The 72,089-nt window shown below is 39.7% G+C and overlaps 1 protein-coding gene across 1 annotated transcript; it reads right to left on the bottom strand.

Moving 5' to 3' along the window:
- Window positions 1-22,693: 22,693 nt before the first annotated feature.
- Window positions 22,694-25,410, bottom strand: LOC107770252 (psbP domain-containing protein 7, chloroplastic). The gene is made up of 3 exons (XM_016589541.2): window positions 23,884-25,410; window positions 23,219-23,429; window positions 22,694-23,141 (listed from the first exon to the last, which is right to left on the bottom strand). The coding sequence occupies exons 1-3, from the start codon at window positions 24,200-24,202 to the stop codon at window positions 22,826-22,828; spliced, it is 846 nt and encodes a 281-aa protein (XP_016445027.1). The 5' UTR covers window positions 24,203-25,410; the 3' UTR covers window positions 22,694-22,825.
- Between the last annotated feature and the right edge of the window lie 46,679 nt (window positions 25,411-72,089).

Genomic DNA, 72,089 nt, shown 5'->3' on the forward strand with positions numbered 1-72,089 from the left:
TTGGGCTTGCTCTGATACCAAGTTTGTCATGACCCAAACCAGAGGGTCATGACTAGCACCCGACCATACTTACCGAGCACCAACGTACATTTTATCTAACCTCCTTTATTATCTTTTAGGGCCGACGAGATCAATATAAACGGTAGACATGAATCATGGACAACGAATAATAAAATATGATGGCAAGAACATACATAACATGGGATGACCAGACAATCAAGAAACTATATATAAGATACGAGCTACCACACTACCATGAAAGACTATACAACAAAAACCAGCCGACAAGGTATACCAAACTATACATGAGTCGACACCTATCTATGAGCCTCTAAAGGAACATAAGTGTTGCAACATAGCCGGAACAGAGCCCCGACATACCGATAATATCTATAACAAAAATGCATACTAAGACCACGGCAACTTCGGAGAAGGGATCTCACCAATCACCGCTATTCTGGACAACCTACTGTGGTTGGGGAGCTGTTCCTGCCTGTCTATCAGGACTTGCAACACGACATGCAGCGTCCACAAATAAAAGAACGTCAGTACGAATAAAGTACTGAGTATGTAAGGCAGGGAACCATAAGTACGAACAGTAATGTAAGAAGGGATAGAGAATATACAACTTGTAACATCTGTGTACCTCTGAGGGCTACTGACATGAAATGCATAATACATATGTATATATACATAAACTTTTAAAACATACGCCTCTATGGGCATCATCATTATCATATCGTACCCGGCCGTAATAGGCTCAGTAAAAAAACGTACCCGGCCATCATAAGGCTCGGTAGTATCATACCCGGCCACGTGGAGCTCGGTAAATCCCAACTGATCAGTGGTTGCACAATAGGTGCTGTACCCGGCCAACTATAGCGTGGCTCGGTAGAGTAAAATAGATACATATATATAATGCATGCTCGACTCATGGAATCACATTCTAAACCTTTCGGAGTGACGTAAGGTCGGTATCCTCTGTACACGTTATTAGGACTAACTCTTCATTATGAACCTTATAAGAATCAGGAAGTACCAACAACATTGATAACATAAGAATAAGAGAAGCAACATTAACATCAATCGTTCCATAAGAGGGGAAACAATGTAAGTACTGCTAGCTTCTAATAGTAGAGTATCTTTAGAAGCTCGTTCAGTACATTATGTACAATCGGAGTCGTGCAAAAGAAGGAAAGGGATAGCCTCACATACCTTGTATATACTGCCCCAATCTCAAGCTATGCAATTGTCACGACTCCTTAGTCTACAATAAGAGAAACGATACTATCGTTATCATTTAAGCGTCATAACTATTATGTATCGACCACAACCTATTTTACGATGAAACGGACAACACCTCCCTTATATATATGACTTCACACAATTCAAAACAATCACCAAACAGCCCAAACAACATCAATAATAATCATATTGATCCTCCCAAAATAGTCCACGCACAACCTAATCACTTCATACATACGACGGTCACCGTAGTCATGTCAAACGACCCAGAAACGTTACGAAGAACTACCAGTCCACAACCCTACATCTATATGGTGTTTCTCCGCACCCTTCCTCATCCAAAACTCCACAAAACAGTAGTAAAACACGCAACCCAACAGCAACACAAAACAGTCCACAAAACTGTCCGCTACAAGTGAATAACTCGAACTCAAGGCTTCCGATCACCGTCCCGTGAGTTCTTACATGTATAGAACGAATTTCCATGAATTCACAGCAGAAAAAATGTATGAAAAAGAGCAGTAAACTTACCTTACTTGTTGGATAACTCAGACCTTCCCTTGTATCTTCAAACTCTAAGTTTTACCCCCAATTAGAACTTGAAAGAGAGGGAAAATCGATTAGGGTTTGTGTGGGATTATTGGGGAGGAATTGCAGGGGTTCAATTTGGTTTTGAATGTCTGAAATATGGGTGAAATAACTGAGTTGATAATCCCTTAAAAGTCCCCTCTTGGCCGACTTTGGGGCTTTTAATTTTGTCCTCTCTTTTTGGCAAGTAGGTGATGCACCTACTTGTCACCTACCAATCTGCGCAGGCTCGCAAAAATACGAATATCTCTATACTTCGAGATCATATTGATAAACGGTTTAATGCTTTGAAAACTAGACTCATAGATATTTAATTTTGTGGGTAGATCACTCCTTAATTTATTGTAAAGTGGGAGAAAATCTTAGTAACATTTGACCTAATGTTTAAGTAAAATTATGAACCTAAGTTGCGACATTTTTTGTCGAATTTTGTTTCATAACTCGTTTGACTTCAACAGTTATGATACGGATATGATATGATTCAAATACCTTAAAACACAACCTCTTGAGTTTATTAAGCACCTCTAGGTTTACCCAAAAATACGGCTGACAACATCTTTGATTCGTTTAACTTCTAATACTTGTTAACCACTCTTATACATATTTGTATCATTTAAGACCAATAGGATTAACTTCTTATCATCTTAAAGATAATCTCTTCATGGATTTATGTCGACTACCTTATGGCATGAAATAACGTACGTGAATATGGGTTGTAACAGCCTCCCCCCTTAGGAACATTCGTCCTCGAATGTAAGGGTTTATGGGGAGTCCAAATCATCCTGGATTCCAACGGAAATTTTCGGTCAATTTTCCCCTATAAAATGGTTACTAGCAAAGCTTGAAAGTATTTAAGCCCAACGTATGGCCTCACAATGCTACACAAAGAATTATGGATATGTACATTATCTGCATATCACCATTCATTTATGAGATCCTCAGGAAAACCCAATCACCAACCTCAAACTCCAGATCATGACGTCGGACATCGGAATAAGACTTTTGCCTGCTTTGTGCCGTCCTCAGTCGCTCTTGTATCACTTTCACCTTCTCAATGGCTTGGTGAATCAAATATGGCCCATATAATTCTGTTTCACCGACTTCGAACCATCCAACTGGTGATCTACATTTCCTCTCGTATAGTGCCTCGTATGGGGCCATTTTAATACTGGAATGGTAGCTATTATTGTAGGAGAATTCTATGAGTGGAAGATGGTCACCCAATTCCCCTTAAAATCTAGAACACGTGCTCGTAGCATATCTTCCAGTGTCTGAATGGTACGTTCAGACTGCCCGTCAGTCTTAGGATGAAATACAGTGCTAAGATTCACTTGTGTGCCTAAACCCTTCTGAAAAGACCTCCAAAAGTTAGCCGTAAATTGAGCTCCTCGGTCTGATATAATAGATACTGGCACACCATGAAGCCTAACAATCTCCTTGATATACAACTTTGCATAATCTTCAGCCGTGTAAGTTGTCTTAACTGGCAGAAAATGGGCACATTTTGTAAGTCGATCAATTATCACCCAGATGGAGTCAAACTTATGGTAAGAGCGAGGTAATCCAATAATGAAGTCCATATTAATAACCACACATTTCTAGGTCGGAATCTCTATATTCTGAAGCAATCCACCGGGTTTCTGATGTTCTATCTTTACTTGTTGACAATTGGGACACTGGGCTACAAATTTTGCAATGAACTTCTTCATGTTATCCCACCAATGCTACTCTTTGACATTATGATACATCTTTGTCGAGCCTGGATGGATGGAATATCGGGATTGATGAATCTCATTCATAATCTTCTCTCGCAACCCTGCCACATTAGGCACATATAATCGGCCCTGGTATCTCAGTGCCCCATCTCATCCGATCTCAAAAGCTGTAATTTTACACTGCTGAATGCTCTCTCTCAATCGTACTAAGATAGGATCTTCATATTGTCGTGTTTTTACCTCGGCTACCAAAGATGATTCTGATGTATTCTGTACCGTAACACCTTCGTCATCAGAGTCTAACAATATGATTCACATATTGGATAGCTGATGAAGCTCTTTAGTCAACCCCCACCTACCTGCCTCAATATGTACTAAGCTTCCCATTGACTTACGGCTGAGAGCGTCTGCCACAACATTGGCTTTACCGGGATGATACAATATCTCGATGTCGTAGTCTTTCAGTAATTCAAGCCACCTGTGCTGCCTCAAATTCAACTCCTTCTGATTGAATATGTATTGTAAACTCTTGTGATCTATGTAGATGTCAACATGGACGCCGTATAAGTAGTGCCGCCATATCTTCAAAGCGTATATTACTGCAGCCAATTCCAAATCATGGGTTGGATAATTCTTTTTATGTTTCTTCAATTGTCTTGATGCATAAGCAATCACCTTCCCACGTTGCATCAATACACACCCCAAACCTATACCTGAGGCATCACAATATACCACATAACCTTTTGTCCCTTCAGGAAGAGTGAGCACTGGTGCGGATGTCAATCGATTCTTCAGCTCCTGAAAACTACATTCACAAGCGTCAGACCACTGGAACTTGGTAGCTTTCTATGTTAACTTTGTCAATGGTGCTGATATAGAGGAAAACCCTTCTACAAACCGCCTATAATATCACGCTAGCCCCAGGAAGCTGCGGACTTCTGATGGTGTTGTAGGTCTCGGCCAATTCTTTACTGCATCAATCTTCTGAGTGTCGACACTAATACCCTCGTCAGATATCACATGGACAAGGAATGCTACTCAGTTCAGCCAAAATTCACATTTGGAGAGCTTAGCATATAACTTACGATCGTGAAGCGTCTGTAATACTATCCACAAGTGGCCCGCATGTTCCGCCTCCGAACAAGAATACACTAGAAGGTCATCAATGAATACAATCATGAACACATCAAGATAGGGCCTGAATATAGTATTCATGAGATCCATAAAAGCTGATGGGGAATTTGTTAGCCCGAACGACATCACCAAGAACTCAAAGTGCCATATCTTGTCCGGAAGGCTGTTTTTGGAACATCTTTTTCCTTAACCCTCACCTGATGTTACCCTGAACATAAGTCAATCTTGGAGAAATACTTGGCACCCTGGAGTTGGTCAAAAAGGTCGTCAATCCTTGGAAGTGGATACTTGTTCTTTATAGTAAACTTATTCAACTGTTGATAATCGATACACATCCTTAACGACCCGCCTTTCTTCCGCACGAACAAAACTGGCGCACCCCAAGGTGAAGTGCTAGGCCTAATAAAGCCCTTATCCAGCAAGTCCTTCAACTGCGCCTTCAACTCTCGCAACTCTGTCGGGGCCATTCTGTATGGAGGGATAGATATCGGTTGAGTGTCAGGCAACACATCAATGCTAAACTCAATCACCCTTTCAGGAGGAAGGCCTGGGAGTTCATTTGGGAAAACATCTGGAAATTCATTGACCACGGGGATTGATTGTAGAGTAGGCGACTTCGCCTCCGCATCCCTAACGTGAACGAGATAATAAATGTAACCTTTTGAGATCATTTTCCTTGCCTTAAGATAAGAAATAAACGTACCTTTCAATGTAGCAATGTTCCCCTTCCATTCAATGACGGGTCCATCAGGAAATTGAAACCTAACCATCTTCGTACGACAACCAACATTTTCATAGCATGAGGCCAACTAGTCCATTCTTATTATAACATCGAAATCAACGATTTCTAACTCAAATAAATTTGTCGAGGTTTGACGACTACAAATCATCACAATGTAACCTCTATATTCCCTGCTAGAAATCACAGAATCTCCTATCAGAGTAGATACCGCAAGGGGTTTACTTATCAATTTAGGTTCAATGCCAAAACCTATTAGCCACAAAGGGTGTAACATATGATAATGTAGATCCCGGATCAATCAGCACATATACATCATAAGAAAACACAAACAATATACCTGTAACAACATCTGGAGATGCCTCGAGATCCTGTCAACCTACTAGAGCATAGGTTCAATTTTGAGCACCACTCTAACTCGACACTGCACCTCTACCTCTACCACGACCTGTCAACTGCTAAAAACCTCGTGCTGGAGGTCGAACTGATGAGGAAGAACCAGACACAGATCCAGTCGGCTGAGACATACCACCACCTCCTCTGTTAGGACAATCCTGCATCATATGGCTAGGCTGTCCGCAAGAATAGCACGCATCAGAACCTTGATGGCACAGTCCAAAGTGGGCCTTGCCGCACTGATCACAACGTGGTGTTAGGGGTCTCGTTTGAGTAGTATCCTTGTGATGTTACGAGCCTGATGCTCGTGAACTCTGACCTGGACCAGAATAGGTAAAACGATCATATCGAGGCCTCTGAAACTGTGGAGGAGTACTAGCTAAAGGAGGCACCGAACTCCTCGAAGACTGGGGCCTGATGCTACTTGTGAAGTCATCAGAATACCCTGTAATTCTCGCCCTCTTATGTTGGCCCCTATCCTGCTCCCTATCTGCCCTCTGTTGGCGCTTACAATCCTCTAGGGTCTGGGCATTATCCTGAATACGAGAAATATCCATGCCCTCCACCAAGGAGGCTGTCGTGCACTCATTTATCAGATGTGGTCCCAACTCGTTCACGAACAGATACATACTATCACTCATCTCGGCTACCATATTGGGAGCATACCTTGCTAAAGAATCAAACTACATACTGTACTCTCACACACTCATATTACCTTGTCTAAGGTTCAAGAACTTATCAGCTCTAGATCGTCGTATCCCAACTGGCAAGTAGTGACAAAGAAAGGCCTCAGAAAAATCCTTCCACACAGTGTATTACTAGCATGCATAACCCGCAGTGTACGATGAACCTGATCAATAAAGGTTTGCGGTTCCTCCTTGGGGTCTGATCCGGTAAACACTGGAGGCTCTAGATTAATGAAATCACAAACTTTTGTACTAACCGGTTTATCAACAACACCGGTATTCTGCCTCTAATCTTGAGCAGCTACTAAGCTAGTCAACAACTAAACCGCATTCCGCATATCCTGGTCTGTAGTGCCAGACGGAGGAACAGGTGGTGCTGGGTGCCTTATAATTTCCTCTGGAGGAGACGGAGTAGATGAGGTATAAGACGGCATGTCACTCTAAGCCTCACTTTGGCCTACTCTGGCTTGGGTCACCTGACTAGTACCCTCTCTCGTAGTTGTATCGAGTCGTCTACTAATTGTTTGCTTCCTAGTCGAAGGCATCGCTGAAAGAAAACAAGGTGAATATTAGAGATGAACACTTACGACTCAACTCTACGCACGATCTAGATTCAGGAAGAAGGTAACAATCCTAGATGTCATGTAGCCTCCTGATTATAAATATCGCGTGCTACACATCTATAATCAAGACTCTACTAGACACGGCTCATAGACAATCCCCAGGACAGACTTGCTCTGATACCAAGTTTGTCATGACCCAAACCAGAGGGTCATGACTAGCACCCGACCATACTTACCGAGCACCAACGTACATTTTATCTAACCTCCTTTATTATCTTTTAGGGCCGACGAGATCAATATAAACGGTAGACATGAATCATGGACAACGAATAATAAAATATGATGGCATGAACATACATAACATGGGATGACTAGACAATCAAGAAACTATATATAAGGTACGAGCTACAACACTACCATGAAAGACTATACAACCAAAACCAACCGACAAGGGATACCAAACTATACATGAGTCGACACCTGTCTATGAGCCTCTAAAGGAAGATAAGTGCTGCAACATAGCCAGAACAGGGCCTCGACATACCCATAATATCTATAACAAAAATACATACCAAGACCACGGCAAGTCCAGAGAAGGAATCTCGCCAATCACCGCTGGACTAGACAACCTGCTATGGTGGGGGAGCTGCACCAGCCTGTCTATCAGGACCTGCAGCATGACATGCAACGTCCACAAATAAAAGAATGTCAGTACGAATAAAGTACTGAGTAACATCTGTGTACCATAAGGCAGGAAACCATAAGTACGAACAGTAATGTAAGCAGGGATAGAGATTATACAACTTGTAACATCTGTGTACCTCTGAGGGCTACTGACATGAAATGCATAATACATATGTATATATACATAAACTTTTAAAACATACACCTCTGTGGGAATCATCATCATCATATCGTACCCGGCCGTAATAGGCTCGATAAAATAAATGTACCCGGCCATCATAAGGCTCGGTAGTATCATACCCGGCCACGTGGAGATCGGTAAATCCCAACTGATCAGTGGTTGCACAATAGGTGTCGTACCCTGCCGACTATAGCGTGGCTCGGTAGAGTAAAATAGATACATATATATAATGCATGCTCGACTCATGGAATCACGTTCTAAACCTTTCGGAGTGACATAAGGTCGGTATCCTCTGTACACGTTATTAGGACTAACTCTTCACTATGAACCTTATAAGAATCGGGAAGTACCAACAACATTGATAACATAAGAATAAGAGAAGCAACTTTAACATCAGTCATTCCATAAGAGGGGAAACAATGTAAGTGCTGCTAGCTTCTAAGAGTAGAGTATCTTTGGAAGCTCGTTCAGTACATTATGTACAATCGGAGTCGTGCAAAAGAAGGAAAGGGATAGCCTCACATACCTTGTATATACTGCCCCAATCTCAAGCTATGCAATTGTCACGACTCCTTAGTCTACAATAAGAGAAACGATACTATCGTTATCATTTAAGCGTCATAACTATTATGTATCGACCACAACCTATTTTATGATGAAACGGACAACACCTCCTCTATATATATATGACTTCACACAATTCAAAACAATCACCAAACAGACCAAACAACATCAATAATAATCATATTGAGCCTCCCAAAATAGTCCACGCACAACCTAATCACTTCATACATACGACGACCACCGTAGTCGTGTCAAATGACTCGGAAATGTTACGAAGAACTACCAGCCCACAACCCTACATCTATATGGTGTTTCTCCACACCCTTCCTCCTCCAAAACTCCACAAAACAGTAGTAAAACACGCAGACCAACAGCAACACAAAATAGTCCACAAAACAGTCCGCTACAAGTGAATAACTCGAACTCATGGCTTCCGATCACCATCCCGTGAGTTCTTACATGTATAGAACGAATTTCCATGAGTTCAAAGCAGAAAAAATGTATGAAAGAGAGAAGTAAACTTACCTTACTTGTTGGATAACTCAGCCTTTCCCTTAGTTTTTCAAACTGTAAGTTTTACCCCCAATTAGAACTTGAAAGAGAGGGAAAATCGATTAGGGTTTGTGTGGGATTTTTGGGGAGGAGTTGCAGGGGTTCAATTTGGTTTTGAAGGTCTGAAATATGGGTGAAATAATTGAGTTGATAATACCTTAAAAGTCCCCTCTTGACCGACTTTGGAGCTTTAAATTTTGTCCTCTCATTTTGGCAAGTAGGTGATGCACCTACTTGACACCTACCAATCTGTGCAGGCTCGCAAAAATATGAATATCTCTATACTCCGAGACTGTATTGATAAACAGTTTAATTCTTTAGAAACGAGACTCATAGATATTTAATTTGGTGGGTATATCACCCCGTAATTCCTTGTAAATTGGGAGAAAAGCTTAGTAATATTTGACCTAATGTTTAAGTAAAATTATGAACCTAAGTTGCGACAACTTTTGTCGACTTTTATTTCATAACTCGTTTGACTTCAAGACTTATGATACGGATATTATATGAATCAAATACCTTAAAACAAGACCTCTTGAGTTTATTAAGCACCTCTAGGTTTACCCAAAAATACGGCTGACAATATCCTTGATTCGTTTAACTTCTAATACTTGTTAACCACCCTTATACACCTTTGTATCATTTAAGACCAATTGGATTAACTTCTTATCATCTTAAATATAATCTCTTCATGGATTTACGTCGACTACCTTATGGCAAAAACTAATTTACATGAATATGGGTTGTAACAGCCCGAGTGGCTTGAGAGATTTCTGACTGAGTGAGGCTGAGGGATTGTGTTGTAAGGATATTATGGGATCGTGTTGCGCACCGTAGCAGTGTTATACTGATTCATGATTATAAGGATGAGGGCATGATTTGTTACGCCACGAGGTGGCTTGTCATGAGGCCGAGGGCCGGTTTGATTATGCCACGAGATGTCTTGATATAGCGCTTGGGCTGTAGGAGCCCCTCTAGAGTCTGCATACCTCCAGTGAGCGCGGTACCCAGTGTGAGATGTGATATTGCCCGAGGGGCTGATACGAGTGATTGTGAGATGGTGAGGGGCTGGTTCTGTTGGTATTTTCCCCAAGGGCTAATTTATGTTTCTATCCTTTGTTCCTTGTTTTCATCACTCGTTTGAACTACTGAAAGATTTTTTAAAAAGGTTTTTACTGAACTAAGGTATTTTTACGAGCTTTTACTATTTTATTGCATTGTTCTGGTTTTATACTATTTTATTGTAGCATTATGTTATGTTTTACGTGTTTTCTTATCGCTCAGTTGCCTTTACTTTTATTACTTACTAAGTTGGCGTACTAACATTACTCCCTGCACGCTGTGTGCAGATCTAGGAGTCTCGGGTCACGCTAGCGAGTGCTGATTTGCTTTCCAGCAGGCTTGTTCGGAGTTGGCTAGGTAGTTGCTCGGCGTTCGCAGCCCAGTGCTTCTCCTTCCTATCTTTATTTCACTTTGTACTAGCTTTATATTAGACTATGTTGTCTTTTCATCACTCCTTAATTTATTGTAAAGTGGGAGAAAATCTTAGTAACATTTGACCTAATGTTTAAGTAAAATTATGAACCTAAGTTGCGACATTTTTTGTCGAATTTTGTTTCATAACTCGTTTGACTTCAACAGTTATGATACGGATATGATATGATTCAAATACCTTAAAACACAACCTCTTGAGTTTATTAAGCACCTCTAGGTTTACCCAAAAATACGGCTGACAACATCTTTGATTCGTTTAACTTCTAATACTTGTTAACCACTCTTATACATATTTGTATCATTTAAGACCAATAGGATTAACTTCTTATCATCTTAAAGATAATCTCTTCATGGATTTATGTCGACTACCTTATGGCATGAAATAACGTACGTGAATATGGGTTGTAACAGCCTCCCCCCTTAGGAACATTCGTCCTCGAATGTAAGGGTTTATGGGGAGTCCAAATCATCCTGGATTCCAACGGAAATTTTCGGTCAATTTTCCCCTATAAAATGGTTACTAGCAAAGCTTGAAAGTATTTAAGCCCAACGTATGGCCTCACAATGCTACACAAAGAATTATGGATATGTACATTATCTGCATATCACCATTCATTTATGAGATCCTCAGGAAAACCCAATCACCAACCTCAAACTCCAGATCATGACGTCGGACATCGGAATAAGACTTTTGCCTGCTTTGTGCCGTCCTCAGTCGCTCTTGTATCACTTTCACCTTCTCAATGGCTTGGTGAATCAAATATGGCCCATATAATTCTGTTTCACCGACTTCGAACCATCCAACTGGTGATCTACATTTCCTCTCGTATAGTGCCTCGTATGGGGCCATTTTAATACTGGAATGGTAGCTATTATTGTAGGAGAATTCTATGAGTGGAAGATGGTCACCCAATTCCCCTTAAAATCTAGAACACGTGCTCGTAGCATATCTTCCAGTGTCTGAATGGTACGTTCAGACTGCCCGTCAGTCTTAGGATGAAATACAGTGCTAAGATTCACTTGTGTGCCTAAACCCTTCTGAAAAGACCTCCAAAAGTTAGCCGTAAATTGAGCTCCTCGGTCTGATATAATAGATACTGGCACACCATGAAGCCTAACAATCTCCTTGATATACAACTTTGCATAATCTTCAGCCGTGTAAGTTGTCTTAACTGGCAGAAAATGGGCACATTTTGTAAGTCGATCAATTATCACCCAGATGGAGTCAAACTTATGGTAAGAGCGAGGTAATCCAATAATGAAGTCCATATTAATAACCACACATTTCTAGGTCGGAATCTCTATATTCTGAAGCAATCCACCGGGTTTCTGATGTTCTATCTTTACTTGTTGACAATTGGGACACTGGGCTACAAATTTTGCAATGAACTTCTTCATGTTATCCCACCAATGCTACTCTTTGACATTATGATACATCTTTGTCGAGCCTGGATGGATGGAATATCGGGATTGATGAATCTCATTCATAATCTTCTCTCGCAACCCTGCCACATTAGGCACATATAATCGGCCCTGGTATCTCAGTGCCCCATCTCATCCGATCTCAAAAGCTGTAATTTTACACTGCTGAATGCTCTCTCTCAATCGTACTAAGATAGGATCTTCATATTGTCGTGTTTTTACCTCGGCTACCAAAGATGATTCTGATGTATTCTGTACCGTAACACCTTCGTCATCAGAGTCTAACAATATGATTCACATATTGGATAGCTGATGAAGCTCTTTAGTCAACCCCCACCTACCTGCCTCAATATGTACTAAGCTTCCCATTGACTTACGGCTGAGAGCGTCTGCCACAACATTGGCTTTACCGGGATGATACAATATCTCGATGTCGTAGTCTTTCAGTAATTCAAGCCACCTGTGCTGCCTCAAATTCAACTCCTTCTGATTGAATATGTATTGTAAACTCTTGTGATCTATGTAGATGTCAACATGGACGCCGTATAAGTAGTGCCGCCATATCTTCAAAGCGTATATTACTGCAGCCAATTCCAAATCATGGGTTGGATAATTCTTTTTATGTTTCTTCAATTGTCTTGATGCATAAGCAATCACCTTCCCACGTTGCATCAATACACACCCCAAACCTATACCTGAGGCATCACAATATACCACATAACCTTTTGTCCCTTCAGGAAGAGTGAGCACTGGTGCGGATGTCAATCGATTCTTCAGCTCCTGAAAACTACATTCACAAGCGTCAGACCACTGGAACTTGGTAGCTTTCTATGTTAACTTTGTCAATGGTGCTGATATAGAGGAAAACCCTTCTACAAACCGCCTATAATATCACGCTAGCCCCAGGAAGCTGCGGACTTCTGATGGTGTTGTAGGTCTCGGCCAATTCTTTACTGCATCAATCTTCTGAGTGTCGACACTAATACCCTCGTCAGATATCACATGGACAAGGAATGCTACTCAGTTCAGCCAAAATTCACATTTGGAGAGCTTAGCATATAACTTACGATCGTGAAGCGTCTGTAATACTATCCACAAGTGGCCCGCATGTTCCGCCTCCGAACAAGAATACACTAGAAGGTCATCAATGAATACAATCATGAACACATCAAGATAGGGCCTGAATATAGTATTCATGAGATCCATAAAAGCTGATGGGGAATTTGTTAGCCCGAACGACATCACCAAGAACTCAAAGTGCCATATCTTGTCCGGAAGGCTGTTTTTGGAACATCTTTTTCCTTAACCCTCACCTGATGTTACCCTGAACATAAGTCAATCTTGGAGAAATACTTGGCACCCTGGAGTTGGTCAAAAAGGTCGTCAATCCTTGGAAGTGGATACTTGTTCTTTATAGTAAACTTATTCAACTGTTGATAATCGATACACATCCTTAACGACCCGCCTTTCTTCCGCACGAACAAAACTGGCGCACCCCAAGGTGAAGTGCTAGGCCTAATAAAGCCCTTATCCAGCAAGTCCTTCAACTGCGCCTTCAACTCTCGCAACTCTGTCGGGGCCATTCTGTATGGAGGGATAGATATCGGTTGAGTGTCAGGCAACACATCAATGCTAAACTCAATCACCCTTTCAGGAGGAAGGCCTGGGAGTTCATTTGGGAAAACATCTGGAAATTCATTGACCACGGGGATTGATTGTAGAGTAGGCGACTTCGCCTCCGCATCCCTAACGTGAACGAGATAATAAATGTAACCTTTTGAGATCATTTTCCTTGCCTTAAGATAAGAAATAAACGTACCTTTCAATGTAGCAATGTTCCCCTTCCATTCAATGACGGGTCCATCAGGAAATTGAAACCTAACCATCTTCGTACGACAACCAACATTTTCATAGCATGAGGCCAACTAGTCCATTCTTATTATAACATCGAAATCAACGATTTCTAACTCAAATAAATTTGTCGAGGTTTGACGACTACAAATCATCACAATGTAACCTCTATATTCCCTGCTAGAAATCACAGAATCTCCTATCAGAGTAGATACCGCAAGGGGTTTACTTATCAATTTAGGTTCAATGCCAAAACCTATTAGCCACAAAGGGTGTAACATATGATAATGTAGATCCCGGATCAATCAGCACATATACATCATAAGAAAACACAAACAATATACCTGTAACAACATCTGGAGATGCCTCGAGATCCTGTCAACCTACTAGAGCATAGGTTCAATTTTGAGCACCACTCTAACTCGACACTGCACCTCTACCTCTACCACGACCTGTCAACTGCTAAAAACCTCGTGCTGGAGGTCGAACTGATGAGGAAGAACCAGACACAGATCCAGTCGGCTGAGACATACCACCACCTCCTCTGTTAGGACAATCCTGCATCATATGGCTAGGCTGTCCGCAAGAATAGCACGCATCAGAACCTTGATGGCACAGTCCAAAGTGGGCCTTGCCGCACTGATCACAACGTGGTGTTAGGGGTCTCGTTTGAGTAGTATCCTTGTGATGTTACGAGCCTGATGCTCGTGAACTCTGACCTGGACCAGAATAGGTAAAACGATCATATCGAGGCCTCTGAAACTGTGGAGGAGTACTAGCTAAAGGAGGCACCGAACTCCTCGAAGACTGGGGCCTGATGCTACTTGTGAAGTCATCAGAATACCCTGTAATTCTCGCCCTCTTATGTTGGCCCCTATCCTGCTCCCTATCTGCCCTCTGTTGGCGCTTACAATCCTCTAGGGTCTGGGCATTATCCTGAATACGAGAAATATCCATGCCCTCCACCAAGGAGGCTGTCGTGCACTCATTTATCAGATGTGGTCCCAACTCGTTCACGAACAGATACATACTATCACTCATCTCGGCTACCATATTGGGAGCATACCTTGCTAAAGAATCAAACTACATACTGTACTCTCACACACTCATATTACCTTGTCTAAGGTTCAAGAACTTATCAGCTCTAGATCGTCGTATCCCAACTGGCAAGTAGTGACAAAGAAAGGCCTCAGAAAAATCCTTCCACACAGTGTATTACTAGCATGCATAACCCGCAGTGTACGATGAACCTGATCAATAAAGGTTTGCGGTTCCTCCTTGGGGTCTGATCCGGTAAACACTGGAGGCTCTAGATTAATGAAATCACAAACTTTTGTACTAACCGGTTTATCAACAACACCGGTATTCTGCCTCTAATCTTGAGCAGCTACTAAGCTAGTCAACAACTAAACCGCATTCCGCATATCCTGGTCTGTAGTGCCAGACGGAGGAACAGGTGGTGCTGGGTGCCTTATAATTTCCTCTGGAGGAGACGGAGTAGATGAGGTATAAGACGGCATGTCACTCTAAGCCTCACTTTGGCCTACTCTGGCTTGGGTCACCTGACTAGTACCCTCTCTCGTAGTTGTATCGAGTCGTCTACTAATTGTTTGCTTCCTAGTCGAAGGCATCGCTGAAAGAAAACAAGGTGAATATTAGAGATGAACACTTACGACTCAACTCTACGCACGATCTAGATTCAGGAAGAAGGTAACAATCCTAGATGTCATGTAGCCTCCTGATTATAAATATCGCGTGCTACACATCTATAATCAAGACTCTACTAGACACGGCTCATAGACAATCCCCAGGACAGACTTGCTCTGATACCAAGTTTGTCATGACCCAAACCAGAGGGTCATGACTAGCACCCGACCATACTTACCGAGCACCAACGTACATTTTATCTAACCTCCTTTATTATCTTTTAGGGCCGACGAGATCAATATAAACGGTAGACATGAATCATGGACAACGAATAATAAAATATGATGGCATGAACATACATAACATGGGATGACTAGACAATCAAGAAACTATATATAAGGTACGAGCTACAACACTACCATGAAAGACTATACAACCAAAACCAACCGACAAGGGATACCAAACTATACATGAGTCGACACCTGTCTATGAGCCTCTAAAGGAAGATAAGTGCTGCAACATAGCCAGAACAGGGCCTCGACATACCCATAATATCTATAACAAAAATACATACCAAGACCACGGCAAGTCCAGAGAAGGAATCTCGCCAATCACCGCTGGACTAGACAACCTGCTATGGTGGGGGAGCTGCACCAGCCTGTCTATCAGGACCTGCAGCATGACATGCAACGTCCACAAATAAAAGAATGTCAGTACGAATAAAGTACTGAGTAACATCTGTGTACCATAAGGCAGGAAACCATAAGTACGAACAGTAATGTAAGCAGGGATAGAGATTATACAACTTGTAACATCTGTGTACCTCTGAGGGCTACTGACATGAAATGCATAATACATATGTATATATACATAAACTTTTAAAACATACACCTCTGTGGGAATCATCATCATCATATCGTACCCGGCCGTAATAGGCTCGATAAAATAAATGTACCCGGCCATCATAAGGCTCGGTAGTATCATACCCGGCCACGTGGAGATCGGTAAATCCCAACTGATCAGTGGTTGCACAATAGGTGTCGTACCCTGCCGACTATAGCGTGGCTCGGTAGAGTAAAATAGATACATATATATAATGCATGCTCGACTCATGGAATCACGTTCTAAACCTTTCGGAGTGACATAAGGTCGGTATCCTCTGTACACGTTATTAGGACTAACTCTTCACTATGAACCTTATAAGAATCGGGAAGTACCAACAACATTGATAACATAAGAATAAGAGAAGCAACTTTAACATCAGTCATTCCATAAGAGGGGAAACAATGTAAGTGCTGCTAGCTTCTAAGAGTAGAGTATCTTTGGAAGCTCGTTCAGTACATTATGTACAATCGGAGTCGTGCAAAAGAAGGAAAGGGATAGCCTCACATACCTTGTATATACTGCCCCAATCTCAAGCTATGCAATTGTCACGACTCCTTAGTCTACAATAAGAGAAACGATACTATCGTTATCATTTAAGCGTCATAACTATTATGTATCGACCACAACCTATTTTATGATGAAACGGACAACACCTCCTCTATATATATATGACTTCACACAATTCAAAACAATCACCAAACAGACCAAACAACATCAATAATAATCATATTGAGCCTCCCAAAATAGTCCACGCACAACCTAATCACTTCATACATACGACGACCACCGTAGTCGTGTCAAATGACTCGGAAATGTTACGAAGAACTACCAGCCCACAACCCTACATCTATATGGTGTTTCTCCACACCCTTCCTCCTCCAAAACTCCACAAAACAGTAGTAAAACACGCAGACCAACAGCAACACAAAATAGTCCACAAAACAGTCCGCTACAAGTGAATAACTCGAACTCATGGCTTCCGATCACCATCCCGTGAGTTCTTACATGTATAGAACGAATTTCCATGAGTTCAAAGCAGAAAAAATGTATGAAAGAGAGAAGTAAACTTACCTTACTTGTTGGATAACTCAGCCTTTCCCTTAGTTTTTCAAACTGTAAGTTTTACCCCCAATTAGAACTTGAAAGAGAGGGAAAATCGATTAGGGTTTGTGTGGGATTTTTGGGGAGGAGTTGCAGGGGTTCAATTTGGTTTTGAAGGTCTGAAATATGGGTGAAATAATTGAGTTGATAATACCTTAAAAGTCCCCTCTTGACCGACTTTGGAGCTTTAAATTTTGTCCTCTCATTTTGGCAAGTAGGTGATGCACCTACTTGACACCTACCAATCTGTGCAGGCTCGCAAAAATATGAATATCTCTATACTCCGAGACTGTATTGATAAACAGTTTAATTCTTTAGAAACGAGACTCATAGATATTTAATTTGGTGGGTATATCACCCCGTAATTCCTTGTAAATTGGGAGAAAAGCTTAGTAATATTTGACCTAATGTTTAAGTAAAATTATGAACCTAAGTTGCGACAACTTTTGTCGACTTTTATTTCATAACTCGTTTGACTTCAAGACTTATGATACGGATATTATATGAATCAAATACCTTAAAACAAGACCTCTTGAGTTTATTAAGCACCTCTAGGTTTACCCAAAAATACGGCTGACAATATCCTTGATTCGTTTAACTTCTAATACTTGTTAACCACCCTTATACACCTTTGTATCATTTAAGACCAATTGGATTAACTTCTTATCATCTTAAATATAATCTCTTCATGGATTTACGTCGACTACCTTATGGCAAAAACTAATTTACATGAATATGGGTTGTAACAGCCCGAGTGGCTTGAGAGATTTCTGACTGAGTGAGGCTGAGGGATTGTGTTGTAAGGATATTATGGGATCGTGTTGCGCACCGTAGCAGTGTTATACTGATTCATGATTATAAGGATGAGGGCATGATTTGTTACGCCACGAGGTGGCTTGTCATGAGGCCGAGGGCCGGTTTGATTATGCCACGAGATGTCTTGATATAGCGCTTGGGCTGTAGGAGCCCCTCTAGAGTCTGCATACCTCCAGTGAGCGCGGTACCCAGTGTGAGATGTGATATTGCCCGAGGGGCTGATACGAGTGATTGTGAGATGGTGAGGGGCTGGTTCTGTTGGTATTTTCCCCAAGGGCTAATTTATGTTTCTATCCTTTGTTCCTTGTTTTCATCACTCGTTTGAACTACTGAAAGATTTTTTAAAAAGGTTTTTACTGAACTAAGGTATTTTTACGAGCTTTTACTATTTTATTGCATTGTTCTGGTTTTATACTATTTTATTGTAGCATTATGTTATGTTTTACGTGTTTTCTTATCGCTCAGTTGCCTTTACTTTTATTACTTACTAAGTTGGCGTACTAACATTACTCCCTGCACGCTGTGTGCAGATCTAGGAGTCTCGGGTCACGCTAGCGAGTGCTGATTTGCTTTCCAGCAGGCTTGTTCGGAGTTGGCTAGGTAGTTGCTCGGCGTTCGCAGCCCAGTGCTTCTCCTTCCTATCTTTATTTCACTTTGTACTAGCTTTATATTAGACTATGTTGTCTTTTCATACTCTTAGATAGATTTTAGATGCTCATGACTGGTGACACCCCGATGTTGGGCTGTGTTTGTTTCCGCACTGTTCTATTCTACTCTATATTTTGGTATTTTTAGCTTATTAATGAATTTAAATGACTTATTATAATTGTTTAATTGGTTTGGGGATTTGTGTCGGCTGACCTAGTTTCACGATAGGTGTCATCATGATCGGGTCCGTTTTAGGGTCGTGACACTTAACCCCCTTACCGCCCGCACCCCCTCCCTCGCGATGACACCCCCGAGGACAAGACCTTATCCTATCATCGTTCACCAAAGCCAATATAATTTAGGAGTCACTATGTAAGCATTATCCTAAAAACAAGAGACAAAAATAAAATGAATAAACAAAATATAATCTACCACTAAAGGTCGCAAAACATGTGAAGAACTAACGGAAACTATAATATACAACTAAAGGTCTGAGAACAGGTGAAGAATAAAATAAAGGTACTAAAGGGAACTATAATCTACAACTAAAGGTCAGAAGAACAGGTGAAGAAATACAATAAAATAGCTAAGGGGGGTATAATCTACAACTAAAGGTCAAAAGAAAATGCGCAAAACTAAAGCAGAACTACTATGGGATATATTAAATAACGATTCAAAATAAAAATGTAAACAGGTAAATAACAATATAAACAAGTAGTCAAGGCTATCACTAATGCAATTAATTTGATAATGCTAGGGAAAATACTATTCAAGAACAGATAGTCAGGCAAGGAGACACAATTACGCTAAAATATATAACTATTAATCAAGACAAGAGGTAACACTCACATATGGTAAGAAAATCATGGCAAACCCTAATAATTCTTGGCCTGAATTTTCTGGTAGAATAAATTTGATCTTCATCCTTCACATAATCATTATCATTATTGTTTGTCATGGTTAAAAAAATGTATATGTTAAAAAAAAGAGTCATGTATACTAAAAGTAAATACGAATTAAAAATATTTGAGCCCTGCGTGAAAAGTAAACATGCTTAAAAGTGGAACTTTGCATTAAAGATGAGCAAAGTTAAAAGTGGAGCTTATGCAATAAAAGTAAGTATGAGTTAAAAATTAAATTTCATAAGCATGGATTAAAAATAATTTTTATTTATTAAAGATGTAACAACAAGAATTGTGAAAATATAGTTGAGAATATGTCTCCACATGTAGTACTCCGTCATATTGGCTGCACCCTGAACTAAACACACTATGAGCATAACTTCAACCTCATTGAACCATTGGATCTGATACCACTTGTTGGGATCGAAATAACAAGGAGTCATGCAAAAACTAACAAAATAAATTTTGGCGATGATAAATCAAACACAAAGAATAAATATACCAAAAGAGGCATAATATTTTAATATAATTTGGTCAATTGACTTACATGAATCTACTAATATAAAAGAGAAAAAACTTACCGAAAGAATAACCTCTCTCATTAAACAACACTTCTTAAGGACTATAACACTACTAGAAATTTGGTCAAAATCGACTGCGGCAAACCGACCAACTTCGGTCGGTCAACAAACCGACCGTAAGACCGATCGAAGTCGATCGGTATTTTAAAATATTTTATTTTTCAATTTTTTTACGAAACTGATCAACTTCGGTTGGTTTTGTTTTACGCAAAAATGCGGGAAACTATTTTGGTGTCCCACGAAATTTATTTTTTAAGAAATGACCAACTTGGTTGTTTTTTCATATAAAATAAATTAAAATTAATATTCAAAAAATTGATCAAAATCGATCGGTTATTTCAGTTGGTCATTATAAAAAAATCGATCGATTTCGGTTAGTAATTTTATATTTTTAATAAAATCGACCAAAATTGGTCGGTTATTTTCGTGTGAAAATACAATTAAAGAGTACAAATAAAATAAAAGATAGTCTTAAACCAAAATATAGCAATGATATAATGATAGAATAGTATTCTGGCACAGTACAAACCCTTGTTTGATTCCCAGGTGGCGCATTTTTTAATTGAATAATTAAAATATCAATCGACTTCGATCGGTTTTTTCGACATATTTTTTCTTTTTTTGGTCGCTTGCGAAATTTTATTGACCAAGTGAAATCGGTCAGAAATTGCGACCAACTCCAATCGCTATTTATTACCGACTAGCCTAATTTCGACGAATTAAAGCCGGTCGAAAATCGATCAGTTTTTTCAATTTTCCGACCGATTTTGGTGGGTATTTCTTGACATTTTAAGTAGTTTTCTAGTAGTGTAATGCTATTGTTTATTGTGTGAAGGAGAGATCCTCAACTTATAGGGGTCCACTTGTAAAATATGAAAGAGATTAATATTTTCCTTTAAGGAAAAGTAAAATCAATTATGATAAACAAGTTCAAGCAGGTTCCAAGAGCTTGGTTTGAAAGGTAACAACATCAACTATAAGAGCGAAATAAGAGTAGAGGATGGAGCCCTTCCTTCAAGTACCATGTAAAATCTAAGAGCCTGTTTTGACCACTTTTTAAGGTCTTTTTAGATGTGTGAAGTGTTTGGCAAAAAAGAAAACTGCTTAAAAAAAGTTTAAAATGACTTAAAAAAGGCCAAAAGCCACAAGTTGGCTGATCCTAACTTCTCCATTTTTGTCTTAAAAGTCATCTTATTTTGACCAAAGAAATTACTTAATTGTCCCTTATAACGTTTGTTAATCCCAAAATTACCCTCATCAAATAAATCCTAAAAAACAACGAACTGTTCCCACTTTCTGTTTATCTTCTTTCCTCTTCTTCTCTTTCATCTTTACTTGTTCTGTATTTTCGCTCAAGTTTTCAGTGGAAATCGATCCTTGTTGTGAGTTTATTCTTCTTTCTTATTCCTCTTGTTATATGCTTTTTCTTTATATGCTTATTCTTTGAGGTATGGGAATACCCAGATTATCCCAAACCTGATTTAAGTCTTTGCATTTTAAAAAAAAAATATATGGTAATAATCTTTTTGCAAGTTTTATGTTTGGTCATGGTCCACTTATATAGAAATCAAGGTTTGGCAGATTGTTACATAAGAAGCAGAGGAAAATGTAGGTTCTTGATTTGTTTTAGGCAATAGTTTTGTCTTTTTACCAGAAAAAAGTGTTTACTAGTACTTGTTTACCAAACACTTCAACAATTGTTTTTAAGTTTCAGCACTTTTATCTCAAACACGTAACTGCTTATTTATAAAACCAGTTCCAGCACTTAAAAAGTACTTTTAAGCACTGGTACTTAAAATCTATTTTTTTTAAGCCAATCCAAACTGGCTCTAAATATAATAAGAAAATCATAGTAAATCCTAACACCCGATGACCATGTCGTGCTTTGTTTTGTGACATGTGTGGTGGGATTGCAGTTGCTGGTTAGCACTGCACATATGTGTCGCTTGGCCAAGACAATCCGAACTGCGTGGGCAGGACCATTCTTGACTACCAACATTTCTCGTATGCATGTACATTGCCAATATATCAAGGAGTTCAGTCCCTAGCAGCGACGACTGTTGATACTTACTGATATCATGAAATTCGACTCAGCTATACAATGGCTACAATTTCAAAACTATGAGCGATTGAAGTTGTTGAACGTAGTGTTTAGACACGGTTTACTTGCTAAATTTGGTAGTTTGAACTGGTTTGAATTGTTTGTTATCAAGTGTTAACGAATCTAAATATAAGAGGCCAACTTTGCTTGACCCAAATGTTAATGGCATATAACTAGATTCATCTAAAACTTAATAGACAAACCTAACAAGAAACAATGGATACATTTCCTGAGTCCAAGTTAATGATATGGGGCAGAAAATTTTTACAAAAAGGGCCTAAGAAAAAACGAAAGAAAGAAATGTATTTCCATTGCGCCCTTGGGATATTGTCATGATGTTAAGCTAAAAGAATCAGCTATTCTGTAGAAATCAGTTTTCACCTTTGGCCAGATGGACTCTGGAGCCTGGGAATTCAAAGTGAATAACTTTCCTCCCTTGATACAGCATACAGCAACATTGTGTCTCCGGAATGCAGGGCTCTCAACTTTGAATTCCAATGTGTAGTATTTCAGATTCCTCGACGAAGAATCTTCTCTTACATTTGCTTGAATTAATGTTCCCTTTACATCAGGGAGTTTGCCTGATCCTGTTATAGTCTGCACTATAGCTTCTCCTACTTCCTTTGCTCCTCCAAATGTCTCTATCCTGCCAAAATTTACCTCACAGGTAATTTACCAGATTGTATCGAATTTACCAGTTTAAGCTAAGATTAGGGAGCTTACGAGAAATCAATAGAAACTGGTGAGACAATGACGCTAACATTGAGCTCTCCATTTGACCCCGGTGGACCAAATGCAACAACCGGCTCATTTACATTCTTCCGCCTCCGATCATCATTGCTCAGAGGTGGTGGATCCAGTGATCTTTCTAATTTTCTCGCTGCTCGATACAATACTGTCTGATCTCCCACCCAATTTGATGGATATATAAACTCTATTTGTAAACGTTCAAAAAATAATTTCTTTCACTTGAAAAGATTACAAGAAAAGGAAGATAACAAATTGTACTAGTCATTTTTTTTCCAATGACATAATTTTATTAGCATTATCTTCGGCATTATAATCCACAAGTTATTATAGTTACTTTCAGTGTATTCCATATTTATAATTTGTGTGTCAAAAGTTCTTAGTACAGTAATTCTTTTTAAAACTTTTACTCAATAAAATATTATATCCAGTCAAATCTCTCTATAACAGACTCGTTTATTCCGAATATTTTTTGTTGTTATAACGAAGTGATGTTATATAGAACATATACTATAGCGTAAAATGATTGGTTTCGAAAAAGCTTGGTTTTAATAATTAAGTGTTGTTATATAGGGATGATATTATAGAGAGGTCTGTACGTATAAAATGATACAATGGGACACAGGGAAACACGTACTAACCAAATCCTTCAATCGCATCAAGGCATCGGCTATAACCTCCAATAGGATAAATTACATCAAGCCTAAGACTCCGAGCACTATCCGGCAACAGGCCTAGTAGGGAACTAGTGACTCCAGCAAAATCGGCGCCCACTGCAACCAGAGATGCTGTGCCAATCCCCACAAGTAGCCGCCGCCTGAAAACTGATTCGAGTGGTGCAAATTGGTTAGACGGGCGTATTGTCACCTCCTGGATTCTGTCTTTCTGATTATCGGATGGCTGAGTCATATATACTCGGTTAAGGGACGTAGTTGTTTGCGGATGAAGATAAGGATGCATTGCCGTTATTTGATTCTTTAGCTTCTTAGTTCATTGTGGAATTACTGAGGCAGTAGTAGGAGCAGTTATTGTCCTGTAAGTTTCTGCTTCATGTTTATGGGGCAGGGGTAAAGTTGTGTAGCCAAAAAATAAAGAAGTGAGAAAGGAAGAAAGAAGATGAATTAAGGTTTGGCTCGTCGAAGATAGCCTATCCACCGACCCACATCTTGTGGTTCTTATTCATGGTTGGCATGCGACACGCTTTGCATTTCTCCGGAGCAATCATAGCACTGACTTTCAAAGCCCAATCAAGAATAGAAATCAAATTCGTAGGTTTTGAGAGTTGTTTTTGTTGGGAATAAACCCCTACGGAAATAATATTCACGGTAATAAAAGCGGTATAATAACGTAGTACCAATATACGGTAATTAATAAGAATAAAAGAGTAACAACGACACCAAGATTTTTACGTAGAAAACTCTTTTGAATAAGGGAAAAAACCACTGCCCGAGAGGAGCAATTGATATCACTATAGTAAGGAATTTTACACTTTATAGGTCTGACTAAAATACTCCAAAGACCACTACAACACTCAAAAGAAATAATTCTCTTTTGATATTCCCACCTCACGATAATATTGTTCACTCTCTATTTTTCTCACTAACTATTTTCTTATACCCTGTCTCTAAAACCTCACTCTTTCTTTCTAACTCTCAGATATATTTTTCCTCTGAGATTGTTGTGTAAAATGAGAAGCTGAAGGCTTCTATTTATAGGAAGAAGTGTCGCAACCAAAACCAATTTTAGTCAAAAACGTGTTTCGGTGTCTACCACCAATTTTGGCATCTTGTAGAATTTTCTTCTTCATTATGGGGATGGACCCCACAATCTTTTTCTTCTTTATTATGGGGATGGACCCCTCAATCTCCTTTTTTCTTTATTTTATTTATGGGAATGGACCCCACAAATCTCTCCCTCGAGACACATTCACCTAAAGGAGGTAACACTGGACTTCTAGCTTGAGTGCATGCCGACAAGTTCTTTGCACAATTCGAACTTGTCTCTTGGTACCACCTTGGACAGCATATCTGCGGGATTTTCACTTGTAGAAATCTTCGAGACTTTTAGAGATTTATTCTCTACCATTTCTCGAATCCAATGATATCTCATGTCGATATGTTTGGTCCTTGCATGGTACATGGAGTTCTTACTAAGGCTTATTGCACTTTGACTATCACAATAGACGACATACTCCTTCTGATGTAATTCAAGTTCTTGAAGGAACCGTTTCGACCATATCATCTCCTTGCCAGCTTCAGTAGGGCAATATACTTTGCTTTAGTTGTAGAGAGTGTGACACACTTCTGCAACCTCGACTGCCATAATATAGCTCCCCTTGAAAATATGAACAAGTATCATGTAGTAGATTTATAATTATCAAGATCACCTGTCATATCGGCATCCGTGTAGCCCTTCAAGATTAGATCAGATCCTCCAAAACACAAGCAATCTCCTATAGTACCTCTTAGGTACCTGAGTATCCACTTGACTTTCCCAATGTTCCTTTCCAGGATTTTCAAGGAATCTACTAACAACACCAACTACATGAGCAATATCAGGTCTGGTGCATACCATTGCATACATCAAGCTTCTGACTATTGAAGAATAAGGAACTCTAACCATGTTTCTTTTCTCCTCCACTGTTGTAGGACACATCTTCTTGCTCAACTTTAAATGACTAGCAAGAGGTGTGCCGACTAGCTTAGCATTCTTCATATTGAAGCGTTCCAGTACACGTTTAATGTACTTCTCCTGAGACAGCCACAACTTTTTGTTTGTTTGCTTTCGAACTATCTTCATACCCAGAATTTGTTGTGGTGGGCCCAAGTCCTTCATATCAAATGACTTGAACAGATCCCCCTTCAACTTTGCGATCAGCCCCTTATCTTTTCCTACAATTAAAATGTCATCCGCATACAATAACAATATAATAAAGTTATTCTCAGAAAATCTATTAAAGTATACACATGGATCAGAATATGTGTTTATGTATGTTTGACTTTTCATGAATGAGTCAAACTCCATGTACCACTGCCTTGGTGCCTGCTTTAACCCATAAAGACTTTTATTCAATTTGCACACCATGTCTTTCTTTCCAACTACTTCAAATACTTCTGGCTGCTCCATATAAATCTCTTCTTCCAAATCTCCACGAAAAAAAATGCAGTCTTTGTCACACCTCCTTTTTTATCTTACACCCCCGGAAAGGGTCTAAAGGAGTTTTTCCAATTAAAGGACAATTGAAACGGGATTTATTGTTAAACGATTTAGAGTCGCTACTTGGGAGATTTATGGTGTCCCAAGTCACTGGTTGAATCCCGAATCGAGGAAAGGGTTGACTCTATTTAACAGTTCGTGAACCAGAAATCCGAGTAAGGAATTCTGTTAACCCGGGAGAAGGTGTTAGGCATTCCTTAGTTCCGTGGTTCTAGCATGGTCGCTCAACTGTTATAACTGGCTTAATTATCTGATTTTAATACATTTGAACCTATGTGCAAATTTTAACTCTTTAACCGCTTTTAATCATTTTTAGGAAGATTCAACGTTATTTAAAACACGCCTTGAACCACGTCACATGAAATGCACCCGCGGTTCGTGACACGTCCTATTTAACGATGTTGAGAATGGAAATTGGGTCACATGAAATGCACACCCGAATTTTAGACTTACATATCATGACCATGCCACGAGAACCGGATCCATAGTCACGATAATTTATCATTAATCGCGCCTAAAGCAACTACGATATGATTTTATATTTTAGAGACAGATACTTCCCCATAAAGAGTAAAGGTAGGTAGCCAAATGATTAGGAGCATGTAGTTCAACTTCAAAATGTATACTACAACAGAACGGATCAAAAAGAAAGGGAAATATCATCATATCATTCAAACTTTTCCTAAATCACCCAAAAGGCAAACACCACTAACACTTCATGTTGCACTTCCCTCAAATTAGAGCGCTGATTTTCTATTCACAATGATAGCAAATGCTTAAAAGGGAAGAAACTAATCAAAGCAGTCAACCCTTTTAAAAATGAACATTTCCAGGCAGACATTCTCTTCTATGGTCCCAAAGTTTACCCTTTTAAAACTAATAAACCAAACTAATGAGACCTAACAATCAACAAACAGAGGGAATCGTTTCAATTTTTCATGAGTAAAATAAACATAGACAAGAATACGCCCATATGTTCATGCATCATATCCTAACAAAGAAATAGTGTGAGAAATGAACCTTCACAATATTGTTTCGATGCTCGACTAACAGATACGGACCCGAACAGCAAACGTAGCAGCGCCGGAACCTCGCCGGATCTGTCACCTTCCGGCGCAGCAGTAACAGAGAAGACGGAGGAACAACGGCGATGGGAATGGGATAGATGGGGGGGCAATTTTCTTTGCGTCCAGCAGCTATCCTTGCCTAGGTTTACTATCTTAAATCTTCATGAAGAAGATGATGGCTTAAGGTTCATCTATTTTTTGCCAAAATTAGAAACAGCCGATTAACCAAGTGTGACTCTAGTCTCTTCGGCGTTAGTTAGTCTAGGGTCTTAGGTTGGTTTTTCGTGTTAAAAAGCCATGGAAAATGGCTGAAGGGTTAAGCTGTGAGGTGGAGAAGAAGGGTTCCATGAATGTACCTCTGTGTGTGTATTCAGAAATGAAGGAGAAGACGAAGAACGGAGGGTCGTTTGGTCTTGGTTAAGGCGCAGCCATGGTTAGGTTGTTGAAACTCAAAAAAAATGGCTGCTTCCTTTTTTTGAGCGAATTCAAATCGTATGGGGGGTTCATTTGGAGAAGACGACAGTTAGGGGGGTGGGGGTTGTGTATTGCGCAGCCTTTTTCCGTCAGCTTTTCGATTTCAGCCCCCTTTGTTCTTTTCGTTCTTCAGCTTTTTACATTGTAGATTGTAGGGTTTTTTAGGTTAAGGGGTATGGGACTAGGAATTATGTGCTTGGAAATTATGGGCTAGGTTCAAAATTAGGCCTAAAATTGGGTTGCTCGAGCCCAAGTTCTATTCTTTCCCTGCAAACGAGATTAAAAATACGGGCTCATTTATTAATTATTCCTACTATTCAAATAATTATTAAAATAAAACTAACCATTAAAACAAATCTATTTTTGGTATTTTCAAATATCATATTAAAATAAAAATACGATACTATTGTTTGTATATGGAAGACGGAGGAACAATGGAGATGGGAATGGGATAGATGGGGGGGCTGTTTTCTTTGCGTCCAGCAGCTATCCTTGCCTAGGTTTACTATCTTAAATCTTCATGAAGAAGATGATGGCTTAAGGTTCATCTATTTTTTGCCAAAATCAGAAACAGCCGATTGACCAAGTCTGACTCTAGTCTCTTCGGCGTTAGTTAGTCTAGAGTCTTAGGTTGGTTTTTCGTGTCCAAAAGCCATGGAAAACGGCTGAAGGGTTAAGCTGTGAGGTGGAGAATAAGGGTTCCCTGATTGTACCTCTGTGTGTGTATTCAGAAATGAAGGAGATGGCGAAGAACGGAGGGTCGTTTGGTCTTGGTTAAGGCGCAGCCATGGTTAGGTTGTTGAAACTCAGATAAAATGGTTGCTTCCTTTTTTTTGAGCGAATTCAAATCGTATGGGGGGGTTCGTTTGGAGAAGACGACAGTTAGGGGGGGTGGGGGTTGTGTATTGCGCAGCCTTTTTCCGTCAGCTTTTCGATTTCAGCCCCCTTTGTTCTTTTCGTTCTTCAGCTTTTTACATTGTAGATGTAGGGTTTTTTAGGTTAAGGGGTATGGTCCTAGGAATTATGGGCTAGGTTCAAAATTAGGCCTAAAATTAGGTTGCTCGAGCCCAAGTTCTATTCTTTCCCTGCAAACGAGAGTAAAAATACGGGCCTATTTATTAATTATTCCTACTATTCAAATAATTATTAAAATAAAACTAACCATTAAAACAAATCTATTTTTGGTATTTTCAAATATCATATTAAAATAAAAATACGATACTATTGTTTGTATATGGAAGACGGAGGAACAACGGCGATGGGAATGGGATATATGGGGGGCCATTTTCTTTGCGTCCAGCAGCTATCCTTGCCTAGGTTTACTATCTTAAATCTTCATGAAGAAGATGATGGCTTAAGGTTCATCTATTTTTTGCCAAAATCAGAAACAGCCGATTGACCAAGTCTGACTCTAGTCTCTTCGGCGTTAGTTAGTCTAGGGTCTTAGGTTGGTTTTTCGTGTCCAAAAGCCACGGAAAACGGCTGAAGGGTTAAGTTGTGAGGTGGAGAAGAAGGGTTCCCTGATTGTACCTCTGTGTGTGTATTCAGAAATGAAGGAGAAGACGAAGAACGGAGGATCGTTTGGTCTTGGTTAAGGCGCAGCCATGGTTAGGTTGTTGAAACTCAGAAAAAATGGTTGCTTCCTTTTTTTTTGAGCGAATTCAAATCGTATGGGGGCAGTTAGGGGGGTGGGGGTTGTGTATTGCGCAGCCTTTTTCCGTCAGCTTTTCGATTTCAGCCCCCTTTGTTCTTTTCGTTCTTCAACTTTTTACATTGTAGATTGTAGGGATTTTTAGGTTAAGGGGTATGGTCCTAGGAATTATGGGCTTGGAAATTATGGGCTAGGTTCAAAATTAGGCCTAAAATTGGGTTGCTCTAGCCCAAGTTCTATTCTTTCCCTGCAAACGAGATTAAAAATACGGGCCCATTTATTAATTATTCCTACTATTCAAATAATTATTAAAATAAAACTAACCATTAAAACAAATCTATTTTTGGTATTTTCAAATATCATATTAAAATAAAAATACGATACTATTGTTTGTATATTTTTTTTAAGATTAAAAATGACTACAAAACATTAATGAACCTATTTTTGTAATTTTTGATTTCTTGTAATAAAATAAAGTAAACGAGTCAAAATTACTTAAAATATCTATATTGTGCCTAAATTAAATATTTTACGCTAAAATATGAAAAATCTAGGGGAGGGTCAAAAATCACATGTATACAGCTGCCCCTCTTTGACTGGAAAGACGTAGTATTTTCAGACAAAGAATGACTAGACAGGTTTTTTGACCCGACCCTTATTTGGAGAGACTATAACTAAGAGAAAAAGGGAATGTGACCGAGCCCTGGTATCTGGGCTGCCTACATATCCTTGGCTATAAAGGAATCAGGCCACGTGTAGTTCAGAAATGAGTGAAATGACGGAGTATGCCGAGGTGGAGATCCGGTCGAGGTGCCGTTCCGCCGAGGTTTCGGTCTGTGATCCCTGTTATTACATCAAAAATCAAATGAAAAAGACTAACTAAACCTGTCAACTACGAGTTACAAGATTCCTATCTATAAGTCTTCTGAAGCTTGATCTTGAGTCTTGAATGGTTCTTCATGCAGACTTTGGATTTGAACCTTGACGCTTGCTAGTTGCAGGTGCTAATTCATTCTTCCTCAGCTTTTCGGACCAAACCGGACATGTAGTGCTTGTGACCTCAGTCGTGTCTTAAGCAATTCACGTCTTCCATCAACTTCTGCATTTGGATTCACTTCTTGCCTTTCTCTCTTTTTCTTTATTGTGACTAACTTCTGTTGATCACCTCGGACTGTTGACTCGCATTCTTGCCGCGAGATTCTTTGGTTGCTGACTTGAATTGCAATTTGAGATGCTTTTTCTTTTCTTCAGGTGGACGCCTGACTGTTGAACTCGAACCGTCTTCTCTTGTTACTTGACATTGTTTTCCATTGCACCTTGAACCATTTCCCATGAAACTTGAACTGTTTTCCTTCGAAACTGCTTTCCCTAGAAACCTGAGTTGTCTCCCCTTGTTCTCCAGGTGGGTGCCTGATTACAACAAAATAGACAAAACAAAGAAATTTTTCGGCCCCAGTTTGCACTAGGAAGATTTGTGAGTTGTTAGCAAAATTATAAACCACTTGTACTATTGATGAAATAATGAAATTAAACTAAAGAATAGACTAGGAAAACTATAAACTAAGCTTGACTAAAGTAAAAACTGACCCTATTCTCCAGGCGGGACTCCCTGACTGCTAACTTGAAATGTATTCCCTGCTCTCCAGGCGGGCTCCTAACTGCTGAACTTGACATATATTCCCTGCTCTCCAGGCGGGCTCCTGACTGCTAACTTGAAATGTATTCCTTGCTCTCTAGGTAGGCTCCTGACTTCAACATAATAGACAACACAAAGAAAATTTTCTGCCCCAGTTTGGTGGTTGGGCACAGATGTAAGTGTAAAACGGATCACATTACCAAATATCAATAAGAACTTGAAAGCTAAAACTTGAATTGTACTCCCTTGTTCTCCACGCGGGCTCCTGACTGTTGCGCTTGACAGTATTCACTGCTCTCCAAGCGGGCTCCTGATTGCTGACTTGAAATGTATTCCCTGCTCTCCAGGCGGGCTCCTGATTGCTGACTTGAAATGTATTCCCTGTTCTCCAGGCGGGCTCCTGATTTCAACAAAATAGACAAAACAAAGAAAATTTTCTACCCCAGTTTGCACTAGGAAGATTTGTGAGTTGTTAGCAATGTTGTAAACCAAAATATAACTTGAAATACTAAGACTAGGAAGTGCGTCTCCTAAGGGTGGAACATTAATGACTTAAACTGGGAAGTGTGTCTCCTAGGAATAAATTTAAATGACCGAGACTAGGAAGTGCGTCTCCTAGGGGTGAGAACTTCAGTGACTAAAACTCATACAATCCAAACTAGGAAGTGCGTCTCCTGAAAGTGTATCCTAAAAAACCCAGACTAGGAAGTGCGTCTCCTAAGGGTATAACTTTAGTGCGTGGAACCAGGAATTGCGTCTCCTAGGGGAAAGCTCAATGTAGGAAGTGCGTCTCCTAAAACAAAAATATAACCTGAAAAACCCAGACTAGGAAGTGCGTCTCCTAGGGGTGAAACTTCAATGACTCAAACTAGGAAGTGTGTCTCCCACGAATGAACTTAAATGAACCAGACTAGGAAGTACGTCTCCTAGGAGAAAATCTCAATTTAGGAAGTGTATCTCCTAAAACAACAATACAACCTGAACTACCCAGACTAGGAAGTGCGTCTCCTAGGGGGTGAAATCTCAATTTAGGAAGTGCGTCTCCTAAAACAAAAATATAACCTGAACTACCCAGACTAGGAAGTGCGTCTCCTAAGGGTGAAATCTCAATTTAGGAAGGCGTCTCCTAAAACAAAAATATAACCTGAACTACCCAGACTAGGAAGTGCGTCTCCTAAGGGTGAAATCTCAATTTAGGAAGTGCATCTCCTAAAACAAAAATATAACCTGAACTACCCAGACTAGGAAGTGAGTCTCCTAGGGGTGAAATCTCAATTTAGGAAGTGCATCTCCTAAAACAAAAATATAACCTGAACTACCCAGACTAGGAAGTGCGTCTCCTAGGGGTGAAATCTCAATTACTCAAACTAGGAAGTGCATCTCCTAGGAATGAACTTAAATGAACCAAATAGGAAGTGAGTCTCCTAGTGGTAAAATCTCAATTTAGGAAGTGCGTCTCCTAAAAACTGGAAAGACTCAGACTAGGAAGTGCGTCTCCTAGTGGTGATGTGTGATCTTCTCAATAGCCTTTGCGTAAGCAGAATTGGGGCATTACACCTGAAAATTTCAACCTTCCCAGCTTTGATATGAACATAGCTTTTGTCTCTGTTTCAGACAAAGAAAACTTGTGAGTTTAAACATGGTGGTTGGTTTGTGGCCTTGACTTTGCCGCGGCTGCTCCTTCACTTGCCATGATTACTTTGATTTCACCTTGAAAGATATTGCTCGCTTATTGACTAACCAATTTCTCTGTCACCCTTATCACAGAAAATACCTCTTCTCCGTTCAGACCCAATACCCTTTATCTATTGCATTGCTCATGAACTGACGTCTACCAAACCTTTGTGTTTCACATGAATCCCAAACCACGTTAATTGCCATCCACTTAGTGCACATGTTGTTTTTTCCTGAGTTAAAGCACTGGCCTTGGCCTTGAAGTCTATTGTTCCCTCACTTGTCACGATAACTTTGATTTCTGCTTGGAAGACCTCGCTTGTCACTGGTTAACCACTTTTTTTGTTGATCTCATCACAGAGAATACCTTTGACCCGTTCACACAACATCCTCTATATGTTGCACTGTTCATGAATTGAAATATACCAAACCTTTGTATTTCTCATGGACCCCAAAGCATGTTGATCGTTACCAACTCAGTGCGCTTGTTGTTCTTTCCTGACTTATGACACTGTGACGTGCTAGCCAGATCTCGTTTTGTGCAATTGGAAAGCTGGTGGCAAATTTTGAAGCCATTTCTCACTTATTTTGACCAAACAGACTCAGGAACAGGAAATAAACAAGACAAAAGGAATAGAGTAAAGGACAAAGGAAAGAAGTGATTCCTAACAAGAAAACTACAAAGTAGAAACCTATCAGATGTGGATACCAACTATAATGACCATGGCATGCACCTGTGGCCTATTCTGTTGAGCAAGTCTGATGTCCAACTCTTGTTATACCCCTAAACCGTGAAACTGGGCTTCAATGCTCCAATTATGCAATCTGACTCACAATCCTTATTCGACTTGTAGTGCCCGGAGAGTTTTCACCATCAAGCCTCTCTTATTTGTTCTTTCTCTCAACTTACCGTCGCCTTACGGTGCCCGCGAGGGTTTTCACCAATAAGACTCTCTCATTTTTGACTTCTCTCAGCTCCCTTCGCCTTACGGTGCCCGTGAGGATTTTCACCAATAAGACTCTCTCATTTTTTACTTCTCTCAGCTCTCGTCGCCTTACGGTGCCCGTAAGGGTTTTCACCAATAAGACTCCCTTATTTTCATTATTTCTCTTATTGGACTAGAGTGTTGCCCGTGATATGAATTACCTCTCCTTGCTTAACTTGGCATCTCTTGAAGACTGATCGGAAGGTTTTTCTTTGGACCGTGATGTGGGCTTTTTGGATAGGGTTAGAAAGAAAGGGTATCAAAGGCTCAAACCAATTCTTATGGGTTCAAAATTACAACTTTCGGAATCAGATTTCTTGCAACAAACACAACTTCTTCCCCAGTTTCTTGCTTGGGGACTTTTGGATTTTTGTTTTGATGGGGACCGAACCGTGAGGCTGCCTACATATCCTTAAAAGGAATCAGGTCGAACGTAGTTCATGTGATAGGAATTACCTTGTTTGTTGTGAGTTTTCTTTTTTTTTCTTTTCTCTTCTTTCCTTCTTTTTCTTTTTGTTGTTGTTTTTCTTCTCTTTTCTTTTTTTTCTCTTTTTTTTTCTTTTTCTCTTTTCTTGTTGTTTTTTTTTCTTTTCTCTTTCTTCTTCTTTTTCTTCTCTCTCTTTTCATTCTTTTTCTTTTCCCTTTTTCCTTTACTCATCTTTTGCGCTTGCATTTCTGATCTTTGCTACTGATTCCGAAAAAAGGGTATGAAAGAAAATAAATAAGGCTCAAAAGGGGTAACGAAGGATAAAGTGTTTAGATAGCAGAACAAAATGCCTTCGTCATTCCAATCTCCAAAACATGCCAAGTGCAAACTACACAATTAAACAGACCAAGGAAAACATTTATAACATCTTTTGATTGTACTAGACTTGATAACCATATCCACACATTCGCCTTTTACATCTGTTAATTACCAAGCCCCATTGTACAACACCCTCACTCTCATTACCACGAACGACCCCCTACAAATTTGGGGCAAACTTGCCATTATCTTCACCCGATGTAGCATGATGCATTTCAATAGTATATTTTTATGTTCCACCTGCCCCAGTTTCCCACAATTCGGGCTTGAAGTGATCTCAAAATGCTTTCACTTATTTCCCTCCAATGTCCCTACATATTCAACGTTGTTTCATTACTTCGTGACTAAACTAACTTTTAAAACCAAGCTGAGAATTACGAGTGCATGTCATGTCACTAGGGTCAACAGGAAAAAGACTATAAAAGGAAAAGAGAACTAAACAAAAATGACTAAAAATAATAGAAAATTACATTAGACAGATGGTGAAAGGGTTTGAACAACAAAACAAGCAAACTAAACTGAGTTACCACCCTGAAACAAACCTAGACAACACTAAACGAGTTACTATGAAAAATAAACTAGGCAAAATAAAAGGATAGAAGGGTTTAAATCACAAGACAATATCCGGATTACAACCCTGAAAATAACCTGGACAACAGAAATGACAACAAAATAAACCACCAAGACTCTTGTCCAGCTAGCCAAGAGATGAAACGTCTTTCCAATTACCAAGCACGACATCTTAGCCACTGGGTTCCCCATCAATATTGCCAAAACCATTAACAACTTCAATATCATTAACTTCAGTCCGCAAAATCTCAAGAGGATTCGCTTGCTCCCTATCTTTGTCATTGATCACAATTACCCCTTCTTGAATCATTCTTTTTATTTCCCTTTTCAAAGAACAACAATCTTCAATGCTATGCCCTTGGACATTAGAGTGGTATATGCATCGTGTAGACACCGGATTTTTGACCCTCCCCGAGAATTTTCACATTTTTAGCGTCAATATGTGAAATTGGGTCTAATATAGCCATTGTAACTATTTTTACTTTATTTCGTTGCAAAAGGAAAAATTACAAAAAATATATATATATAATTTTAGTTTATGTATTTCTCATAAACTTGAAAATACAAAAATATTGTACTTTATTTTGGTACTTTATATAAATTCGAAAATTACAAAATAATATAATTCTAAAAATATATATATAATTCTATTAATGTTTTGTAGTCATTATAATTTTTGAAAAAATAAAAAAATATTACTTTATATTTTATCTTTATATAAAAAACGAAAATTACAAAAAAAAATAGTTTTATTAATATTTTGTAGCTATTTTAAATCTTGAAAAATATTTTAAAAAAATATATATATAGTTTTGTTTTAAATATTAGTCTTATTTTTGTAGTTATTTTGCTTACATAATCAGTTGAGCAACGTCGTGTTCCCATTTCTCGGGTCCGGGCAAAAGAATAATATTCGGGTTTAAACTACCCGCTTTTAGGCCTAATTTTTGGACCTAGCCCATAATAAACCGAGTCCATGACACATGGGGAACCCCACCACGCGTGGGGGACACAAGCCTCGAACCCCACCAAGCGTGGGGCTCATTTCCCTGGGCAAAAACCATTACAAATGCATGGGCAAAACATTTTGAAAGGAAAACGGACGGTTTTTAAAAATTTTGGAGGAGGAGCATTGTTCACCTTCCTCCTCCTTTGGAAAACCTGAAAATCAAAGCAAGAAACCAGTCCAAGGAAAACCCTAGCGAACGACCACACCATCCCTTCCGGCAGCCCCACAAACCAGTCGGACCTCCGTCGCCAACCCGTCACTGCCCATCGTCATCACTACCCAGCCTACCAGTCCAACTCAACCACCCACCATCGTCTCACAGAATCCTACACCCAAAACCACCACTCCCTCGCGTCCAAAACCACCGGCATCCCCCACGCACCAGCCCCGTCGAGCTGCTGCTCGCTGCGTCGTCACTGCCCCCTCCTCGACCCTACTGTCGCTACCAACCCCTTCACGTCCACCGTCCACTCCCTCACGTCCGGTGACCACAACCAGTCTCTCTCGCTGCTCCTTCGTCGTCCAGCCTCATCGTCCCATCTCGTCACTCACCGGCGACCACCAGCAGTCCCCCATTGTTGTTGCACCATCTTCCCCAACCTCATTATCTCACACCGCCAAACCACCCTATTCCCCCAGCCAGCGAGCTCCTGCTCGTCGTCATTTTCCAGCCGACGACCAAACAACCCAGCTCAACGCCACCACCAAGCGCCACTGCCCAAACGACCCCTCCCTCCTTGCCACGACTGACCGGAAAAAAAAACACACGCACACGCCAGCTGAAACTTAACCGAAATCATTCGAAAAAGTAGCCCAGAAGTTCTGTCCGGGGTGAGGTCGTCTTTGGTTCGTCGAGGTCCGGTACGTCGAGGTTGTTGTCCGAGGTTTCGTCGCAGGTCCAACGCAACGGACGATAATATCAAGTAGGTCATCTCTGTCCGTGTCCTTCATATTTGCTGTTTAGTAATATGTACATGTGTTCGTTGAAATACAATCCTAGTTCATGCGAATAGTATGCAAGTAAGCGAGACATATACATATGATGTTTGTAAATTGCTATTTCTTGTTAATTAACTCCGTGTGGCATTGAAATTTGGCCGTGAATGTCTTTTCCTTTGTTTCGTTATTTTAAGTAGTTATCCGACATTTTGTTTCTTCATGCTCAGATTATTGTTATCCAAATATTTGCCACAATAGGCGCTTGTACACATTCTGTAAGATGTTAGTTATTTTAGTTTGTCTTAATAATTGTTTGCACATGTAGTAGTAATGTTAAAATTATAGTAGTGATGTTAACTCCGCGAAAAAATACTCGTTTCATCAAATAAGTTCAATCTACAACCCGTGACCTCGCAAAGTAGCCAAAATGTAGGTATTTTAGCTTTGTCTATTTTTATTTAAAAAATAAAAATAAAAAAGTAATAATAATAAAAATAATAATAAAAGAATAAATAAAAAAACGAGACGAGCTTCGCCAAATAAAAATGTATAGATTATGGAGCCCTCGTTAAATATATATATTAAATACCTAGATTTCGGGACGGGCCGTTTAGCAAATTTCACGGCCCTGCCCAAAAATAATAATGCGCTAGTTGCTTTAAGCTCGTATTTAATAACGTTATCTTCCTAAACTCGGGTGCACATTTATGTGACCCAAATTCCAATCTCAACAGAGTCGAAACGCAGCTCTAATCACGGGTATATTGATTATGGCGTGGCCCGAGATGCATTTCCATGACGTTGTAAATTCCTTTTAATAATGAATGAGACGAGCCTCGACAAACAAAAATGTAGAAGCTGTGGGGCCCTCTAAATGTATATATATTAAAAATATTTAGAATTCGGGACATGCCGTTTAGTAAATTTTACGGCCTTCCCCAAAATAACAATACGTTAGTTGCTTTAGGCGCGTCTTAATAATTTATTTCTCTTAATTCGGGTGCACATTTATGTGACCCAAATCCAAATCTCAACCGAGTCGAGATATGTCAATAACCACGGGTGCATTGATGTAACGTGGTTCGAGATATATTTTCACGATGTTGCAATTCTCGTAAAAAAATAATAATAAGAGCGGTCAAGAGTTTAAAACTTGCACATAGGTTTAACATGTACAAAATCAGATAAATAAGCCGAATATAACAGTTGAGCGACCGTGCTAGAACCACGGAACTCGGGAATGCCTAACACCTTCTCCCGGGTTAACAGAATTCCTTATCCGGATTTCTGGTACGCAGACTATAATATAGAGTCATTCTTTTCCTTGATTCGGGATTAAAATTGGTGACTTGGGACACCCTAAATCTCCCAAGTGGCGACTCTGAAATAAATAAACCAATCCCGTTTCGATTGTCCTTTAATTGGAAAAACTCCCTTGCACCCTCGCGGGTGCGTAAAAGGAGGTGTGACAGCTCTGGCGACTCCGCTGGGGAATAGTGACCCAGAACCACTGGTTCAGGGTTAAGAATTTGAGCTTAAAATAATTGTTATTATTTGGCTTTATTTATTATCTGATTTTTACGTGTTTGAGCCTAATGTGCTAAATGCTGCTTTTACTGCTTTGATATTATTTGAAATGTACATATAAACTGTGCTGAAACCCCTCTCTTCTCTTTCTTGAGGAGTGCACGCTGGTCGTGGCTTCTTTCTGTTAGTGTCATATACCAAAATAGAACGAGGATTCGGAGGAGTTGCAAAACCGGATGGCCCTTTGGTTACCGGTACACAGCTCCCATCCTTGGCTCGAGTTGTCCGCTCGGGTAATCCAGGTCTAGAACAAATACCCAGGTTATCAACTTAGAATAACTCAGCTTCATGTCGGATCCCTAGTAGGAACGTTTATTTGCATCATGTGCATTTGACTTAGGGGACTCAACACAGGGGTTGGGTCCGTCTAGGACAAGCAACCTGAAAATAATAGACCATCTTTGGCATCCTATGTGCTACATGTTATTTATTCAAGGGCGAGTGGGTCATTTGGCGGACCAATGATATTTGCGGACAAATGATACTCCTTATCATGCTGATCACGTTAAATAAGAAAGTTGCACTATTTTTAATAAGCATGCTATTATGTTAATTAAGCACATGGGGAACATTGTGGAATTCAAGAAGCCTTGGTATTCCACATGTCCCCCACGCTTTATTTTTTGGGAAAAGCACATGAGGAACATTTGTAGAATCCAAGAATTCTTGAAATCCACTATGTCTCCCATGCTTCATTTTTGGTAAAAGCACATGGGGACCATTTGTGAAATCCAAGAAGTCTTGGAATTCCACATGTCCTCCACGCTTCATTTTGGGGAAAAGCACATGGGGAACATTTGTGGAAACCAAGAAGTCTTGGAATTCCATATGTCCCCCACGCTTCATATTTTGGAAAAAACGCATGGGGAACATTCGCGGAGTCCAAGATGTCTTGGAAGCCCCATGTCCCCCATGCCACATTTTTGAAAATAATAACAAAATAATAACAAATAAAAAAGAGCATTGGAAAATTCAAAAAGATTTTGTATGTTGTCATCATTTTCCACAAATTAGAAAATCGTGAAAAGATGAGAAAATGACAGTGTAGAGATATAACTACTTATTTTTAGAAGAAAAAAAACAATGTCCGAGTAGTATCGAAACTCTGCCGAAATTTTGAGAAAATGAAAAATGTCTTATTAGAAAAGAAAAAAATCTAATAGTTTTTCTTCATTGTTCTGTCTTGTTTTTCTTCAAAAATATAGAAAAGAAAATAGTTTGTTTTGCCATTAAGCGAAAATGAAAAAGAGTTTGGTTTTTAAAATGTTTTTTTATTTTTATTTTGTTTGTCTATGAAAATGCCAAAAATAAAAAAATAAAAAAAAAGAGTCGGGCGTTTAACGTGGTTTTATTACTTGTTCCAAAATAAATATATATATAATCCAAAAAAAAGTTCAAAAGAAAATTCAAAAATATTTTGATTCTTCTTTAAAAAATTCAAAATTCAAAAAAATATTTTTTTTAAGCATTTCTTTTATTAAAGGTAAAAATTCCAAAAAAAAAATTCTTTTTCTTTAGAATAAAAAAAACAAATGAAAAAAGAAGGAATGTTTTATGTTTTACGTTAGTTAGTTTGTTTGTTATGAATGAAAAATAATAGTTTGCATGTTTGCTATATAAACAAAAAAAAAAGGAAAAGGGTCTTCTCAAAAATAGTTTATTTGCCCGAACTACGCGGGTTTGATTCTCACCGGATGTGAGATGCGTAGGCAACCCTCATCGGGTCCAACCCCACCTTTTGCTAAAATAGCCAAAAATCAAAAATTTTAATCTTGTCATAAATAAGTCGGGTGATGTCCGACCCACCTTTTGCTAAAATAGCCAAAAAACAAATAAATAAAAAATATATGTCAAATTTTAATTTTGTCATAAAGAAGTCAGGTGACGTTGTTTTATCAAGACATAGCCGAATGTTTCCGAAAGGGACGCCGGAAGGCTGACTTTGCATAAACAGCCACCTTTGGGTCATGTTTAGGAGTTTGGTCCAGTTGACCCGCACAGATCTTCGTCCCCGAGGCGCTGAAGGGCCGTGTTTGCAACTCCACATTTTCATTATAATTTGAAAAAAAAAACAAAGAGTCAGCAGTTAGGTGAATACCGTTTGAATTTTTAGTCAAAAAATAAGTCGAGCCAGCTTCGGCCGCGTCTTGAACCGTTCTTGCCGAAATAGCCTTAGAGTGTCTTTCAGTTGTCGAAAGGTTATTTTAGTAAAAGAATGGACAAGTTTGTAAAGTGTCAAAATAATCCTCCCCGTCCTCAAAATTCATGTGAGAATTGGAAGGGGCCACCTTTGCAAAAATAGCCGTTTGGTTGCATTTGTCAAACGGGGAAAGAGACTGGCCGTTTATAAATCTTTAATTAGAATATGTGGTTTGTTTGATTTTTCAGTTTATTTTAATATGAAAATTGAAAAAATGTTTATTATTGTTTATCTTTTAGTGGTCCGAACTACGCAAGGTCTGATTCATGCGGGGTCATGAAAAAGAAAAGAGCAAAAAGAAAAGATAATGAAAAAGAAAAAAGATAATGAAAAATAAAAAAGAAAAAGGAAAATGAAAAAAAATCGAAAAAAAAAAAGAAAAAAAATGAAAAATTAAAAATGAAAAAATAGAGAAAAAAAAAGAGAAAAATGAAAAAAAAATTGAAAAAAAGAGAAAAAGAAAAAAGATGTTGTTAATAATGAGGACCGACTGAGTCCATTCTAACCTGTTTGTTTCGCAAATAAAGTTAAGGTGGTTGGTTTGTGGTAAGCCGGACAATGACAGTCAGAGTCCTTCACTTGCATCTCATGATACACACTCTGCAGGGATTGGGCCTGATAGCAGAAGCACTCAAATCCTATCGGGAACTTGTTGACGGAGGTTGATGATATTGAAGCTGGCAATGGTCTTGGCATTACTAATGCAAAGCTCAGTGGCTAAGATGCCAGTCTTGATAGAATGGGAGGACGCTCCGTTCCTTGGTCAGCAAGAGAGAAACTTGTGGTGGCTTATTTTATTGTCATTTCTGTTTGTTCGGATTATTAGGATTGTAATTCGGATATTGTTTTGTGTCAATATCTTTTCGCTTATCTTTCCGTTTTGTCATAGCGGTTTGTGTAAGTTTTGTCCAGTTTGTTTTTTGGGTTTTGTTCGGGTTTGTTTGTTTGGTTATTCAAACCATTTCACTGGTAGTCTAATACAAAGCCGGTCTTTTGTTATTTCTCGTCATCTTTTTGTTTAGTCCTTTTGTCATTTGGTTCAGCGCCGATTCTAGTGACATGACATGCGCACACAATTCGGGCTTAGTCTTTAAAGTTAATCATAAAACCCCGGGAAGGTGATCAAAGCATTTAAAGGAAATGAGAACGGTTGAGATCATACAGAGCTCGAGTCATGTGGAACTAGGGCAAGTTAAACACAAAGAAAAACCGTTAAAAGCAAGACTCGCCAAATTGGCATGAGGGCCTTTCATGATAATGAGAGTTAGAGTGTCGCCCAACGGTGCTTTAGAAGTGACAAATGAAAAACACAGATGTTGAATATAATGGTCAAGTCCAGCACCATCAGAAGAGACTACAAATTTAAATTGTGTTGTTTGCACTTGGCATGTTTTGAAGACTGGAATGACGAAGGCATTTTGTTCTGCTACCTAAACACTTTACCCTTCGTTACCCCTTTTAAGCCTTATTTATTTTCTTTCATACCCCTCGTTCGGAATTAGTAGCAACGAATAGAATACGCAAGCGCGGCAGGTAAACAAAAGAAAAAAAAAGAGAAAGAAAAGAAAACAACAAAACGAAAAAAAAAAAAGAAAAGAAAAGAAAATGGTAACAAAAAAAAAGTCAAATGAAAAAGAGGAATTGGGAACTACGTTTGACCTGATTCCTCAAAGAGGATACGTAGGCGCTTCACGGCTCGGTCATAGTTTTAGAAAATGAAAAAAAAATCAAGTAAAATATCCTCAAGCAAGAAACTGGGGCAAAAGTTGTGTTTGTTGTAAATAAATCTAATTCCAAAGGTTGTAACTATTAACCCAAAATTAATGCATTTTTTGAGCCTTTAATACCCTTTCTTTCTAGCCTATCCAAAACCCACATTATGGTCCAAAGAAAGACCTTCTGATCAGTCTTCAAAAGATGCCAAGTCAGACAAATGAAGAGTCTTACCGGCGCACATAACATTCTGTTCCACAGCAGAAAGGACTCTAATCTCCAACAGAAAGAGTCATATCGGCAACACTCCAAATCCCCAGCTGGAGAGAGATATAAAACGAGAGAGTCTTATTGGTGAAAACCTTCACGGGCACCATAAGGCGATGAAAGCTGAGAGAAAAGCCAAAATGAGAGAGACTTGATAGTGAAAACCCGTCGGGCACTACAAGTCGAATAGGATTGAGAATCAGATGGGGAATTGCCAATTGAAGATCTTGAAGGATGATTGGCGGTAGAGGATAGGCCACATGTGCATGTTACGACCATTAGAGTCGGTATCTATGTTTGATAGGTTTTTATTTATAGTTCCTTTTGTTAAAGAGTCATCTTTTTCCTTTGTCTTTTATTCGGTTCCCCTTTTGTTTATTTTTCTCCTTTCATAGAAACATTCCCCAATAGAGTCTGTCTGGTCAGAACAAGTGTGAATTGACTTCAAAATATGCCATCAGCTTTCCAATTGTACAAAATGAGATCTGACTAGTACATCCAAATGGTATAGTCAGCAAGGAACAAGCGCAAGGCCAGTGTCAATAAAGATATCCCCAGCAAAAGGGAATTGACAAAAGGATTGACGAGCATCAAGAGGGATATCCTTGCCAAAACCAAGCTTATAAACCTCAAAGACAAGGCCCGTGAACAAAGAAAGGAGAGCAGTGAGCATGATTTGGCGAAATCCATACTAGACTAAAAGGTCGGGGAAATGCCAGTTTCCAAGCTATGCCACAAAAGAAGAGGGATATCCCCAGCAGGAAGGGATTATCCCCAGCACATAATATCATCCCCAACAAGTCGTGGAACACAGCGCAATGAAGGAGAAAGGGAAAGTCATCCCAATAGGAATATCACAGCCAACCACCATGTTTTAAACTAACAAATTTTGTTTGATTTGAAACAGGTAAAGGAAATGGCATTGATGCAGAAACGCATGCCACAAGGGATATTATCAAACTGGGGCAGAAAATTTTCCTTCCATTTAGAAAATTTTCTGGAAGTCAGGTACCCCCAGCTGATAACATTTTACCCCCCAACAGGTAAGTAAATAATTCCCCAACAGTGTTATCCCTAGCAGTTGCGATGAGTCCAACACAAGGTTGGAAAGTCGGTATCCTCTGCGGTTCCTTTTGGGGAAAGGCAAAACGACTCTCAAGGGAGGTAGTCTTCGAAAGAAGAAGCTATGCAAAAATAAAAATAAAAAGAATGAAAAAAAAGAAGAATAAAAAGATAATAATGAAAAAAAAGGGTAAAAAGTCATCCCCATCTAAATAATCCCCAACAGTTTCGAGGGAGGACAACACAGGTAAGTAAATAATTCAAAAAAAAAAAAAAGAGCAAAGGTTTCATTAATAGGAGACGCACTTCCTAGTTTGAAATCATTAGAGTTCTACCCATAGGAGATGCATTTCCTCCTAAGTTCGTTTTAGTTTCACCCATAGAAGATGCATTTCCTCCTAAGTTTGAGTTTTACCCATAGGAGATGCATTTCCTCCTAAGATTGTTTTAGTTTCACCCCATAGGAGATGCATTTCCTCCTAAGGTTGTTTTAGTTTTACCCATAGGAGACGCATTTCCTCCTAGGTTTGTTTTAGTTTCACCCATAGGAGATGCATTTCCTCCTAAGTTTAAGTTTTACCCATAGGAGACGCATTTCCTCCTAAGTTCACTTTTACCCATAGGAGACGCATTTCCTCCTAAGTTTAAGTTTTACCCATAGGAGACGCATTTCCTCCTAAGTTTAAGTTTTACCTCCTAGGAGATGCATTTCCTCTTAAGTTCGTTTTAGTTTCACCCGTATGAGATGCATTTCCTCCTAAGTGGTTGTTTTTGAAAAAAAAAAAAAACAAGACCTAGTCTGATGAACCTTCTCCTAGGATCAAAATCTTAGTCTGACGAATTTTTCTCCTAAGATAGAGACCTAGTCTGACGAACCTTCTCCTAGGATCAAAATCTTAGTCTGATGAATCTTTCTCCTAAGATACCAAAAAAAACAAGACCTAGTCTGATGAACCTTCTCCTAGGATCAAAATCTTAGTCTGACGAATTTTTCTCCTAAGATAGAGACCTAGTCTGACGAACCTTCTCCTAGGATCAAAATCTTAGTCTGATGAATCTTTCTCCTAAGATACCAAAAAGAAAAGACCTAGTCTGATGAACCTTCTCCTAGGATCAAAATCTTAGTCTGACGAATTTTTCTCCTAAGATAGAGACCTAGTCTGACGAACCTTCTCCTAGGATCAAAATCTTAGTCTGATGAATCTTTCTCCTAAGATACCAAAAAAACAAGACCTAGTCTGATGAACCTTCTCCTAGGATCAAAATCTTAGTCTGACGAATTTTTCTCCTAAGATAGAGACCTAGTCTGACGAACCTTCTCCTAGGATCAAAATCTTAGTCTGATGAATCTTTCTCCTAAGATACCAAAAAGAAAAGACCTAGTCTGATGAACCTTCTCCTAGGATCAAAATCTTAGTCTGACGAATTTTTCTCCTAAGATAGAGACCTAGTCTGACGAACCTTCTCCTAGGATCAAAATCTTAGTCTGATGAATCTTTCTCCTAAGATACCAAAAAACAAGACCTAGTCTGATGAACCTTCTCCTAGGATCAAAATCTTAGTCTGACGAATTTTTCTCCTAAGATAGAGACCTAGTCTGACGAACCTTCTCCTAGGATCAAAATCTTAGTCTGATGAATCTTTCTCCTAAGATAGAGACCTAGTCTGATGAACCTTCTCCTAGGATCAAAATCTTAGTCTGATGAATCTTTCTCCTAAGATACCAAAAAACAAGACCTAGTCTGATGAACCTTCTCCTAGGATCAAAATCTTAGTCTGACGAATTTTTCTCCTAAGATAGAGACCTAGTCTGATGAACCTTCTCCTAGGATCAAAATCTTAGTCTGATGAATCTTTCTCCTAAGATACCAAAAAGAAAAGACCTAGTCTGATGAACCTTCTCCTAGGATCAAAATCTTAGTCTGACAAATTTTTCTCCTAAGATAGAGACCTAGTCTGATGAACCTTCTCCTAGGATCAAAATCTTAGTCTGATGAATCTTTCTCCTAAGATACCAAAAAAAAACCTAGTCTGATGAACCTTCTCCTAGGATCAAAATCTTAGTTTGACGAATTTTTCTCCTAAGATAGAGACCTAGTCTGATGAACCTTCTCCTAGGATCGAAATCTTAGTCTGATGAATCTTTCTCCTAAGATACCAAAAAAAAGACCTAGTCTGATGAACCTTCTCCTAGGATCAAAATCTTAGTCTGACGAATTTTTCTCCTAAGATAGAGACCTAGTCTGATGAACCTTCTCCTAGGATCAAAATCTTAGTCTGATGAATTTTTCTCCTAAGATAGAGACCTAGTCTGACGAACCTTCTCCTAGGATCAAAATCTTAGTCTGATGAATCTTTCTCCTAAGATACCAAAAAAAATCTTAGTCTGACGAATTTTTCTCCTATGATAATTTGAAAAAAAAACAACGTTTGAATTTGAAGAAAAAAGAGGTCATTTTTAGTTTTCTTAAGATTATCAACGTTTAGTTTTCCTAAAGCCAGGCGCCCACCTGTATAATGAGAGGAATACATTCTAGTCTTTACTTTTCAAGTGTTGAAATTGGGAGGCCGCCCATAATAACAGAGGAATACATTCCAGTCTTTACTTTTCAAGTGTTGAAATTGGGAGCCCGCCCATAATAACAGAGGAATACATTCAGTCTTTACTTTCAAGTGTTGAAGTTGGGAGCCCGCCCATATAACAGAGGCATACATTCAGACTTTAGATTTCTAGTGTTGAAGCCAGGCGCCCACCTGTATAACGAAAGGAATACTTTTCAGTCTTTACATTTCATATTTCAGGCGCCCACCTGTATAACGAAAGGAATACTTTTCAGTCTTTACATTTCATATTTCAGGCGCCCACCTGTATAACAAGAGGAATGCTTTTAGTCTTATACTGCAGATTTTGGAAATCAGTAACCCCACCGGAAGGTAGAAGGTTACAACAAGAATCCCCAGCAGGAAACAATAAAAATCCCCAGCACTGGGAAGCAGAAGGCTACAGCTAAAATCCCCAGCATTCAGCCAAGTTATAAATAGCAGAAGCTCGCCTCAAGAATGCGAGTCAACATTCTGAGATGGTCAACAAAAGCTGGACACAACAAAAAAAAGAAAAAAGAAAAGAAGAACAAGAAAAGAAAAAAAAAGAGAAGGTACGGAAGTTGAGAACAAATGTGGTCTGCTCAAGAACTAGCACCTACAACTAGCAAGTATCAAGTTTCAAATCCAAAGTCTGTATGAAGCACCATTCAAGACTCAAGACCAAGTTTCAGAAGACTTGAAGATAGGAATCCTTGTAACTAGTAGCTGATAGGCTTAGTTAGTCTTTTTTAGTTTTCATTTTTGTTGTAATGACAGGACCGCGGACCAGAACCTCAACGGAACGGCACCTCGATCGGCTCTTCATCTCGGTACACTCTACTATCTCTCTCATTCCCGAACTACACGTGGCCTGATTCCTGTATAACCAAGGATATGTAGGCAGCTCAGATACCAGGGCTCGGTCACATTCCCTTCCTTTCCTTAGTGTAGTCCGTCCAAGTAATGGTCGGGTCAAAAATATGTCTAGTCGTTCTTTGTCGGAAAACTCTTCGTGTTTCCAGTCAAAGAGGGGCAGCTGTAGACACCGGATTTTTGACCCTCCCCGAGAATTTTCACATTTTTAGCGTCAATATGTGAAATTGGGTCTAATATAGCCATTGTAACTATTTTTACTTTATTTCGTTGCAAAAGGAAAAATTACAAAAAAATATATATATAATTTTAGTTTATGTATTTCTCATAAACTTGAAAATACAAAAATATTGCACTTTATTTTGGTACTTTATATAAATTTGAAAATTACAAAAAAATATATATATAATTCTATTAATGTTTTGTAGTCATTATAATTTTTGAAAAAATAAAAAAATATTACTTTATATTTTATCTTTATATAAAAAACGAAAATTACAAAAAAAAATAGTTTTATTAATATTTTGTAGCTATTTTAAATCTTGAAAAATATTTATAAAAAAAAGATATAGTTTTGTTTTAAATATTAGTCTTATTTTTGTAGTTATTTTGCTTACATAATCAGTTGAGCAACGTCGTGTTCCCATTTCTCGGGTCCGGGCAAAAGAATAATATTCGGGTTTAAACTACCCGCTTTTAGGCCTAATTTTCGGACCTAGCCCATAATAAACCGAGTCCATGACACATGGGGAACCCCACCACGCGTGGGGGACACAAGCCTCGAACCCCACCACGCGTGGGGCTCATTTCCCTAGGCAAAAACCATTACAAATGCACGGGCAAAACATTTTGAAAGGAAAACGGACGGATTTTAAAAATTTTGGAGGAGGAGCACTGTTCACCTTCCTCCTCCTTTGGAAAACCTGAAAATCAAAGCAAGAAACCAGTCCAAGGAAAACCCTAGCGAACGACCACACCATCCCTTCCGGCAGCCCCACAAACCAGTCGGACCTCCGTCGTCAACCCGTCACTGCCCATCGTCGTCACTATGCCTACCAGTCCAACTCAACCACCCACCATCGTCTCACAGAACCCTATACCCAAAACCACCACTCCCTCGCGTCCAAAACCACCGGCAGCCCCCACGCACCAGCCCCGTCGAGCTGCTGCTCGCTGCGTCGTCACTGCCCCCTCCTCGACCCTACTGTCGCTACCAGCCCCTTCACGTCCACTGTCCACTCCCTCACGTCCGGTGACCACAACCAGTCTCCCTCGCTGCTCCTTCGTCGTCCAGCCTCATCGTCCCATCTCGTCACTCACCGACGACCACCAGCAGTCCCCCATTGCTGTTGCACCATCTTCCCCAACCTCATCATCTCACACCGCCAAACCACCCTATTCCCCCAGCCAGCGAACTCCTGCTCGTCGTCATTTTCCAGCCGACGACCAAACAACCCAGCTCAACGCCACCACCAAGAGCCACTGCCCAAACGACCCCTCCCTCCTTGCCACGACTGACCGAAAAAAAAAAAACACACGCACACGCCAGCTGAAACTTAACCGAAAACATTCGAAAAAGTAGCCCAGAAGTTCTGTCCGGGGTGAGGTCGTTGAGGTCGTCTTTGGTTCGTCGAGGTCCGGTACATCGAGGTTGTTGTCCAAGGTTTCGTCGCAGGTCCAACGCATCGGACGATAATATCAAGTAGGTCATCTCTGTCTGTGTCCTTCATATTTGCTGTTTAGTAGTATGTACATGTGTTCGTTGAAATACAATCCTAGTTCATGCGAATAGTATGCAAGTAAGCGAGACATATACATATGATGTTTGTAAATTGCTATTTCTTGTTAATTAACTCCGTGTGGCATTGAAATTTGGCCGTGAATGTCTTTTCCTTTGTTTCGTTATTTTAAGTAGTTATCCGACATTTTGTTTCTTCATGCTCAGATTATTGTTATCCAAATATTTGCCACAATAGGCGCTTGTACACATTCTGTAAGATGTTAGTTATTTTAGTTTGTCTTAATAATTGTTTGCACATGTAGTAATAATGTTAAAATTAAAGTAGTGATGTTAATTCATCGAAAAAATACTCGTTTCATCAAATAAGTTCAATCTACAACCCATGACCTCGCAAAGTAGCCAAAATGTAGGTATTTTAGCTTTGTCCATTTTTATTTAAAAAATAAAAATAAAAAAGTAATAATAATAAAAATAATAATAAAAGAATAAATAAAAAAACGAGACGAGCTTCGCCAAATAAAAATGTATAGATTATGGAGCCCTCGTTAAATATATATATTAAATACCTAGATTTCGGGACGGGCCGTTTAGCAAATTTCACGGCCCTGCCCAAAAATAATAATGCGCTAGTTGCTTTAAGCTCGTATTTAATAACGTTATCTTCCTAAACTCGGGTGCACATTTATGTGACCCAAATTCCAATCTCAACAGAGTCGAAACGCAGCTCTAATCACGGGTATATTGATTATGGCGTGGCCCGAGATGCATTTCCATGACGTTGTAAATTCCTTTTAATAATAAATGAGACGAGCCTCGACAAACAAAAATGTAGAAGCTGTGGGGCCCTCTAAATGTATATATATTAAAAATACTTAGAATTCGGGACATGCCGTTTAGCAAATTTTACGGCCTTCCCCAAAATAACAATACGTTAGTTGTTTTAGGCGCGTCTTAATAATTTATTTCTCTTAATTCGGGTGCACATTTATGTGACCCAAATCCAAATCTCAACCGAGTCGAGAGATGTCAATAACCATGGGTGCATTGATGTAACGTGGTTCGAGATATATTTTCACGACGTTGCAATTCTCGTAAAAAATAATAATAAGAGCGGTCAAGAGTTTAAAACTTGCACATAGGTTTAACATGTACAAAATCAGATAAATAAGCCGAATATAACAGTTGAGCGACCGTGCTAGAACCACGGAACTCGGGAATGCCTAACACCTTATCCCAGGTTAACAGAATTCCTTATCCGGATTTCTGGTACGCAGACTATAATATAGAGTCATTCTTTTCCTCGATTCGGGATTAAAATTGGTGACTTGGGACACCCTAAATCTCCCAAGTGGCGACTCTGAAATAAATAAACCAATCCCGTTTCGATTGTCCTTTAATTGGAAAAACTCACTTGCACCCTCGCGGGTGCGTAAAAAGGAGGTGTGACACATCGTACAGTAGGATCAAAGCCTTTTGCATATGGGTCTGGAGTATAGCCGAGGAGCGGCTCAATCAGGCCAGAATGCTTTAACTTTTCAAACAAGCTTGTGTAGGACTCCCCAATTGGCGTGAAACTATTTTTTTGCCTTTGTTCCCTTCCCTGCCCCTATTTTCTAGGGTTGTTGGGTGCTCGAAAATGTTGTGAAGGCAAGAATGCATTATGTGGTGCTGGCGCTCGCCATAGGGAGTGACCTGGTGGTTGGACATATGACCGAACATTGTTCGGAGAATAATACTGAGGTGGATTATGTGGAGCTCGGGGACAGCTTTTGGGTTGGATTTGAGGCTGGGTATATTGGTGAGGCGGACCCTTACTCTGAAACAACCATGGCAAAATCATCATGTTCTTTCTGACCCAGCAAGCTTCCTGTGTCGTTCTGAATTGCTTGTGTTGTGGCTTTTAAAGCAGAATAACTCATGACCTGGCTAGACTTCAACCCATCTTCTACCATTTCTCCCATTTTTACCACATCATTAAAAGACCTACCCACAGTCGTGATCAAATGCCCAAAGTAAGTTGGTTCTTGAGCTTGAAGAAAGTACTCGACCATCTCTTTTTCTTCCATGGGAGGATGGACTCTGGCAGCTTGCTCTCTCCATCTGAGCTCGTATTCCCTAAAGCTTTCATTAGGCTTCTTTTGTATCTTGGCGAGGGACATGCGATTTGGGACAATTTCTATATTGTACTGAAAGTGTCTGGCAAAGGCCTGAGCCATATCATCCCACGTGTGCCACCTGTCAGCATCTTGACGGGTGTACCACTCCAGAGTTGCCCCACCCAGATTTTGACTGAAGTACGCCATCAATAATTTGTCTTTCCCACCGACGCCTCTCATCTTACTACAGTAGCCTCTCAAATGGGCCATGGTATCTCCATGCCCATCATATAAATTGAACTTTGGCATCTTAAACCCACCAGGCGGTTGGACGTCAGGAAACAAGCACAAGTCTTTGTAAGCCACGCTCATCTGGCTCCCTATCCCTTGCATGTTTCTTAAAGACTGCTCTATGATTTTCACCTTCCTGGATATCTCATCTTGCTCCACTGTCTTAGCAAACTTTTCAATTTCACCGGGAGGCTCAAAATGAGGAGCGAGAGAGTATGAATCTGAGACTTTGAAAGTTGGTTCTGGTGCATAGTGTTGGGCATCAGGGACTTTGAACACAACCTCGTTAGAGGATCGAGGAAAAGTAGTTGGGGGAGGAGCTACAAGAGCATAAGTGGTCAAAAGGGCGGGATATGATGTGCTTTTGAGGGGTGGAGTGTGAAAAGGTTGTGGGGAGATATCAACAGCAGTGGGAACCTGGACTTGTGATAGTGATTGGATAGTTGCAGGGTTTTCAGTGTAGTTAGTGGGGAATGAAGGTGGAGGATGCCCCCTGATCCAAGACTGATACATTTCTGTCATCTGTTGTTTTACCCTTTGGAACTCCTCTTTCAATTCAGACTCCGACTCCACAAACTCCCTTGACGGATCAACAACTCTTGTGCCCAAGTTTTTGCTAGTCATGGCTACCTTGCCCTTTGACCTTATGTTGAATGGATGAGTTACCTTAAGAACCACAAACCAACCACTCTTCTGCTATGAATATAATAAAATGAAGCTATCACGTTAGCGTTAGGGCATTTAACAGCAAAAATATCACATTGCGTGCAATGCACCTAGCAACAATTAATGATTCTAGAATGACTTCGAGGGTCATAAAGTCACTTGGCATCATCCCAATTTGTCCATTTGAACCTTCTCTTTTCTTTTCTTTTCTCGCACTTCTTAGCTCGCTTATTTTCCTCTTTTTCTCTTTCTGATTATCACTTTTTTTCCTCCCTCTCATCCCATGATTTCATCTTTTTTTTCTTCTCTTTTGTTTGTTTTTTTCTTTTTCCTTTTTTTCTTTTCTTTGAACTATAAAAAAAATGATTCGATCGAACCCTATGTAGGTTGCCTACGTATCATGACGCCGCATGAATCAAATCTTTGCATAGTTCTGGAAGATCGAGAGTAAAGCACATAAACTAACGTTTTCTTTTTCATTTTCATCTTCTTTTTTTCTTTTTACCTTAGTGACTAATCCGATGAGAAAAGAAAAATAAAAAAAAAACAAATCTTTTTTTTTTTGAATTTTCTAGACTGAATGCTCTATAACCGATTCTAAACTCAAGCTTAATGAGCACATATTTTTTCTTTTTGAAATAAATACTCTATGGGAAATTATTAAGGAAAATCTCTACAAGAGAAAAAATATTTTTTGATTTTTTTCTCTTTTTTAAGAAGGAAATCTTAAGGCCAGACCAAAGAAAAATATTTTGAATTTTCACTTGATATCCTGAAGAAAAGACTTCGAAACAAGAAATGAAAAAGATAAAAACTGTTTTTGGATTTGAATTTTGATTACCTAAGAAAGAAACTCCGAAAATAAACCAAAGAAAAAGTATTGTTGTTTTCTTTTTCTTATATGTACAATGTCCTAAAGTTCTAATAAAAACAAAAGAATTCTTTCAAGTCATTTTTCATCAATTTTCCAAAGAAAAACCTCAACAGAAAATCTTTTTGGATTTTGGAATTAACACCTTAAAGAAAGCTTTTAAAGAAGTACTAAAAAAAATTCATTTCTAGAATTAGTATTCTAAAGAAAATTTATAACGAAATATAAAATGCAACATCTCTTTTTTTGGATTTTTACTTGTAACACATTTCCAAATGCAAAATAAGAAATATAGTAACAAAAGACTATACAAACTTAATCAGACAATACAAACTCTAACATCACCTAAAAGACTAAATACTACTATACGGGACTAGAAAGTAAAACATGAACAATTGACTCAAAAATATAAAATGACTCCTCGAGCAACTTCTGAATGCAGTGATCCTGACTAGATGTCCTAGGGCTCCGTCACGCTCCAACTCCGATAAATATATCCACACCTGTATAAGAAAACTTTAAACCAACACTATGTGAGACAATAACATTCCCTAAGACACATGCAAGACACGATTGAGGCTATTTTTGCAAAATAGCTTATTTGGCCAAAAGGTGGCTAGAAGTGCAAAATTTGGCTAAGACTCCGCAAAGCCAAGAACCTAAGATTTACTAGGAAGACCGGACCCTATGTGGGTTGCCTACATATCACGCCCCGAAAGACGAGAATCAGGTATGCGTAGTTCGGGCAGATTGGATACGGGCAAGAATAATAAAAAAACAACTGACATATAGAAAACACATTTTTTCTTTTTCTTTTTTTTTTCGAAAATGATGAAACATGTAAAATCTCTTTTTCTTTTTGCGATTTTTTTTTTATTTTTGAAAAATGATAAAGAGTGCAAAATCTTTTTGAAGTTTCCATGCTCTTTTTCTTAATAAAATGTAACAAAAATATAATTGGGCCTTATTCGCTTCATCCTCACACTTCAGCCTCTCTTTTTTCTTTTTTTCTTCTTTCTTTTTTCATTGTTTTTTTTTCATTTCTTCATTTACCCTCAGCTATCATTGGTCCGCCAAATGACCATTTTACCCTTGAATAAATGCAACATGTAGCACAAAAGATGCATCAAGATGGTTTTTTATTTTTTGGGGTATACCTGCCCTAGACGGACCCAACCCCTGTGTTGAGTCCCCAAAGTCAAATGCACATGATGCAAACAAACGTTCCTACTAGGGATCTGGCATGAGGCTGTATTTTTCTAGGTTTAAAAACCTGGGTTTATTTGTTCTAGACTTGGCTTACGAGCGGACAACTCGAGCCGAGGGGGGCAGCGTACCGGGAATACAGAAGCTTCACCGGCTTTGCAACTTGTCCGAACCTCGTTCTAAATTTGGGATATGACTCTAACAGAAAAGAAGTCACACGAAGTGCACATTTCTTCATGATTTAGAAGACTCATAGAGAAGAGGGATTTCGCAACAGTTTATATACAGTTCACGGAATATCAAAGCGGTAAAAACAATCAATTAACACATTAGGCCCAAATCATGTAACAAATTCAGATAATGGATAAAGCCAACTATAACAATTATTCTAAGCTCGAATTCTTGAACCCTGAACCAGAGATTCTGGGTTCGGTCCCCAGCAGAGTCGTCAGAGCTGTCACACCTCCTTTTTTATTTTACACCCCCGGAAAGGGTCTAAAGGAGTTTTTCCAATTAAAGAACAATCGAAACGGGATTTATTGTTAAAAGATTCAAAGTCGCCACTTGGGAGATTTATGGTGTCCCAAGTCACCGGTTGAATCCCGAATCGAGGAAAGGGTTGACTCTGTTTAACAGTCCGCGAACTAGAAATCAGAGTAAGGAATTCTGTTAACCCGGGAGAAGGTATTAGGCATTCCCGAGATCCGTGGTTCTAGCACGGTCGCTCAACTGTTATAACTAGCTTAATTATCTAATTTTAATACATTTGAACTTATGTGCAAATTTTAACTCTTTAACCGCTTTTAATCATTTTTAGGAAGATTCAACGTTATTTAAAACACACCTTGAACCACGTCAAATGAAATGCACTCGCGGTTCGCGATACGTCCTATTTAACATTGTTGAGAATGGAAATTGGGTCACATGAAATGCACACCCGAATTTTAGACTTACGTATCATGACCATGCCATGGGAACCGGATCCATAGTCACGATAATTTATCATTAATCGCGCCTAAAGCAAACTAAGATATGATTTTATATTTTAGAGACAGATACTTCCCCATAAAGAGTAAAGGTAGGTAGCCAAATGATTAGGAGCATGTAGTTCAACTTTAAAATGTATACTACAACAGAACGCATCAAAAAGAAAGGGAAATATCATCATATCATTCAAACTTTTCCTAAATCACCCAAAAGGCAAACACCACTAACACTTCATGTTGCACTTCCCTCAAATTAGAGCGCTGATTTTCTATTCACAACGATAACAAATGCTTAAAAGGGAAGAAACTAATCAAAGCAGTCAACCCTTTTAAAAATGAACATTTCTAGGCAGACATTCTCTTCTATGGTCCCAAAGTTTACCCTTTTAAAACTAATAAACCAAACTAATGAGACCTAACAATCAACAAACAGAGGGAATCGTTTCAATTTTTCACGAGTAAAATAAACATAGACAAGAATACGCCCATATGTTCATGCATCATATCCTAACAAAGAAATAGTGTGAGAAATGAACCTTCACAATACTATTTCGATGCTCGACTAACAGACACGGACCCGAACAGCAAATGTAGCAGCACCGGAACCTCGCCGGATCTGTCACCTTCCGGTGCAGCAGTAACAGAGAAGACGGAGGAACAACGGCGATAGGAATGGGATAGATGGGGGGTTGTTTTCTTTGCGTCCAGTAGCTATCCATGTCTAGGTTTACTATCTTAAATCTTCATGAAGAACATGATGGCTTAAGGTTCATCTATTTTTTGCCAAAATCAGAAATAGCCGACTGACCAAGTCTGATTCTGGTCTCTTCGGCGTTAGTTAGTCTAGGGTCTTAGGTTGGTTTTTCGTGTCCAAAAGCCATGGAAAACAGCTGAAGGGTTAAGCTGTGAGGTGGAGAAGAAGGGGTCCATGATTGTACCTATGTGTGTGTATTCAGAAATGAAGGAGAAGACGAAGAACGGAGGGTCGTTTGGTCTTGGTTAAGGTGCAGCCATGGTTAGATTGTTGAAACTCAGAAAAAATGGCTGCTTCCTTTTTTTGAGAGAATTCAAATCGTATGGGGGGGTTCGTTTGGAGAAGACGACATTTAGGGGGGTGGGCTTTGTGTATTGCGCAGCCTTTTTCCGTTAGCTTTTCGATTTCAGCCCCCTTTGTTCTTTTCGTTCTTCAGCTTTTTACATTGTAGATTTTAGGGTTTTTTAGGTTAAGGGGTATATGCCTAGGAATTACGGGCTTGAAAATTATGGGCTAGATTCAAAATTAGGCCTAAAATTGGGTTGCTCGAGCCCAAGTTCTATTCTTTCCCTGCAAACGAGATTAAAAATACGGGCTCATTTATTAATTATTCCTACTATTCAAATAATTATTAAAATAAAACTAACCATTAAAACAAATCTATTTTTGGTATTTTCAAATATCATATTAAAATAAAAATACGATACTATTGTTTGTATATATTTTTTAAGATTAAAAATGACTACAAAACATTAATGAACCTATTTTTGTAATTTTTGATTTCTTGTAATAAAATAAAGTAAAAGAGTCAAAATTACTTAAAATATCTATATTATGCCTAAATTAAATATTTTACGCTAAAATATGAAAAATCTTGGGGAGGGTCAAAAATCACATGTCTATAGTCTTCACATCCAACTGCTCCACTTAAAGATCTAGGCTTGCTGCTAAGCTCAAAATTATTCGAATAGAAGTCATTTTGACAACAGGTGAGAAAATTTCATCAAAATCAGTACCTTTCTTTTGTTCGAACCACCAATCGAGCTTTGTATCTGACCAGCTTTCCATTTCCATCTTTCTTGAGTTTAAAGACCCATTTACATTTGAGTTGGTCTTTTACCCTTTAGAAGTTAAACCAGCTTGTACGTGCCATTTTTCTGCAGAGATTCTATCTCTTCTTGCATGGCTTTCGTCCACTGGTTCTTTTCTGAATAGGATAGCACCTTTTTAAGACTTTCTGCCCCCCCCCCCACCACTGATGAGGACATACTCTGTGGAAGGGTACCTGCATGACTATACCCTTGGCCTTTATGATCTCCTCAGAGGTTGAGATTATTCTTCTCCCTAAGTAGGGTACTCCACTTGCTCGACACCATCATCAAGTTGCTCCCCCTACTTAATAACCTCACTAGGTTGCTCCCCCTGCTCAGCAACCTCGTCGGTCGTACTTTCTGCACTTGTGGGATAGTTAGAAGAAGAAGGAATAGTAACAAGGTTAGGGATTATACCATTCTTTGTCTTCTCTGACTCATCTACAACTGCAACTTCACTTTCTCGAAAGATTACATCTCTGCTTCTAATGACCATCTTCTTTACAGGATCCCACAATCTATGCCCGAACTCCTTATCTCCATATCTAATAAATATGCAAAAAATAGATTTATCATCCAACTTTGTTCTTTATTCTTTACTTATTTGGTACATGTGCAAAAGTTCTGCAACTAAACACCTTCATATGCGAATAAGACACCTCCTTGTTGGTCAAAACTCTCTCTGGGACGTCAGACACCAATGAAACTGATGGACTCCTATTGATTAGGCAACAGGTTGTCTGAAATGCTTCACCCCAGAATGACTTAGGCAGTTTAGCCATTCTGAGCATGCTTCTCACCTTCTCAACAATAGTGCGGTTCATCCTCTCGGCTACGCTATTATGCTGTGGGGTTCTAGGAACTGTCTTTTCATGTCTGATCCTATGACTTGAACAGTACTCGTCAAATTCCCTTAAAGTGTACTCACCTCCATTGTCACTTCGGAGACACTTTAGCTTTCGACCGTCTCCCTTTCTACCAGAGCATGAAACTTCTGGAAAACTTGAAACACCTGATCTTTGGTTTTCAAAATATAAACCCATAATTTTCGTGAAGCATTATTAATAAAAGTAACAAAATATTTAATACCGCCCATCGATTCAATTTTCATTGGACCACAAACATCAAAATATACTAAATCAAGTATATTCAATTTTCTTTCAAACGATGTCTGAAATGAGACTCTATGCTGCTTACCAAATAAACAGTAGTCACAAAAGTTTTACCGTTGTACCTTTGGCATAAGAAATGAGTGATTTCTTGGCAATAATCTGCAATCCCTTCTCACTCATATGACCCATTATTTTGTGCCACAAATCTGAAGAAATCTCATCTTGTACCGCGTTCAATTAACCTCGGCATATTTTTGCATTTGTCCTGTACAACGTGCCACAAGCAATTTCCTTTGCAATCATCAATGATCCCTTGGTGAGTCTCCACTTTGATTTCCAAAATAGTTCTCATATCCATCTCGGTCTAAAGTAATTCCCGAGATCAAGTTCATCCGAAAATCAGGTACTGCCGCACGTCTTTTAGAACCAATGTGCATCCGACATTTGTCTTGATACAAAAGTCACAAATCCCTACAATCTTTGAGTAACTTGTTAATAACTACGGATTCTAGCATGTCTTATGCTCTCTTTTGCTTAGGTTTTGGATAAAAAATGTGTAAAAGTATTCCCGAAAACTAACTCATTGTGCTTGTTTGCAGGGTTTGGTCAAACTGAAGCAAGAAAGTCATAACCAGCTCATAAAGGAGTTAAACCTACACAAGTTCAAAGCTGAGACAAAAGCGCTAACAACAAACGAAAAGAGCGGTCGCGGAAGGTTCACCGTTGAGGCGGCCACAATTACGCTGACAACGAAATTGAAGTTTAGAGAAGGTGTTTTGGATGCAGACAGGGACCGCTGGCTGCGATGAAATAGTGCGGTCGCGGAATACCTAACGCGTCCGCGATGCTAATTTCGCTGAGGGCGAAATAAAGATTCAGAGGTCCTGAAATTTGAGCCTAAATGAAGAGCGCAATCCACGAACATTTTACGCGGCCGCGGTTAAAGACAACGTTGAGGCGGTCTCTTATATGCGCCCAGCAAAATCAAACCCAGCCCCAGTTCAAATTGGAAGAAACACGGTCCATGCTTGCTTTTGCGTGGCCACGAAAGTCTCTACATTGAGGCGCTAGTATTTCGCTGACCGCGGAACCTCCGTAGGGGTATTTTTGTCCGGTAATTTCAACGGTGTATAAATATATCTTTTCACATTTTTAGGTGATCTTTTGCTTTGAGGAGCTCATGAACAGCCGTATTTTACTACTTAGAGTAATTTTAGAGTAGCTTTAGCTATTAATCTTAGATTTTATTCGTGTAATCAACTTTTATGGCTTATATTTCATCTTCATCTTTGATTTCTACCTTTATTATGTGTAACTAAACCTATTAGCTAGGGTTGTGACTCAACCCTAGTATGGGTATTTAATAGGTCTTATATTTTGGGGCTTAATTGTTTATGAGTTAGTGATATTTAGCTTGATTCATGCTTTAATTGTAGAATTGGTGGTTGCTAACACTGATACATGCCTTTATGACTTAGACTCTTCTTGAGAAAGAGAGACTAAGTCTAGAAAAATCAGACTAACAAGGAATTGAGGTGCACTCAAGAGACTGATAGCCCCAATTAAAGGGTTAAACCTAGAGATAGTAATACTCGACTTGAGTCAATTTTACTTGTATTGTTTGAACACCCAATTGGGTTTGAGAAAGCCAATTAGGGCAAAGTCACTCAAACTACCGAGAGGTATAGAGTGAGTAATTTTGTGTAAAGGTTATATCACGACCCCTAATATAACAAGTTTGTCCTAAATTTTAGATCTCATGAGATATGCACCTAAGTGTAAGTCACTTCCATAGTGCTTTTTATCACTTGAGAAAACTTTACAAAAACATTGTACTTAGTTTATTTTCAGCATTCAATAGCATTAAAAATAGAATATTAACAAACTCAAACATGGTTAGAAGTGAATTAAAAGCAACACGCATAGCTAAATTGGATAGAAACCCATTTCCCAACCAATATTAACTCAATGTGGAAATCGATCACGACCTTTCGGATAAAAGCTGCATCGACCACTTCTTGACATTATATAGTGGTGTAGGGGTGGAGCCGATCACTTTTTGGCGCCGATGCGGGGAGTTAAACGATTTTGGCTATCTATCTGACTAGTTGTATGTCTTGTTTTTCTTTCCTTCTATTTTACTAACGTGTGCGAGTTAATCGATTCAGGTACAAAATGGCAAATAATGATCTTAACGGAAATGTTATCTCGGGGGAGGAGATAGATGATAATGGTGAAGATGAGGTGCCTATAGTACCTCAAGCTCAAAGAAAAGGTCGCCAGGCCAATGAAAATATTTCAGACCCTCCCCTAACTCCTCCGCGAGTAGCTCCTCGGGTGCTTCCAAATAAAGGGTATGCAAGTGCAATTGTCCCACCTCGGATCCGGGCGGGCAATTTCCAAATTACAAATGTCATGCTGACCTTATTGGAGCAAAGAGGGTACTTCACAGGTGCTCCCCATCAGAATGCATATAAACATCTAAAGGGCTTTGTGGATACCTGCTGGGGTAGCAAACAAACAAATGTGTCGGAGGATGCACTATGACTGAGATTGTTACCTTTTTCACTTAGAGGGAAATCTTTGGACCGTCTCTCCCCAACCATTCCATCACTACGTGGGATGAGTTAGCTGACAAGTTTATAGCCAAGTTTTTCTCCCGAGATATATGGTTGTATTAAGGGATGAGATCTTAGCATTTAAACAGGAACCAAATGAACCCCTTCATGAAATCTGAGATAAATATAGAACTATGGTCAAGAAATGCCCCAACAATGATATGACTGAAGCAATGATCTAACAAACATTTTATCAGGGTATTAACACGACCAATCAATGTGTGGTAAACCTGTTAGCAGGGGGTAATTTTATGAAGCTGCCTTATGTTGAGGCCTATGAGATTATTGATGAGATGGATGACACTTTCTCAGCCTAGCGGAGTCGGGCAAATGTTCCTCAAGGGAACCCTCATGTCATAAACCTTCACAAGGAACTTCAAGATCACGGACAAGCCATAGCTGAGTTGACAACAACCATGAACCAGTTAGTCAAAGCACAACTTCAGCAGATTTGGGAACCAAAGCAAGTAAACGCAATGGAATGCGTTAATCTATTGGTAAACAATAGGAGACAGCATGGGCAACAAATACAAGGCAATCAAGATCAATATGAGCAAGGTAGTAGTGGTTACAACCAGGATGATGGGTATTGTGAGCAAAGTGCAGAGGTTTTGTATGCCAACAACTATCAAAGACAAAGAGGTAATGCTCTAATCAACAATGGAGATCATAAGGGAATAATCATAATTGGGGAAACCAAGGCCAAGGAAATTGGAATAACAACAACAACTCCAATAATTGGGGGAACAACAATCAGAATTGGGGTAACTATAGAAATTGAGGTGGCAACAACAACCAAGGGGGTTGGAATAATGGTAATCAAGGTAATCGGGGTCCGGGTTTTCAAAGGCCTCCAATGTTTCAACAACCAAACAATCCGCCTCCATTTCAATCCCAAGGTCCTAGCTCGTCAAACAATGAGATAGGAAGGATTGAGTCGATGTTTAAGCAAATGATGAAAAAGAACGCCGACTCCGATGCTCAATTGGCATCCCATAATACCTTTATCCGCAACCTAGAGGTCCAACTTGGTCAGATTTTGCAAGCTTTAAACACTCGCCCTAAGGGGGCACTACCTAGTGACACGGTAGTAAACCCGAAGGGTGGGAACAATACCAGCCATGCAATGGTGGTGAGCATAAAGAGCGGTAGAGGTTGTGAAGCAAGTACCTCCAAGCAAAAAGAAGTTGTGAGTGATGATGTTGAAGTGCAAATGAAGATGATCCTATAGTTGTTGAGCAAGTGAGTGAAGAGAAGTTGGATGGTGAGGTGAGAATTGATATTCATGACAATGAGGAGGAGACTCAAAATGACGTGAACCCGTCTAGGGAACACGTGATAGACATGACGGAAACAGTAATGCCTAAAGCCAAGACTCCTCTGCCAAGGCCTCATCCACCTTACCCTCAACGACCTGCAAAGCAAAAGAATGAAAATCAGTTCAAGAAGTTCATTGAGATGATGAAAAGTTTGTCAATCAATATGCCCTTGGTGGAAGCTCTTGAGCAAATGCCGGAATATGCCAAGTTTATGAAAGACTTGGTGACTAAAAAGAGATCCATGGATTGCGAGACCATCAAAATGACTCACCAAGTGAGTGCCATTGTGCATTCGATGGCTGCAAATCTTGAAGATCCCGACGCATTTACCATTCAATTTACTATTGGGAGTGCGGATTTTGCAAAGGCCTTGTGTGATTTGGGAGAAAGTATATATTTGATGCCTTACTCCGTATTCAAAACTTTGGGTATTGGTCAACTGAGAGCTATTTCAATGAGATTGCAAATGGCAGATAGAATAATGAAGAGACTGCTTGGTATTATTGATGATGTTCTTGTCCGGGTTGACAAGTTTATTTTGCCTGCTAATTTTGTGATTCTCGACTGCGAAGCCGACTATGAAGTGTTGATAATCTTGGGAAGACCTTTCCTAGAAATAAGGAAGGCATTGGTTGATGTGGAAGTAGGGGAGCTCAATTTTCGGGTGGGTGACGAAAAAGTTGTCTTCCACGTGTGCAAATCAATGAAGCAGCCAAATAGTATTGAGATTTGTTCTTTTGTGGACCTGGTGACAGAGGTGATATTTGATGACACGAGTGCCATGATCAATGTGGAGGATCCTTTGGAAGTTATTTTGTTGAATCATGATGTGACCGAAGATGAAGGCTTGGTAGAGTATGTCAATGCCTTGCAAGGAATGAGTTCTTACTCCTATGAGCCCCGTAAACTTTCCTTGGATCTTGAGACCAGAAAGACTCCACCAACAAAGCCCTCAATCGAGGAACCTCCCGTATTGGAGCTGAAGCCTTTTCCTCCACACCTCAAGTATGAATTCTTGGGCCTTTGTTCAAATTTACCTGTTATTCTTTCTTCTTGCCTTACTAACGTGTAGGTAGATGCCACCCTTGAGGTGCTTCAAAGAAGGAAGAGGGCAATTGGATGGACTCTAGCTGATATTCAGGGGATAAGCCCTACCTTTTGCATGCACAAGATTATACTTGAGGAGGATGCCAAACCCTCCTTGGAACATCAAAGTAGGTTGAACGAGGCCATGCAAGAGGTCGTCAAGAAGGAAGTTATCAAGTGGATAGATGCAGGAGTTGTGTACCCCATCTCGGATAGTTCATGGACTTTACCAGTATAATGTGTTCCGAAAAAGGGGCTATGACTGTGGTCACAAATGACCAGAATGAGTTGATCCCCACTAGGACTGTCACCGGATGGAGGGTATGCATGGACTACCGGAAGCTGAACAAAGTGACCTGCAAAGATTATTTTCCATTGCCCTTTCTTGACCAAATGCTGGATAGACTTGCTGGGCGTTCCTACTATTGCTTTTTGGATGGGTACTCAGGCTACAACTAGATTATGATTGCACCAGAGGACCAGGACAAAACCACATTCACATGTCTATATGGCACCTTTGCATTTTCCCGGATACCATTTGGATTGTGTAATGCACCAGCTACCTTTCAGCGGTGTATGATGACTATATTTACTGACATGGTGGAGGACTTCTTGGAAGTGTTCATGGATGATTTCAGTGTTGTGGGTGACTCTTTTTAAGAATGTTTGGGTAATCTTGACAAAGTGTTGTCCCGATGTGAGGAGAAAAATCTAGTGCTTAATTGGGAAAAGTGACACTTTATGTTGAGGAGGGCATTGTCCTCAGCCACAAGATCTCAAACAATGGTATCAAAGTGGACAAAGCGAAGATTGAAGTGATTTCAAAACTCCTTCCTTCCTACTTCCGTCAAAGGAGTGAGGAGCTTTCTTGGGCATGCGGGGTTCTACCGAATGTTCATCAAGGACTTCTCTATGATGGTGAATCCTTTGTGAAAATTGTTGGAAAAGGATGCAAAGTTTGTGTTTAATAATGAGTGCATGAAACCTTTTGAGCTTCTCAAGTATAGATTGACTACTACTCCTATCATTACCACGCCCAATTGGAGCTTGCCATTTGAGCTCATGTGTGATGCTAGTAGCGTTGCGGTGGGAGAGGTCTTGGGGCAAAAGGTGAACAAGATGTTTCATCCAGTATACTATGCAAGCAAAACTATGAATGATACCCAGGTTAATTATACAATGACGAAGAAAGAGTTGCTAGCAATTGTGTTTGCAATGGAGAAGTTTAGGCTTTATCTCATGGGTGCCAAAGTGATTGTTCACACTGATCACGCGACACTCCGTTACTTGATAACCAAAAAAGTACTCTAAAGCTAGATTGATGATATGGGTTTTGTTGCTTCAAGAATTTGACCTAGAGATTGTTGATCGAAAAGGAAGTGAAAACCAAGTGGCGGACCACTTGTCCCACTTGGAGGAGGAGGGGAGACCCAAAGATGGTCTCGAAATTAATGATGCATTCCCGGATGAACAACTCCTCTCAGTATCTTTGAATAGTATGCCTTGGTTCGCTGATGTAGCCAATTTTCTTGTGACCGGCATTGTTCCAAGTGAGATTCTAACCAAAAGAAGAAGCTTAAACGGGACAGCTTGAATTATTACTGGGATGAGCCTTATCTTTTCAATATTTTAATGATGGTGTGATCCGGAGATGTGTTTCGGAAGAGGAGCAAATGAGTATTCTTGATGCTTGTCATTTCTCGCCTTATGGTGGTCATCATGGTGGGGCGAGAACTGCTTCAAAGGTTCTTAGCTATAGTTTTTATTGGCCTACTCTGTATAAATATGCTTGTGAGCTTGTCAAGAGATGTGATGAGTGTTAGAGAGCAGGTGAAATTTCCAAGAAGGATGAAATGCCTCTCACTACTATTCTTGAGGTTGACATTTTTGACATGTGGGGCATAGACTTCATGGTGCCTTTTGTGAGTTTGTGTGGCAACACTTATATTCTGGGGGCCATTGATTATGTTTCCAAGTAGGTTGAGGCCTTGTCTTTTCCCAACAATGAAGCCCGAAGTGTGGTGGCATTTCTCAAGAAAAATATCTTCACAAGGTTTGGCACGCCTCGGGCGATCATCAGTGATTGGGAGTTCTCATTTCTGTAATAGGGTATTTGACACTTTGCTTGCAAAGTATGGTGTCAATCACAAGGTATCAACCCCTTATCATCCTCAGGCAAGTGGACAAGTTGAGGTCTCCAACAAGGAGATAAAGAGCATATTGTCAAAAATTGTCAATGCAAATAGGACTGACTGGTCAAGGAAAATGGATGATGTTTTGTGGGCTTACAGGACTGATTATAAGACTCCAATTGGTATGTCTCCATACCGATTAGTATTTGGGAAGGCATGCCATCTTCCGGTTGAGTTAGAACACAAGTCCATATGGGCACTGAAGAGGTTAAATCTTGAGTGGGATGTTGCAGCAAATCTCCGGGTAGAGAAACTCAATGAACTTGATGAGCTTCGATTTCATGCCTATTCCAGCTCATCCTTGTATAAGGACAAGATGAAGTACTTACATGACAAATATGCTCGGAGCAAGGAATTCAAGTAGGGTGACTTGTTTCTCTTATTCAACTCTCGGTTATGACTATTTCAGGGAAAGCTCAAGTCAAAATGGAGTGGCCCTTTTGAAGTGGTACATGTGACTCCATTTGGTGCTCTTGATTTGAAGAATAAAATTGGTGAATTTTTCAGAGTTAATGGGCAACTAGTCAAACACTACCTGAAAAAATTTGATGACAGCCATGTGGTGGCCTTGATCAATTTCAAATGATTATGGTAACATACGTCGTGCCGTGATGTTAAATCAGGCGCTTCTTAGGAGGCAACCTATGTGTTTTTCATTTTTTTTCTTAGTGTAGGATTTGTTTTGGACTAACTGCCTGTGAAACTATTGTAGGAATTTTTGATGCAGTGCAGGACTAACACTGGAAAAATTTGGCTAAGTATGTAATTGGACCATTGACTGCGCTCAAAAGTCCACGGTCAGCGGAAGCCTTTCGCTGGGGCGTGATTTGGTAGCGAACGTGGACTTGAAAAGTCCAAAATAAGACCTCTCTGAAGTTTTAACCGTGTCCGCGGTTGCTTTTTCGCGGTCAGCGAACTTGTTCCGTGGCCGTGTCCGCTTTTCCGCTCTCAGCGGTAATGATGATTCTTCAACTTTTTAGAACAGCCAAAGCGCGGACCGCAGTGGAATTTTGCGGACGCACTAGGTAGGTCGGTATGGGTCCTAGGGTTTTTAGTATAAATAGGAGGGCCCTCCTTCTTTTACTCTTTTCGCAATTTAAACTCTCCAAAGAAAATTTCTATTGTTCATCAGCCCTAATCTGATCCATTTGCATAACACTAATTAGAAGTCAGTTTCCAACACAAATTCAAACAACTGGTATGTTCAAATCATAGCATTGCATCTACAATTTTGTTTTTCTTTTCTTTTGGTTTTAACTTCTTCCTCTTTTCTTTTAGTTTTAACTAGGGTTAAGTAGTTGTTAATTAGTTGATGCTAAAAATTGAAAAAGAAACTTGTTGTGCATGCTTAGTAGGGGTTAATGGTGTTCATGATACTTGTTAATAACTAAAAAAGTGAAACCCTAGGTCTAAGAAAGCCAAAAATGCCTGTCTAGTCATAGAATTCCGCGAACAGCAGTCCAAATTTCGATGTCCGTGTTCATGCTGTGTGGGATTAAAATTGGTTTGAATTCTACGATCAGTTATTGAAATTCCGCTGACAGCAGCCGCGCTTTCTTTTTCGCGGACAGCGGATTCCAAGTTCAGAGAATGGTAGAATTGGGCCCGCGGTCACGTTTGTTTTTACACGGACAGCGGTGCAGTTTTTGCGGCCACGCCCAAAATTCTGCTCTTAGTGGTACCTTAGATTCAGAGAGCAGGTAGTCTAATCCCCAGTCTTTCATGGCCGCGACACTTTTTCCACTGTCAGCGGTACCCATTTCGCGGCCGCTCTCCTTTTTCTGCTATCAACGGACCTGTGCTTGTGAAACACTATCAACTTTTCATCTGTTTTTCTTTGATGATTCTTATGACAACAATGCTAATGATCTTTTACTGATTTTGTCTACAGACAATGGTCCGTTCTAGAGGTGCTGGTGATACACAAAAAAGGAGGGCTGAATCTTCCCAAGGCAGGGGAAGAGGAGGACAATGAAGGACCAAATTATCACTAGCAGCCCAGAAATCGATAGGAAGTTGAGTAAAACAATCAAAGCTGTGGACAGAGCCATATCACATTCTGAGGGTAGTGAATATGTCCCTTCCCGGGAAGTTTCGGAGGGAGATTCAGTGCCAACCCATAGCCAGTAGATTTCCAAGGGAGATTCCAGTTACGGGACTAGCCTACACCCCCTACCTCTCCTGCTTCTTCTGAGTCATCTGATGGCTCAGAGGAAAGTAGTGAGTCTTCAGCATCAGCCTCTCCTACAGCTTCTCCACCTAAACAGGAACCTATTAATGTAGATGTTGAGATCCCTGACGACGGGAGGGGTGGTGATACCCAGACAGGAGGATTGGAAAGAACAAGGAATTCGATAGTATGGCAAGAAAGATTTGTCAGTGAGAAAGCCTACCACAAGTTTCGGGAGTGGTGTCCTCAGAGGTCACTCACACATGAGAGTCAATTCATAGAAAGGGATCTTCTTCCCCACAACCCCAATGTGAAGAGGCAATTTGATGAAAGAGTAGGGTGGAAATTCTTTACAAGCAAGTTGTCGGGAGCATTTAGTCAAAGAGTTCTATACCAACGTAGCCCACATAAAAAGGGTACCTATGTGACCAAGATGCGGAACCGGAAGATCAGATTTGATGGCAAAACGCTGAATGACTATGCTGGGTTCAATGACGAGGATGAGTCCTTGTATTTGGAGATGGTGGTTATGGATGAGTTAGCCCGCCCATGGCTAGCATCAGTGATTGCTCTCCCGGGGACTACTCCAGCTTGGCTGACACTTGGGGTCCCAATCTGTAGGAACACTTTGAGCTTCGAGGCTAAGGGTTGGGAGACTTTTGTGTGCAGCCTGTTAGACCCCACTACTCATGACAGTGATATACTGGTCTCCCGGGCTACTATAGTGGGGGCCATCATGGAGGGGTACCCGATCAACATCGAAAATATTATGTCTAGGGTGATCATCAGAGTGGTTAACAAGAATGAGAGTTCATACCCTTTCTTGAACCTTCTCACCATGCACCTGGAGGATCAGGAAGTCGAAGGAAGGGACTTTGACACCAAGGTGAAACCAAAGAGACCATTCTCCTGGTACAGCCTTCAGGGTTCAGACAACCCCAAGTCCAAGGGCAAAGCCTCCACTTCTACTGGCCAGTCTGAAGAGCTAGGGGTGGTGCCCACTAGTTTCAAGCTTCCCACTGTCATACCACATCTGCCCTCCGGATCATCTACTTTCATGCCCTCTTTGGTGCCTTCTTCATCAGCATACCCTCTAATTGCATTTAGGGTTAACCAGACTCTGTCCAGCATCAATAACTGGATGCAAGCAGCTACATCAAAGATTTTCTATCCTATCCAGCACAGTGGCAGCACAGTCAGCTCCAGCACAACCTCAGGTGCTTGTTTCAGTAGAGGAATCACTTAAGGAGCTTCTAGACAACCAGAAGAAGCTCCTGGATACCAGAAGTTGATTATGGCCACTTTGGAGGCATAGGGAAAGCAATCACGGACCTGAGCAAGCAAACAAAGAAAATGAAGAAGACTCGGGCTTCCAAGAAGTCGGTAAAGCTTCTGAGGAAGGAGGTGGAAAAGATTAGATCGGCTGGCGACATCCCATTGGACCTACTATTGGAGGAGCCAGCTCCAGTAGCTCAGGCAGCACAGGCACCAGAGCAGGAGGCTGATAGAGAGCCCATGAGGAGAAGGGTGATTCCCCATGCTGATAACTTGGAGATTGAGCTGGAGGATCCCGAGGGAGGTGACTCAGGCCAGCCACAGGACCCAGCCAGTGACCCCATGCAGATAGAGGCACCATAGGGAGTTTCTTCTTTACTCTCTACCCTTCCCCTATTCTATTTTTGCTGGTAGCATTAAGGACAATGCTACTTTTTATTTGGGGGGGGGGGGTGGCCTTACTTTGATTTGGTGATGATGTAGATATTGGTTTGTAATAACTTTGATACTATTTCTTTTATTTATTTATTTTACTTATCGTACTTTATTTTCATACTTTTGGTATGTATATAAAGTTATCTTTCCATGTATATATTCATTCCCCTTTTATATATATTCGTCTCAATCCTCTATTGTACATATTTAGTTTACTTTCCGTATTTTATTTTTTTAACTTCTTTTGCAATTTTCCTTAATAGCATAGCTTCTTATTTTTATTTAGTAGTGTCTTTTTCAAATTGTAGCTTCTTACTTTTTCAAGTTTTCGTGATCAATAAGCCTTTAGTTTTTTTTAATGCCACGATTTTTTTCAAAGGTGGAATTTGTGTGAACCGGGTGGCTCTTCTCGAGGATGGATGGTATAACAACCTTCTTAAGGGTCTGAGTCCATTTTCTTTATATTTTTGTGTAAATAGTAGTAAAGAATAAAAGTGTCTCAGGCAAAGCTTCACTTGGTCTAACACATTTACCTTTGACCTTATGGTTAGAAACAAGTTGATTTGAAAAGAATGGTGCTAGTTTTGACCTTTAGACTATTGTGTTGACTAAACAATCATCGAGTGATTTTTCGGGAACATTTGTATTGCTCAATCTTAGATAAGGTTGTTGTGGGCCCTTGACTCTATTCTCTTTAGCAATCCAATAGTTTGTGGGGTGAGGTATTGATTTGCAAGTCCAAGTACCGTGCCAATAAGTCTAGAACTTGCCCTGAATGTTTGTCTAGGTGAAATTCTAAGTAAAGCTCGACTTGAGAAATGATTACAGGCTCTCTTTGATCCAAATTGGAACTTGAAAGCATCCATAGCCCATCAAATATGATATCCCTAGTCAACCCCGTTGATCTGAAGCCCTTGTTCTTTCAATAATCATGATATAAGCCTTTATCCATTCTAAAATGACCTTCTCTTGGCACCCGATCTTTCCTTAGCACAATTGGCAAAAGCATAAGTTTGAGGGGAGAGACGAGGAATACAAAAGTGATAAACGGTACAAAATGAAGAAAAGGGAAGGCAAAATAAAAGGAAAGAAAAGCCAAAAAGTCAAAAAGAGAGTGAACAATGTAGAAAAATGAAGGGATTCAATACAAGCAATGATGAAAGGCTTGGAATGATTAGAAAGGAGAATAATAATTTTCATGAACAAGAAAGAGTGACAGTATGTCACTCTAGTCCCCTAAGGAAGAAGAAAGTGACTCAAAGAGTCGAGAAAGTGTGAGCCGAAATGAGAAAATAAAGTGCTTAAGGAAAGATGAAACCTTTATAGACCGATATATCTTACCTTGAACCTAAAGCCTTCATTAAATTCCTGCAAAAGCCCTATATGATTTCGAGTTGAGTGATCTTACATTAGTGGTGATTCACATGAGGGGCAAGCTTATGGTACTTAGAGCCGGACTTGTGACATTCCCTTGTGAGAGACAAGTATGCTTCTTCACAATCCTTGTTTTAGTGTTTCAATTCTTAAGTGAGATTTTGCTTATGGAGAGTGGAGGAGAAAGAGTTTGGGTTCCACAGCGACCTACGTAGTAGAGCGAGCTTCTTTGATGAGTTAAGTTAACTCTTGATGCTCTTGTGTCGCCCTAGAGCCATGGTGCTAAAAAGGTTGTGTGTTCTTGATAATACATTTGTGTTGAGGGTAATTGTTAGTCCCAATTGATTCTTGTTGAAGTCACATTAGAACAACTGAAATTCTTCTTTCTTTTACCTTGTGGAGGTAGAAATTACTTTGTTTGCTTGAAGACAAGCAAAAGCTTAAGTTTGGGGGAGTTGATAACTACGGATTCTAGCCTGTCTTATGCTCTCTTTTGCTTAGGTTTTGGATAAAAAATGTGTAAAAGTATTCTCGAAAACTAATTTATTGTGCTTGTTTGCAGGGTTTGGTCAAAATGAAGCAAGAAAGTCATAACCAGCTCATAAAGGAGTTCAACCTATCCAAGTTCAAAGCTGATATAAAATCGCTAACAGCAAACAAAAAGAGCGGGCGCGAAAGGTTCACCGCTGAGGCAACCACAATTACGCTGACAGTGGAATCGAGGTTCATGCAAGGTGTCTTGGATGCAGACATGGACCGTTGACCGCGATGAAATAGCACGGTCGCGAAATACTTGACGCGGTCGCAGTGCTAATTCCGCTGAGGGCGAAATAAAGATTCAGAGGTCTGGAAATTTGAGCTTAAATAAAGAGCGCGGTCTGCGAACATTTTACGCGGCCGCAGTTGAAGACAACGCTGAGGCGGTCTCTTTTACGTGCCCAGCAAAATCAAGACCAACCCCAATCCAAAATGGAAGAAACGCGGTCCGTGCTTTCTTTTGCGCGGCCGCGAAAGTCTCTACGCTGAGGCGCCCAGTATTCCGCTGACAGCGGAACCTCCGTAGGGGTATTTTTGCTGAGTAATTTCAGTTGTGTATAAATATATCTTTTTCACATTTTTAGGTGATCTTTTGCTTTGAGGAGCTCGTGAACAACTATATTTTACTACTTAGAGTAATTTTAGAGCAACTTTAGCTATTAATCTTAGATTTTATTCTTGTAATCAACTTTTATGGCTTATATTTCATCTTCAT

This window comes from Nicotiana tabacum, chromosome 5 (assembly GCF_000715075.1).
Source record: "Nicotiana tabacum cultivar K326 chromosome 5, ASM71507v2, whole genome shotgun sequence".
Lineage (NCBI taxonomy): Eukaryota > Viridiplantae > Streptophyta > Magnoliopsida > Solanales > Solanaceae > Nicotiana > Nicotiana tabacum.

Excerpts from the sequence above, each read along its gene's own strand:
- LOC107770252 (XM_016589541.2), bottom strand. The coding sequence starts at position 24,202 with ATGCATCCTTATCTTCATCCGCAAACAACTACGTCCCTTAACCGAGTA. Across the intron at positions 23,430-23,883 it reads TGATGCGATTGAAGGATTTG|AGTTTATATATCCATCAAAT; the intron begins GTTAGTACGTGT and ends GTTTACAAATAG. Across the intron at positions 23,142-23,218 it reads CCAGTTTCTATTGATTTCTC|GATAGAGACATTTGGAGGAG; the intron begins GTAAGCTCCCTA and ends AAATTTTGGCAG.